This window comes from Phalangium opilio, unplaced genomic scaffold, assembly GCF_054372755.1.
Source record: "Phalangium opilio isolate 3A_F unplaced genomic scaffold, DU_Popi_V2 ptg000022l_1, whole genome shotgun sequence".
Classification (NCBI taxonomy): domain Eukaryota; kingdom Metazoa; phylum Arthropoda; class Arachnida; order Opiliones; family Phalangiidae; genus Phalangium; species Phalangium opilio.
In genome coordinates this window covers 3,762,534-3,834,622 of record NW_028324154.1, presented here as the reverse complement: position 1 = coordinate 3,834,622, position 72,089 = coordinate 3,762,534, and positions in this window count along the sequence as shown.

Sequence of the window (72,089 nt, the reverse complement as noted above, 5' to 3'; positions counted from 1 at the left end):
GATTACCGAATGCCAATGGCAAAGGTGGTGGAGTCGGGAGCGCCACCATTTTTTCTTTGCCTTTTTTCCGTCCATGTTTGGATTTTTTGGGTACATCTTCATCTACTCATATTGTGAAGAAAATAATTAATAAACGCCTCAATAAAGCTATTTAAAAAGTAAAATTTACCAGAACTAGAATCAGATGGTGAAGACATCATAGCCTCAATTTGAGGCTTCTTTCTTTTGTTTTTCTGCCCACGCAGCCCTCTTCCGAATTCTATTTCACTAGCCAAGTCTGAGGTTAATTCAGCTTTACTAAGCTGTTCTCGGGCCCGGCTATAAATCACTATGATGGTAAAGATAATTTTAATGTTGCTGTGGGTTTAATCATAAGTTTATAAGATATGTTCCATAAGTATGACACTTAATTCCTATACTTAGTAATGCTAGAGACTTAATGAGAGCTTGTTTGAGAACGGAGCGAGAAACACGCGTATACACGCAATTTTGCGGTCCATCTTCCTATTTATTGTGTGGTAAGCCTTGCCTCACTAGGCGTCGCTTTACGAGAATCTACGACGTTTCACCCACGTCACTTCAAGACAAGCTCTCATTAACCAGTGACAAACTTGTGGAACATACCTTATGAGCTTGTGGTCTCATTAATGTGTTTTACAGCGTCTTACTTGACTTGTATAAAATCTTTCTCGGATAAAGCGTCCAGTTTTTCTCATAAAAAGCTCCTTTGGTAATTAAGTGGATAACTTCTTTTTGTAAAGCAAGTGGTGGCCAATAACATGATGTTTCATCGGGGCACCATTGTAATGGCACTACTTCAACAGTACCTTCGTTTTCAAAGCTGAAAACAACATACATCTGAAAAGGAAGTACTAGGGCTTACCCAAGTCAAATACTAACAAGACCCACTATGCAAGACTAAAACGTTTTAACAAATTAAAGCCATATTTTAATATGAATTCAAATCCCTTTTCGAGGTCTAGTTAACCCACATATTTCTTAAAAAAAACTTTAAATTATTGAAAATGTAAATTGAAATTGCCACAGTTTCAGCCGTTGTGAACCAATGGAACAATTTTAACCAAGGGAGAGCCATTAACTTCAAAAAGAAAACATTTTCTCTAGAGCGAAGAGAGAGGGAATGTTTTTACTTGATTAGAAAGTCTACCTAAAAATATTCCCAAAACTGACGAGCGAAGAGGATAGTCAAAAATATCACTGTGATATTTGCACAAATTTCCGATAACCATTACTTCCTTAACCCTGGTTTGATAAATATGTCTAACCTTTATCACCTCGCCTGTAGTTTTTAGTTTAAAACAATTATCACCAGGCTTTACAGAAATACAAAATGAAGGTGTTTCAATTTTCTTAAAAGATCTAGCGTTATTCGGTATATGGGGACTGTTATCTTTGAAAGGCTTCTTAAAAACTATTTCATTTATTTTTGGTTTTTTAATTAAAAGGTGTTGGTTCTCAGTTACTCTTTTTAAAAGTTGCTGAAGAGGTTTATTTGGAGATCTCATATTTTCTTCAGCAACTGTAAATGGTTTTTGAAGGGAAAAGCGCTAAAATAATCCAAAGGGCCGAACCTTTTAACATCTTCTGATAGGTGAGTTAAAGAATGTACATTTTGTACCACGAACTCCTTCCCATAAAAGTCAGGGCTTGAGGAGACGAACAACTCTAATAACTGTCCCGCATAATCACATAGATTCTTACTTAAATCTGGTGATACCAATATGTAAATTGCACAAAAAAGCAATCTAAAATGATTTAGAACATCTCTAGAAAGAACACCATCGCCTATTATTGGACCTGTGTAGAGTAAAAACTGCCTTAACTCGGTCGCCTTCCATCTATCAATATATTTAAGAGCTCTAGGTTTCCTAGCAAATTCACTTGGTATCTGTTTTCTACACTTCTCCAGCCTGGTGGAGAACTCGCAAACCATATTTCCACTTAACCTAACTTTAAATTTTCCCTTTTTAACCCAGGCATTTAACATTCGTCTCATTACACCCAAACATACCAATTGCATGTAATCAAGAGGGAAGTTTTGTACCATATCAATATCCAAACGTTCTAGAGGGGAAGGAAGTCCAATAAGATGGTGCTCTTCATTCTCACGATTTCTAAAGGAATTATTATTGCGTAAAAGAACAGGACCATCATCCCCTCCTAGTTCCAAAAATACTGTGCGACGGTTGTAATGGAAGCCCTTGATTGTACATTTGTCGCACGAATAGTAACCGGTATGACCCTTTGTATTTTTAACGAATGATCTTGCTGGGGTGTCAAAAATGTATGGACCTTTCAAGTTGCAGTTAAATGTTTTAAAACCATAATTAAATCCGTTATTGCATAAAGCAGTAATCTCATTGACAAATGGGTTCAAATATTGAGTCAGTGACAAAGGCTTGCTATAACCGCAAAAAATCCCAACCGGAAAAACTTCTCCAATTATTCCCTCTGAGAAACTATAAACTGACGCTAAAATAGGCCAGAGGCTTTTGTTTGAGCTTTTAAAAAGGGGAACACCATCAATATTTATGGCAAATGAAATATCCGAATTAAAATCAGGTCGTGAATTTAAAAAGTTTACAATTCCTTGATTAAAACCAATATGACAATATTCCCCACCAGCTATTTCTGTTATCCCGGTTGAATGTCTTCGAGTACGTAAAAGCGTTCGTGAATCTTTTGGCAAATCATCATGGCCATGTGACCTAAGAATTTCTAACAGACTGTTAAGTCTTACAGTATATGTTATGAGATAAGGCCCAGTTCCTAATATCACTGCAAATATCGAATGCTACAGATTCAGATGTAGTAGTATCGCTGAAACTCGATGCAGTACTATTAAACCCATCACCTGAACTATTTGAAAGGTTCTCACTACTCGCACTACTTTCATTTTCCTTATCTAAAGAAACTAAACTACCAGATCGAACTTCCAATTCCCTGTTATTTAAACTATCAGTATCTGAGGGGTTTATTATTTCATTGTAATCTAAATCTGAAATTGAGTCGTTGCTTGCGTTTTCTACAATATTCTCTTCAGAAACGCGATCCATTACCTGTTTGATGTATCTGGCTCGTTTCCTTCTCTTTTGCCTACAACTTAAATCAGAAATATCTCTATCATAGCTCATACCAACCCTCTTAGTTTGATTATTAGACATAGTTAACTAAATTACCAAAGACCGACCCTCTTTAAATATCTATTCACAATAACCAAAGTTCATAAAACCCAGCCGTCGTCTGCTTCCGACCTTTGGTAGGGAGAAAACGTGAGACCCTCCCGAGCGCCACCTTCCTATCGATAGAAGATAGAGAATAACCCTAAACAAAAATAAGTCTATTCCTAAGCGTAATTAGATCTACCTGAATTATTCTTCAAATTTAAATAAATACCATAAAAAGTGGATTATTGATACCACATAATTTTAGTCTATGATAACTAAATTAAGAGGGCCCCCTTGAAATATAGACAAAGAAAAATAAAACATGCAGTTACAGTACCTTTAAAATATCAGTTACCAACCAGATATGATTAACTTTGACACCTAAGAATAAAATTAGATTAAACACAAGAAAATTATAATATAAAAATCACATTTAGGCTTACGTTTTCAAACAATATTTTTGTTAAACCAGTGCGGGACCTTCCAACTTGTTCGATATCTTCCGTAAAATAAAATGGCTATGCAGGCTACAGCCTATAGCCCAGGACTTTTAGGGTTTGACCTAGAACATTTGAACATAAAGATGAAAATTGGTACATGTGTTATTTTTGACCCAACAAAAAATATACTAAAAGTCCCCTGCTGTAGAGCGCGAGCTTTCGCCGCCATCTTGGAAAATGGCCGCCGGGAATGCCAGCTACGATGTATTCCACATTCTTCTTCAAAAATTATGAAATTTGGTACACATTATCACTGAGACCACATGAGCATCATAGAAAAATTTTACAGCTCTGTGTTTGATAGTTTAGTCGCCATATTGGAAAATGGCCGCCGTACAGTATATTTCACCATGTTGTTGGAAATTATGAAAATTGATAGATATTATAATCAGTGCTGTGTAAACCTCATAGTAAAATATTGAAGCCATTCATCAGATAGTTTGGCCGCCATGTTGGAAAATGGCCGCCGGGAATGTCATTTAGATACAGTATATTCTTCAAAAATTATGAAAATTGGTAATATTTATGTTGAGAACCGTCTAAACATCATTATTGAATATTGAAGACGTGCTACTTATAGTTTGGGCGCCATCTTGAAAAATGACTGCTAGAAATACTAAATATATTTCAAACATATAAATCTTTTCGAAATTCCTAGATTGAGTTGATGATTTTCATTAACGTAATAAACACCAAACAATAGCCATCTCCAAGTCGATATTATCGACGCCATCTTTAAAAATGGCCACTCCAAAATTATTAGCCTCAATTCTGAGAGAAAGAAAAGTTATTCAAAGCTGTAATTCTCTACATGTTCATTAGGGTATATAATTTCATATGGGGTTTATACATTCTCGTGTTGTTAAAGATTAGATTTAAGACAAATCTCTAACAGTTCGTTCATATTCATCTCGTCAGCCTGAATTGTTTTCACAATAATTACATGTCAGAGGCCTTGATTAGGCGCAGCACCTAGCTGAGGGCTCATCATATTCCAAGTGGAACCTGCGGAAACGCCGTCAAGGAACAGCGGCCCCGACAAATGCCCCTTGAGCAGGTGACAGAAGCTGGACACCGTCAGCGGCGAGCCCAGACAGAAGGTGGTCGGTGACAGGGTAGGACTATGGCAGCAGGAGGCTCGAGGAGACGGAGGATTTCCCTCCAAGCACATCAGTGCCACACGACCGAAACAATGTATTCGCGACCCTCAGAGGGTTCCAATTAAGGCAACACCTGGGCGATCGGGGCAAGGAACGGTCTGAACCAAGGGCGAACCCAAGCAACTCCCGAACCGGCACACCGAACTCGGGCCCCCTCCGCCACAAGAAGCCCTTTTGCTCTTATCCATCACAGCTAGTACAGCGACAATGTCCACGCAATGCTGAGCAAATTAATTCGGATCATCTGCATCCACAGTAGTAGTAGAGGTTCCTCAGTTACAGATAATGAGTATTAAACGTTGGTCATGAGTGGCGTGACTGGGACTTAAATCGCTTCCTAGCCATTGTAGTTGCGGAATGTCTTGGTTCTTTTGCTACACTATCACACCCGAATTGAAAAGTCTTCAGCCTTAAATCTGAAACCAAAACCACACCAAGAAGAAGAATCTCAAATCGAGACATTTGAGAAAAAAAGGTTCATAGAACAATTCTTTCATTTACATGCTGTAACTGGATGTGGTTATGATAAGGTGGGGTTTAAAGTATTGACAGATAATCAACATCTTACAAATACGTTGAGAGTTTTTAATGAAAATATTAAGTCAACAAGAGCTAGGAAACGAGTTAATCCCGAACAGTGGGGATGGGTTCGCTATCGCTTAAGTCAAAGACATATTCACACCACTCTGATTCCTGCATCAGATATAGCTTTGCTTTTCTTTGTTTCAGATTTTAGGATAGTAATCTTTCAGTGACCATTTTTAAAGATGGGGTCGATAACTTAGACTTGGAAATAGTTATTTTTATGGTGTTTATTACGCTCATGAAAATCATCTACGCAGTAAAGAAATATCGAAAAATTTATATATCGGTAATATATTTGGCATCTCACGCAGATATTTTCCAAGATGGCGCCCAAACTATCAGCAGCACATCTTCAATATTCAAGTATGGTGTTTAGACGGTCTTCAACAATAAATTTACCAATTTTTATAATTTTTGAAAAATATACTGTATCTAAATGATATTCCCGGCGGCCATTTTCCAACATGGCGGCCATTTTCCAACATGGCGGCCAAACTATCTCATGATAGGCTTCAATATTTTACTATGAAGTTCACACAGCTTTGATTATAAAATCTATAAATTTTCATAATTTTCCAACAAAATAATGAAATAAACTGTACTTAGCATTCACGGCGGCCATTTTCCAGTATGGCGACCAAACTATCAAACACAGAGCTGTGAAATTTTACTATGATGTTTATGTGGTTCCATTCATAAGATGCACCAATTTTCGTAATTTTTGAAGAAGAACGTGGAATACATTGATGCTGGCATTCCCGGCGGCCACTTTCCAAGATGGCGGCGAAAGCTCGCACTCTACAGCACGGGACTTTTAGTATATTTTTTGTTGGGTCAAAAACAACACATGTACCAATTTTCATCTTTATGTTCAAATGTTCTAGGTCAAGCCCTTTTTTAGCCTATCTGTCCTGGCCTATCTGTTGACCAGTCAGTCCTCTACTGTACCGTATTATTGGGGTTTTTTATTACGAAAAAGCTTCGCTTTTTTAGAATGATTTTTGTTCTTTATGATTATATATTTCGTAGTGAAAAGCTGGTAAATGCAATTCGCTTGGCCACTTGATTCATAAGTCGCGTAAGTCTCCTTAATGCCTCACTTTCTGCTATTTCTATTTGTCTTTGGTACTGCTTGTAAAACATTGATCTATAAATGTAGAATACAGCCAACACAATATAGTCGTTGATTAATGGACAAAAGTTACTTTTATTAACATGTCAATTGCGGATTTGCACATCAATATATTTAGGTGTGTCGAGCAGGGTTGGCAAGTTTTAAACAAATTGTTTTAAACTTTGGTTTAAAACTTGTTTTAAACAGCCATGAAAAAAAAACTTTAATTTGTTTAAAACGTTTTAAACAAAAAGTTTAAAACATGTTTTTTTTATGGAGAATAATTTCGAATATTTTTAACTCTTTTTTATTTGAAAATGAGCGAAAAGATTAAATAATAGAAATAATAAGCTCCAGTCAAAACCTTCCAATTATTCGACTGTTTAAAATGTGTGTTTAATTGTTTGGAGACCCTACCAGTTGTTTTATCCATTACCAATCTGTATTGAAGACTGATATTCAGAACTATGATTAAGGATAACTTAATTTGTCATCTACTTAAAGCAAAGCAATAACATTTTTCCTATGTGGTTTCTCTACACTGTTGGTACATTTTATTGTTCTAAAAAGATTACGCGTAGTCTATAAAGCCAGGCCTTTGACAGTGCTAAAATTAATACGCCTAATCCGAAAACGGAAAACATGAGCGCCTACAAATAAGTAAGGTGTGGTGAAGTTTCAAATGTATGATGAGTTCTGACCAAGAAACTCGGAAGTACGGAAGCGGAAATGACTGAATAGTGGGCACAAAAAAAATCAGGCATTTAGACATTAGGGGTTAAATGTACAAATTTACGCATCACACTCATTTTGTATCCGCTATTAAAAAAGTTATATTTCCCTTATGAAAAGATCGTTTGCTCTTTTTTAAACAGTCAGTAGAATTTTTCAAATGTTCAATATTGTACCCTCAACACGTACTCCCTTTTAAATAATTAATTCCATGATAAAATGTTTTCCGAAAATCTAACTTTAAATCGTGTTATAAACAATAAAAACACAAAATTTTTTTAACTAAGTTTATGCCAACCCTGACAAGGACCCTTTCTTACACCTTCAAATTCTAAATTTTAGGAGCTCTTGATTTTCCTGTTTGACTTTGCAGTACATGTTTGTTGTACGTTGGTCTAGGGGTATGATACTCGCGCTGGTTGCGAGTGGTACCAGGTTAAATCCCGGAAGGTCGCGTCTTTGAGCTTCATATTATAAATTTAGGAGTATTTTTATTTTCGTGTTTTACTTCTCAATACGTTTCGTGGTCCGTTGGTCTAGGTGTATAATACTTGCTTTGGGTTCAAGAGGTCCCTGGTTCTAATTCCACACGGACAATTTCTTACACCTTGAAATTCTAAAGTTATTCAATATTGAACGCTCAAAATAATTAATATCATAAAATAATTTCGCAAAATCTAATTTGTTCTTGAAAATGCGTAAATTTGTAGTTTTTTCAATCAATTTGGAGGGAATAAATCGACTAACTGCTAAATCAGTTGATTGAATTAAATATTGATTAAGGATTAAATTAATATAAATAAAGAAAAATTGCAATATCGGGACTTCAGTCAATTGATAAAGGTCACTCTTATCGTTTGTTTTTTCTGTCTTGGTCCAAACCAAGACCCTTTTTTAATCAAGTAGGTTGTGAAAATAAGCGCCTTGCGCTAGCGGGAGTAGTGGCTTAAATGGAGAGCCGCGATATAGACTATTAGATCTGGAAGAGTGATTTAAACATGTTTAAAACTAGTTTTTTTTTTGTGTTTTTTTACTGTTTTTTTCTACTTGTTTAAAAAACAGTTTAAAACAAAAAATCGTGTTTTAAACAATAAAAAACACCACTTTTGTATTTTTTAAAAAAAACTTAATTTTTGCCAACCCTGGTGTCGAGTAACATCTATTGTTATTAAAATTAATAGAAATAGGTGTGAACTGTTTATACGTATTTAAGGTTATTGTGATGATTAGTATTTCGGTATAAAATTGTTTACCTATAAAAGGGTGAGGCTTCAAAACATCTGTTAAATTGCCAATAATTTTTAAACTCGTTAAAAACCTTATTTGCACTCAAGACCGGGTACTTGAAGATTTTTTATAACAACTCATGCTTTCACATTTAATTTCCACGTGGTATTTGATATTTTGAAATCCATGTATTTGCAAAATATCTTACATGTGTAAAGTTCATATCAACAAATTAAAATTTTAACACCAAATTTTATTTTTGTCCAACACTATCTAAAGAAACTAACCCCATTTACATTTGTTACATTATCAAGATGTAATAAAGACAACATGCACGTTGAATTTGTTGGCCCGTATTCAATTTCATCTTAGACCAAGAGCCAGTGACCTGGATCTTACCTCATAAAGTACAAAAGGTCTGACCACTGGAATGAGTTGTTTTGATGCTCATTAATAGATTTGGCCGTCTGACGCGTCACAGCTGGGGCATTTGAGGGGGGCGGGGTCATGTTTGACCCTAATGAGGTATGATTTCTTACCTCATGAGGTACATGAATAAAGAAGGTGGCAAATGATAGAACTGGAAATAGCGATTCCAAATATATGAAATCTGGCGTCATCAAAGAGGGCCATCAATAAATCAGACGGGGGTTAAAATGGTCGAATGAGGTATGAATTCTTACCTCATGAGGTACATGTATGAATCCGGTGTTGTTTGATAGATCTGGTCGTGCTAAATAACAGAATATAAAATCTGACTGGAAAATACGCGGCTTAGGTTTAATCTGACGGCCTGATTCTTGCGTCAGACTATGACAACTTCGTGCCTCATAAAGCTGGCACAAATCACGCAGCATACGGTAGAAATTTTACCTTACGCCGTCGTCCAGCTGTAGACTGTTCACACTACGACTGAATTTTGAGTTTGGCGGTAGATATTTTTGGGTCACGTGACAGATTAGAGTGGTTTCTATAACATTTATTTCGCACTCTAAATTGGTATCTCTGTCCCATTGTTGCTTAGATCGTACTAGAAAGTATATTATCTAACCTCCTCAATAAAGACTTCCTTATTAACATCTTACCTCTATATACTTCCATTTTTCTTTCTTCGTGGCTTGTTTCAAACCAAAACAAAAATTACATGACGGCTATCAATCTATCTAGCGCATGCGTGCACTCTTGAAATTTATGACGTAGTAATTGGGATAATTCCATTGGCTAAGACACCGGCGTAATGCCGAACACGACCGAAAAATACTTGCGCCCGGCCGAGCGGAAATTCCGTCGGGCTCGGCGTAAAGGTTTTTCGATCGAACCCCTTTCTGCCGGGTCTCCGTCGTGATTTCCGTCGAGTGCGAGTCTAGCTTAAATGTAGCAGGTGCTATTGTAAAACCAGCCCCCACTGATGTCAAGTACATTAAACTTAACTTGTTTGAGCGAGTTGCCTCTGTTTCTATCGAGGTAATGTAGTGAAATATTTTTGACTGTGATAAATGAGATGAACTTAAATTGGCATCATTTAATAATAGAGGTATTTCAATTCGGGGGTAAGGATTTTTTGAGGCTGGGTTTCGCCAGTCCCCGCCTAGGTGCCTTATTGTGCGCGAAATTTAGCTTAGAGTTTTACAGTGCCCGCACGGAGGGTGAAAACCGGCTCCGTTTATTGGCAGGCCCAACTGTGACGTTTTAACTGATAAAGCTCTATGTAGGCACATTTTATTTCAAACTCATTCAATGAAACCTTCTAACGTTATTATTTAATGCAAATAAAGATACAAAAATGTTACAATTTAAACTTTATCTGGTTCATCATCCGAATCAGTCTGATAATCAATATATACGGTTTCAACGCCATAGTCACCCTCCCTCCGTGTGGGCCACTGTAAAACTCTATGCTAAATTTCGCGCACAATAAGGCACCTGGGCGGGGACTGGCGAAACCCCGCCTCAAAAACTCTCCTTACCCCCGAATTGAAATAGCTCTATTATTAAATGATGCCAATTTAAGATCATCTCATTTATCACAGTCAAAAATATTTCACCACATTACCTCGATAGAAACAGAGGCAACTCGCTCAAACAAGTTAAGTTTTATGTACTTGACATCAGTGGGGGCTGGTTTTACAATATCACCTGCTACATTTAAGCTAGACACGCACTCGACGGAAATCACGACGGAGACCCGGCAGAAAGGGGTTCGACCGAAAAACCTTTACGCCGAGCCCGACGGAATTTCTGCTCGGCCGGGCGCAAGTATTTTTCGGTCATTTTCGGCATTACGCCGGTGTCTCAGCCAATGGAATTATCCCACTGACTACATCATAAATTTCAAGAGTGCACGCATACGCTAGATAGATTGATAGCCGTCATGTAATTTTTGTTTTGGTTTGAAACAAGCCACGAAGAAAGAAAAATGGAAGTATATAGAGGTAAGATGTTAATAAGGAAGTCTTTATTGAGGAGGTTAGATAATATACTTTCTAGTACGATCTAAGCAACAATGGGACAGAGATACCAATTTAGAGTGCGAAATAAATGTTATAGAAACCACTCTAATCTGTCACGTGACCCAAAAATATCTACCGCCAAACTCAAAATTCAGTCGTAGTGTGAACAGTCTACAGCTGGACGACGGCGTAAGGTAAAATTTCTACCGTATGCTGCGTGATTTGTGCCAGCTTTATGAGGCACGAAGTTGTCATAGTCTGACGCAAGAATCAGGCCGTCAGATTAAACCTAAGCCGCGTATTTTCCAGTCAGATTTTATATTCTGTTATTTAGCACGACCAGATCTATCAAACAACACCGGATTCATACATGTACCTCATGAGGTAAGAATTCATACCTCATTCGACCATTTTAACCCCCGTCTGATTTATTGATGGCCCCCTTTGATGACGTCAGATTTCACATAATTGGAATCGCCATTTCCAGTTCTATCATTTGCCAAGTTCATTATTCATGTACCTCATGAGGTAAAAAATCATACCTCATTAGGGTCAAACATGACCCCGTCCACCTCAAATGCCCCAGCTGTGACGCGTAAGACGGCCAAATCTATTAATGAGCATGAAAACTGAACTCATTCCAATGGTCAGACCTTTTGTACTTTATGAGGTAAGATCCAGGCCACTGGCTCTTGGTCTATCTTTTTTGAAGTAAAATTTATGAAATATTGAAGCACTATTCCAAGCATAGCGAATATACAGTAAAGCAGGCGACATTTTACATTCAATGAGGATAAATCTTGGACATATGGAAATCAGTCATTGGGGAAAAGAACAGGAAATGAAGTCTACGCTTCAGCTGTTTACCGTTTATTCTGATAGCTACATTCACAACTGGTTTGAGGTGAAAACCCTATCGTCTCGTCTCACCTCAACAATATTCTTAGTTTGCCAACATGAATGTTAACGTTAAATAACACCAAAGCTAAATTGTAGCTAGACGCACTGATAGTCAATGCGCACCATAAAGAGAATAAAAACTCTGTAGCTACTACCCGTTTACCATTAGCCCTTAACTAATCTAATTGCCTTCATGATCATTTCTTCTATTATAAAATCTTAACCTGATTATTTGAGAGTGTATTTAACTTTCGGCTCACTCTGAACCGTTAATGTCTCTGCATTACAGAAACGAAAACCAAACCCAAGCGTTTACTTTTTGGTTCACTAGGCCTATTGACAAATAAAAGTTCAATTGAACAATATCGTTGTGTTCTTCTTGAAATCACTATAGAAAGGATTATGCTATAAACAGATGTAGGATAGGTTAAGTTATATATAAACAGCCATTTCAAACAACACTATTAAAAAAATCTTTAGAATATCAAAATGAAACAGAGCGTTAAAGCTACAAAAGTACTAAATGCATCATAATTACGAAAAATACTTCCACATATTCACTTTATATTATGGAAAAAGGGAATATTAAGGTTCTGTATGATTTCTTAACACATCAACACAAGGCTAACTGCTAACGCGACGCACTAGTGTAACAATGGACGGACACACAGAGACAAAAACACAGACTGCTTTTTAACTCTTTCCGTATTAATTTCGAGTTGAGAAACAAGATTTTCTTAAATATTAAAATAAATTTAATTAATATTAAATATTTTCTTCGTTAGTTGTTCGCCTTATTGAGCGTTACATCGTTTTGATAAAGAACAATTAAAAATTCTTGAGAGACTAGACTAATATTGGCGTTTGAAATGAAGCATACGCCGGTTGCTTCGCCTTACTCAAATAGGTAGTATATAAGGGTGTCGAACTACAGTTAAAAGCAAGAACAACCGCAATTGCGAAAACCTTTGGTAGCCGATCCTACCTTAGGGAGGCTAGACGTTTCTCGTAACCCTAGCTGATCGCCGCGAATGTCTTAAAACCAAACGATGACGATGGAGTTAGAAGCCAATGAGACAGATTGGTGTCTATGTGGAATAGACGGAAGACCAGTAGATGGTGGTGTTTAGAAGCCAGTATGTACAGACTGGTGTCCAAGTGGGATGGACAAAGACCAGAAGATGGTGGTGTGAGAACTCAAGTAGAGGAGCCATTTCCGTGACTGTGAATACAGTTCGGAATTGGCGAACACGTTTGCTCCGATTTGGAAACTGCGAACGCGGTCACGTGGGTGTAAAACAGACAGACAGACAGACACACACAGACACGTCGAAATTAAAACCTCTCCGTGACATACGTCACTAAGAGAGGTTAAAATGTTAAAAAGCAAAATTATGAGCTAGGACGCGAAGATAATCAATTGAGTCACGATTTTCAAAGTCGATGACAACCCTCGCAATTCTTTCGTTAAGTATTTCTTTTTGCTCAAGTGATGTTTCTGACCGGATAAATATTGCTCAATTTTGATTTCATTTACACTCTGTTCGTGCTTTAAAGCGTCTATGAACTTCCAAATTGAAGGGTGATGTCCACCGACTAATGTCAAGAACCCACGATTCCATCCCTCTGCTGAATTGTTGGTTTTGGGTATTCATCGGGAATATTAAATGAGATCTTCAAGGGCAGTTGGAGTGTGCAGAGGATCGTATTTAGCTTGTCGGACACGCTGAACTGTTCGTTTTAGGCATTGAATTGAAGGAAGTTGTCCAGTTACAGCTTGTGACAATCCAGCGACAGTATCAGCAACTACTCTATGAGTTGTATCTCTAACTGTTAGAGCATTACTTTTCATTACTTGAACCGCTTCCCGTGCCTTCAGTTTTGCATAGTCGGCCGCGTGATTGTGGTTATCGTTATATTTAGTAACACTACCGTCAAAAGTGTGAGCTCTAGCTTTACATTTGGTAGTTTTGTAATAAGTACACTTCCAGATGATCTTTCCGTCTGAACATAATTTTTGTGTGCGTACTGTTTGTGTTCTCGAACTATTTGTTTGCGAACTATTGCTTGCGAACAAATGACGCGCGAACTATTGCTAACGAACTATTGCTAACGAACTATTGCTAACGAACTATTGCTATCGAACTATTGCTAACGAACTATTGACACGGACTCGTCTTGAATTACCCTGATTTCACTTTGCCTTTCTACCTACAAACTGATGCTAGTGTAGTATTGTTGCAAAAGAGCAATGACGAAAAAGAAAAGGTCATTACTCACTGTAGCAAGAAATTATCGGACGTGGAACAAAGATACTACGCAACTGAAAGAGAGCTCCTCGCGGTGGTGTGGGGAGTGGGAAAATTAAGGCAATATCTTGACGGAATACCTTTTACCCAGATCACTGATAGTAGTTCATTGCAATTCTTTAACCGAATGAAGGACTCTTCTTCAAAATTGGTCAGGTGGGCTTTACAGTTGCAGGGGTTTATATTTAAAATATAACATCGAAAGGGGACGGAAAACTTGGCTGCGGATGCGCTGTCACGATACACAGTCGCGAAGGGACCAGAGGACACAGATAATCATTCCCAGTTCTTTTCGGCTATAAAACCTTTTGCTAAGGAGGGAGAAAATATTTGTGTAGCTGGTGTGGCCGAAGTACCCTTATTACGCAGTATAGATATCCTGTCTAAAGAACAAAGGGCAGATGAAAAAACGGCGCCTATCATTAGATATTTAATGGAAGGCAAACTACCCAACGCTCAAAACAGCGAGGAAGATTAAAAGAGATGCAGAGAAATATTGTGTTACAGAGGTAATATTGTAGATGCTTACAGAAAGTAGAGCATGTCGGCATGAAAACAAAGTAGCACAGCCCATTGCATGGAAGCCAGTAATTCCTCAAGCTTTAAAGCTCAGCATTTTAAACTAGTTTCATGATTGTCCTTCCGCAGGTCAATTGGGTTTAGAGAAAACTCTGTGGCGAGTTAGGTCAATAGTTTATCGGGATTCCCTGTATTCAGATGTGGCAATTTACGTGAAATCTTGTGGCACATGCCAAAGGTTAAAACCGGAAACCCAAAAACCAGCGGGATTACTGTCAACATCGCACCTGTTGAACCATGGGAGACTATATCTGCCGATTTAGTTGGTCCCCTTCCCATAAGTAAGAAAAGAAAAACACAACTGCTAGTAGTGGTAGAAAATTTCTCAAAATATGTGGAGTTTTTTCCCTTACGAAAGGCTACGGCCCAAGCAGTTAGCCAAAAGATTGAAGGCGAGGTTTTTATCAATGACTACAATCCGGAATTACTTTTGGCATTAAAAGCCAATATGGATTTGCAGATTGTCGCCGATTCCTCGGAACAAGTGGCGATATACGTCACGTCGTACGTGACAAAGGGAGATAGGGCTGAAATGGATCAGTGTTTCGCAGAGTTGGCACACGAAAGCTTGTCTAAAAGACTGTTCGCTTATGGACTGAAATCTTTCACAAATAAATCGGTCGGTATTTAGTCCATTCGCGTTAAATTTTGGACAATATTTGCGTAAAAAACTGAACATATAAATTGATATGATCAATATATTTGTCCAAAAAAATTTTAAGGATAATTTATCAGATGGTGAGTTTTATAAATGTCCCCCACTTGAGCGTGTAAAGGCCGCTTAGTGGGGGAAGGGACTCGAGGGGGTCAAAAAAGATTGCCAAGTATATAAAAGCTCCCGCTTTCTTAAGTTATTTCATACACTACGCGATTTTCGACTCGACTCGTCTTGTCTTGTCTCGTCTCGAGCCCAAAGTTCAAAGGCCTTCGTCCGACGAAGAAACATCGAACCTTGTCAACTCATGGAAGATCCGGCGGTAAGTAAAAATAATCCACTTTAAGATGATTTTGAGTTTGTATTAGACCCCAATCCTTCTTTATCGAGTAACGTCCACGTGTTTCAACTGATTTTCCCTAATATTTAGTATTCTATAAACGGACTTTATAGCTTAAAACTAGACGCAATCTCCTAAACCAGAACAAATTAACCGCTTTTGCCGGTATTCTTTAGAAATTCGCGAGTTAACTCAGAAAGGTTGGCAAATTGAGGGAGGGACCAGATTAATTAGGAATTAACGAGTAAGTCGTCACGGGAAGGGTTAGGCCTATTCCTATTACCAAAAGGGTAAGGCTTGTAATATTTTTGAACTCGCGGATAGCGGGCGTGTTCCTATTTCCGAAACTGCTTTAAATTAAAAGCATATATTCGTATTTAACCTTTCAGAATTTATCAGACAGCACCGTGCCATGGGCGACCCCCCGCTCCGGGGAGAGCCCCATCCGCAGGTTGGGCCCCAGCCCCAGCTCTAGCTCCCTCTCGATGGCGAGCAATGTGCCATGGCCCAGCTCCGGTCCCAGCCCCCGCCGCAGTCCCAGTCCCCGCCGCAGTCCCAGCCCCAGCCGCAGTCCTAGCCCCAGCTCCAGCCCCCGCCTGAGCCCCAAGAGGAGGAGGCGAGTCCTCACCTGGCCGGAGGAATTGGCCAAAATGAGGCCGGAGAAGCGGCCCAAGATCCCGCTTTTTTCATGGGAGAAAGCTAAAGTTAGTTAACTTAAAGGGGGTCCCTCGGATGTGCCTATTACAACAGTTAAAATGTTTTCATGTCTCTTATGAATAGTTAAAGAAATGCAAGGGGTGGAGATATAAGGGGAAGTGCCCGACTGCGGATCCCAAGGTATATTTTACCTGAAATGTTTCAGAGAATTCACTTCATTTTTAATCATTTTATTAATGTCATCGTTAATTTGGCAGTCACCTTTCTTCGCTGACTGGGATGCGATCGAAAAGCACCAGCTGCTCGTCAGTTCTTATCCGCCATGGAGGAACGAAGGATCGTCGAATGACGTTTAAATATTATTATCATTTGATTAAGAAATTGTTCTGTTTTTATTTTCTTCTATTTTTTCTTTAGTTTTTTCTGTACAAAATAATAGTACGAATTATAATTATTGTCAAAAAATATAATGGTGTCTTTTTTATTCTATTTATTACATCTATTCTTTATTTTCGAAGCCCAGCTCGGCTATAGCGAGGGTGTATAGGCCTACATATGGCAAAAAATAAACCCGTTAATCTGATCAAATTAACAATCGCAACGCGCGGAATCTACTTTTGTATGGATAGGCCTGTCTAGACAGGCTCGTCTTCGCTTTGCTAGCTCGCGAGATCGGGCGCTACCTTCCGCGTTGGGTTTTCGTTACTTCGCGTCATCACCTCGCTAGGCCAAAAATTTGTCGCCTTCGCGAGGAAAGCACCGCCGCACCAATCACGGACGAGGTTAAAGGAGGGTTGCAACTTTTTCACAATGGCCGAAGCAGCGTGCTGATCAGTGACTCATTCGAGTTCAATGACCGCTCAATTTTCATTGGCGGAAAAGCGAACCCGTATTGGCCCGTATTTGAACAGTAAGTAGCTCGAATGTTTTTTGGTCATCCGTCGCGAAGAGGCTAATATGGACAAAGCTACTCGCGGTCCGTCTGTCTCCATCTTGATATCGCAAAGGCAAGAGATAGAGGGTTATGACGTTACCATATATGGGAGAGAAATTACTCTATTCCGGTTGTTACCTAGCAAAGTCACTTAGTAAATTATTGTTTGAAAACGCCCTAATCCTCCATCTTTTAAAATGGCGGCTGGCTCAAAAAGTCACCGAGTTTGCGACGCTGCCAGATTCTTTCGTTAATTGTTATTCTAGAACAAGTTGGGAAATCAAAATAAACCTCTCCGAGCCAAGAAGAATTTACTTTCTAAACACAGTTCCACCAGCCAATGAGAAAAACCGGAAACACATAGTTCAAATTGGCGAGATATTGCCAAGGTCATTTGTAAAGGTTAAAGCGTTTAATAATTCCCTGTGGATCCTCAATAATTCTAATGAGGACCTAATATCTATCACTTAAATGTGTGTTTAACTTTCGGCTCACTCTGAACCGTTAAGTCCATCTATAAGAGGACACGAAAAAAGGTCAATTCTGGTTTAAATCTAGGGTATTTTATTTCATAGACCCAATCGTTTCAACACTTATGGAGAGATGAAGAATTAATATCCATATTATCTAACGAAAATAAAAGTTACGTTTACACTGTATATTAATGTAGTAAAGCTAAATTAAAATGTAAACACCAAATTTGAAATGTTAATAGCAAAATATGTTCTTGGAATATTGAGATGAAATAGAGCTTTATAGCAACACAACTACTAAAAGAATCGTAATGCCGAAAAATATTTAAAATATTTCCTTCTAATATTCTGCAAAAAGAAAATGATACAGTTTTGTAAGAGACCTTTTCACCCTACTCGCTTTATATTAACTATGAGATGCGTGTAGTGTTTCGATTCAGATTTAATCTTCATCACTCGTTCTATATAAACTCTCTTTTGTGTCATTCCAAAGAAAGAAGTTTATCTTAAATAATTAACACATAAAATTTGAATTTAATTTTCGGCCCACTCAAAGCCGTTTGGCTCTCTTTACAGAGGGTATGAAACACTACGTATTTCATAGTGTCTCGAATCTCTACGTTTCTATCCATTATGAACGGTGCCGAGAGAGTGATACAGCAAAAAGTGGAATTCAAAGTGATTGCTTCATTGAAGCCAACATTGTCAAAAACAGCGTTCACGCTGAAGGCTATAAATTAATGTAGTATAGCTACAAGTAGGGATGAACGCGCATTTCAAATATAATAACAAAAGACTTTCTTGGATTATCGAACTAAACCGAGCTAAATAGCTTCTAAACAACTAAAATAGTCGAATTGCCGAAAATATTATCCGTATTTTCATTTCATATACAGAGAAAAAGAAATTATTATGATTCTGATAGGAGTTTCTCATTTTGGTTGTTGTTTTGAAAAATATAACGCAATGATCGGGCCTTGATAGATATAGCGGGCAATGAATAAAATATATCGCAATGCACGGGCCTTGATAGATATATTAGGCAATGATTTAATCGACTTCGGTACTTGAGAGTTTTATCTTTAATATTTAAATAAATATAATTATTTTTAATTATTTTAATCTTCAATCGTTTAAAATAAAGTTATTCCTATTATCTTTTGAAACTTTGCTAATATTGACGTTTAAGGTGAAGGGTACCCCTCTTGCCCGCTTTTTTCAAATTTTGGGGTATATATACGATTCGTTTCCATTATAATAATAGATAAAAACGCATTCGCGTGAACCCATGGTGGAAGCCCTGCCATGGGGAGGCTAGACGTTTCTCGTGACCCTAGCCGATCGCAGCGTATATCTTAAAACCAAACGATAACGATGGAGAAGAAGCCGGAATGGACAAAGACCAGAAGATGGTGGTGCGTAGAAGCTGGTGTCAATGTGGAATTGACGAAGAACAGAAGATGGTGGTGCATAGAAGCTGGTGTCAATGTGGTATTGACGAAGAACAGGAGATGGTGGTGCTTACGAGCCGGCAAGTACAGTCTATTGCCCATGTGGGATGGACAAAGACTAGCAGATTGTGGTCCTAAGAAGCCAGTTAGTAAAGACTGGTGTTGGCAGATGAATGGCCAAATTTCCGTGAACCGCGAATGCGTTCCGGAAATCGGGTATTTGTTTGCTCCGATTTGTAAACTGCGAACGTGGTCACGTGGGGTCTGACAGACAGACACGCAGACAGACACGGCCGGTGTAATACCTCTCCGTGACATACGTCGCTCGGAGTGGTAAAAAAAGTGACTCACTTTCCATCACTCCAGTTGCTTTGCGGAAGACAGAACTATGCTGCGGATAAAAATACAAGGAAAAACCCTAGTGCTTGCAATGAAACATTTAGTGGCCACACAATACTTTTACCAGGCGTTTTCGCGCTCTATTGTGAACACGGTAATAACTGTTGCATATTAAAACTTTCATCTTAAATTCTTATGATTGGAACATTTTTGTCAGGTGTCTGCTATGGTTTCCAAGTGATGCCAAGTTGTGAATCCGTGGATGTTCCCTTCACCATATTAACGACACGTTTCGCACAAAGTAATTAAAAATTCAATTGTCATAATTGCGCAGTGGTATTTATAATTTTATTTTAGTGCCCAGCGCTGTTATCTATGATCACGCTTGTGCCTTGCTTAAATACTGCCTAAATAGAGAACCAATGCTTTTTAAGAACACTAAATTTCTAATTGATAGGCTAAACTGGAAAAATCATACTGGTATTTATACTTCTAAATTTCATTTGCAACTAATTTTCTTATCACAACTAAATTCTAGGCTGCTCTGTAGGATATTGTTTAGATAAGTACAATAAATATAAGAGTATTAACTCTCTTATCAACGAGCAAATCAATGCCAGCTTACAACGAATAAAAAAATCCTTGTCGTACGTGACTCAAGAAAAGTTTATGCGTCATTGTAAGTTATATTTATGGTTGGTCAACGATTCCAAAAAAATAGGCTATACAATGTTTTCCTGAAATTGTGGTAGAAGAAAAGTACTGTCCTTCCATGCTCATTTACACTTTATTTTAAAAAGAAAATATGAAATTTTGTTGGTTTGTCATCAAAATATATATATTAAATTATTAACAGTGGTACAATTAAGTGCTATATTTTAGTGACATAAATTTGTATAATATTCACAAATACTATTTAGACTTCAGACAATGAAGTCTTCAACACGCAATTCATACATTTAATTTGTGAGAGTTACCAAAAATATCGTGATATTTTCATACATTATAGTCTTTGGTTAGAAGGTGCAGCATGTGCACTATCATATGATTTTTGATTCTGACAGATAATTTTGTAGTTCTTAAAAATTAAGTGTTATTTTATGAATTTTAATACTGATATTGTAGCATGGCTGCCAGATTCCTTGGAGCTTCTGCTCCTTGGATCTGGCTGGGCTTTTGCCTCCATGCTACATGCTCCTCCTCCCCCCTTTTTTCTCTCACAAAAAGTTTTGTTGTAACTATTGAGTTAACGGTCGACGGTCGACGAGAACAGTTCTCGGTAGTTTTGTAGATACCTCCTAAGACGGAGCTAGTAAAAGTCGATCAAGTTAGATTGCGGGATTGTTACCCCTTTATTGTTTTTTTACGTTAATAAAGTATAGAAGATTAGTCTTCGTGTTTTGGATATTGAACTGTAAGTTGTTTTTATTCATTTTTTGTGGCCCTTGGGAGCTTTTTCCCTTAGTTAAATTCTACGGAGGGTTACATAAAATGGCGCCCGAACAGGGACCCGACTAGATAAGACTGGACCTTAAGCCTTTGTCAGTCCCTTAGAAAAAACTGTTAATCATTGTCGGTATATCCGCCCCCCACGTGGCGTTAAGCCTTGGCTTCCACGTTTATTAATGTTTAAAGATAACTAAATTAATCTGTATTAATCAGAATTAAATTAAATAATAAATTAAAAATAGAATTCTCTTTATAATATAATTACTGTATTGAATTAAGATAACTTTGCAACGGTGTCTAGCAGACACCGCTGCAGACGACGCCTGGCGGAGCTGGATTTTTTTGCTTATGTTCTGCCAGCCGTCGAGCTTATATTTTTCACCCCTCCCCTTTTTAGTATGCGCCGAAACCGAGGTGATAAAAACACCGGGTTTTTCTCTAAGCAACAGTTGTTGTGTTGCGCTTTCTTTCCGTCGCGGTCTTTTTCTCTCGCTCACCGCTATCAGGGACCAGGCTCGGGTCCGTTCGACAAAATTCCGCGTATTCAGTCGCGTCATCCTTTTGGAAATTTACTTTAAAATCGTTTTGAATAAATCGTTTCAATAAAATCTTTCACTGAGAGCATAAAAGGTATGTGTTTCCTTACTTATATATTTCTTCCGCTCGGAAAGAGGTAGGCCTATTTTCCCTATTTCTAATTTCCCGCGGCTTGTAACGATTCCCCTTTTCAAGACCGGCCACTTATACTTTCCCGGGGTTAATACGTTGCAAATGGTGCCGATGCCCATGATTTTCGAACCCTGGGTTATCGCTTTTTCCGTTTCGCCGTCGCCATTTTTTTTCGACGGGGTGGTCGGGCCCGCTTCGGCTTCGCTAACGTTTTAGTTTTGGTTTGAGTGTGAAAGCCGCCATCTTGGACCCTCCCGTTCTGGAATATTCTAAGGCGTAGTTCCGATATTTTGATTGTTTTAAATTATCTACTATTTTTACCCACTATTATTGCATTTCTAGTGGAATTGATTACGCTAGGGTATAAATTATTTAGATATTTATATTTGATTAGTGATTTTTTTGGAATTTAATTATCGGGGAACATTCATTGTCGGATAAATTCAATTGTGTTTTAAACTTAATACTTGAATGAGCGAACCCGAATCGTGCCCAAGTTTTAATAACAAATCATATCGCGAGAGAAAGAAATCGGAATCCTCCTCGGTTTCTTCCAAATCATTGGAATCTTTTGGATCCCCGCTTCATTCCGCTAAGCCTAATCTCGTGGTCGGAAGCCTTTTACGCCCCCCTCGGTTAACCGCAACAAAGATGGCTTATGCATACGATTCAAATGAGGAACCCCTGTGGGATGAGAACCCCGACTTAGGTCCTTATAGAACAACACAGTCTGAACAGGAAAATATATCATCTCAGACCAATGCTCTAATTGAGGCAGAAAGACATAGGCGCGAAGCAAATTTAGCCCTTTTTAATCAAAGAAGCCAAAGTCCGGTCCCTAGAGGAAATCTAACAAGGCGAAACAGATTCGGGAGCATATCAGATCTCCCTACAGTACAAGTAACTCCTAGAAGTAGCCCAATTAGACCAACAACCGAATTAAGCGCTTACGCAGGGGCCAAACAGTTTATGCAGAATTGGACTTCTTCTACGCGAATAAATCCCACGATTACGTCGACAGCCACAATGCCTTTAGCTACCCAAACGACTACTTCCAATCATGGAACCCTCCCAAGGAGTAGTTCAGTTAGTTACAAGAGTGCCCCGATACAATTAGCTAGAGGAAATCCAGTAGGACAATCACAGCGGACCATTAGTCAACCCTCAGTAGCCCCTCAAGCAAATCCTCCGCCCCCTCCTAGCTCTCAGCCACAAGGAACACAGGGTACAGGTCAGACCCAAGGAACACCAAATCCCCAATGCTTTGGTCCCATTGAACCGAATTCCCATTCGACAGAAGGGTTTTTTTGGGGGGTCCCATTCGACCGATCGTAGCCAAAAGTGCTATTTTATTATAGTCCCATTGGACCGTAATTCTATTGAACTGGAAGAAGACATACTGTGTGGTTTTGCATTAAATATATTTTTAATTTCACAACTTATTATTGTTAAAATAAATGTGAGTTGAAAATGCATTACTGCACTTATTTTAACTACGTTTTAATTACGGCGAACCTCACCTACCCTAGTCTAACCTAACCTAACCTAACCTAACCTAACCAAACGTAACCTAACCTAACCCAACCCAACCTTGTTTGGAGGTAAAAAGATTATTTATATGAGTATTAAAAGCCCGCCTCTTACCTCGAACAATTTATTAGCAATAATAGAAATATTTTGGAAAAGATGTCAGATAATTAATTGGAGAATATTTTGGAAAAGGTGGCAGCTAATTAATAGGAGAATATTTTGGAAAAGGTGGCAGCTAATTAATAGGAGAATATTTTGGAAAAGGTGGCAGCTAATTAATAGGAAAATCTTTTCGATAAGGTGGCACCTAATTAATAGGAGAATATTTTAGAAAAGATGGTAGCTAATTAAAAGGAGAATATTTTGGAAAATGTGGCAGCTAATTAGTAGGAGAATATTTTGGAAAATGTGGCAGCTAATTAGTAGGAGAATGTTTTGGAAAAGGTTGCAGCTAATTAATAGGAGAATATTTTGGAAAAGGTGGTAGCTAATTAATAGGAGAATGTTTTGGAAAAGGTGGTAGCTAATTAAAAGGAGAATATTTTGGAAAAGGTAGTAGCTAGTTAAAAGGAGAATATTTTGGAAAATGTGGTAGCTATTTAGTAGGAGAATGTTTTGGAAAAGGTTGCAGCTAATTAATAGGAGAATATTTTGAAAAAGGTGGCAGCTAATTAATAGGAAAATCTTTTGGAAAAGGTGGCAGCTAATTAATAGGAGAATGTTTTGGAAAAGGTGGTAGCTATTTAAAGGGAGAATATTTTGGAAAAGGTGGTAGCTAATTAAAAGGAGCATATTTTGGAAAAGGTGTCAACGAATTATTGGAACCAAGCCAAACCAAACCTAAACTAACCTAACCTAACCAAACCTAACCTAACCTAACCTAACCTAACCTAATCTAACCTAACCCACCCAAAACCAAAATATTAAAATTTTAAAATTTTAATTTAAAATTTAAAGACATTGATGGAACTACCATTAAGACTGTACTTCATTTTAAGCACAATTTGTTTATTAATTCTATATATCTCTTGCCTTGAAAGGAATGAAAGTGAGCGTTTTAATTAGTATCACGAAACATTTACTTTTAATATTATTAATACAACTTTCGGAGATTCGAACCAACAACCTATCGCTTCGCAGTCCAACATCGTAACCACTACACCACCGAATCGCTGACGGCTACAGTGTTTCAAGTTATATTCATGTATTTTTTAGGGGCATATTCGGACGATTGGGATTTCGGTCCATCGGGAATATAGCCATTGGGCTGGAAATTTAAAATCATTGCGGGATATTCGGTCGAATGGGATTTCGGTCCATTGGGAATTCGGTTGAAAGGAACGATACCATCCCCAATCACAAGGAAATCCTACTACCGGAGGCGCCCAACAGGCTGCTTTTCTAGCATCAATTTTACAGTCATTTTCTAATCTGGCAGTATCCAACCAAGGAAATGTGAAAGGTTTAGAGCCCCCAGAACGATTAGCATTTTACGGACGAAGAAATGAAAGCGTCCCTGAATTTATTAGGAAATTTGAAGAATATGTAAGCTTTCACAAAATTAGCGAGGACGATAAAATGCTTTTCATGCCCCTCTTATTACGAGATAACGCCCTTTACTGGTTTCGTTCCCTTCCCCCTGGAGTAGACTGGGCAGAGTTTAAGGGAAGATTAAAAGGGCACTATAGAATAAAGGATGAGGGGCTAAAGCTAGATTAGACTTGCAGACCAGAAAACAAAAACCTAATGAATTCATAGATGAGTTTTTCGGTCATTTTATTAGGGTTAATCAGGGTTTAAGTCCCCCAATACCGGACGATGAGTTGCTCATTATTATGAAACGTAATCTAAGGATGGAATTTAAGGGATTACTTATGGTTCTCCCAGCAGATACAATAACAGACCTACATGATGTTTGCTTAAACATCGAACAAACTTTTGACTTACATCCCCCAAGCCCATCCAAAAAGGAGACTACCCTACCTAATAAGGCAACTCAAGACCCCATAGTTGTTAGAGAACAGGTAGCTCCCGCGATCGTGAATAACTCCCAGACAGGGACGGGTCAAGGGTGTACCCAATGTATGGGACATGTTACTAATAGGGACATCCAGTACGGAAGTACTAACACCCCTCTTCCGGACGGATCACAAACCCCTACTTCTACCCAAGTTGTTCCACAAAGTCCTCCAGCTCAAAACTATCGAGCTCCTTTCCCGAGACCAAACCCCCAATCTAGGCAACCTCAACGGGACACAAGAAGACGTCCCCTACAAGACGATTACCCTCGTCAAACGAGAATTTTGGAAAGAAGAAATCCAGCGTATGAACCACGAGAGCAACTGCCTCGACAACGAGCCCTTCCACCTCCTCCAAGACGTCACTCGAACCCAGAGAATCAAGTTCCTCCGACGTCCTTTCAGGAAGCACGACCATTTACCTGCTTTAACTGTGGTGGTCAAAATCACTATGCAAGCGAGTGTCCATCACCACGGGTTGAGAGACGAAGAGACCAGAATTCGGGAAACGCCAACCCGGGGGGGAGTCACAGAGGACGTCTCCGTCCCGCGTCTCGATAGTCCCTAATGAAGACAATGGGCCTGTGGCAGGACAACCCCTTCACCTTGCCACAGTCCAACGGAGAGGAGACCTCCCAAAACGGACTCCTCATTTAATAAGGATACAATTTGAACATTTAAGCCTACCAACTAGAATTGATAATGGGGCAGAAGTGTCAATGATCAGCTTAGATCAATGGACGGCGATACAAAGGTTTAGAGGAGACATTAGGTTAGAGCCCAATTCGGAAAGGTCCGAGTGTATTGTTAGGGGAAACGGACAATATTCTTTCACAAAGGGTTCTACGATGTTAGACTTTGAAATAACTTTTGATCAAAATATTACCAGACGCTTCAGTCAAGAATTTCACATCGTCCCCTCTCTACTTTGTGACGCAATATTAGGACAAGACTTCCTTGAGGACTGGAGAACTATCATTGATTTTGGGAACCTCACTTGTACCATAGATGGACTAACCCTGAAATTAGTTGAAGTGACAGAAGATCAATTGCCTCCGTCGCCGCAAATGATTTCCAATATAAATGAAGCAGTTGAATCAACCTCTCTTTCGCAGAAGCAAAAGAGGGAGTTGAAGGAACTCCTTCTCCGATTCCCAGAATTGTTTAGCGACAATTTAGGGCGAACTAGCTTGGTCGTACACGAAATAAATACCGGCAGTGCTAAACCCATCCACAAAAGACCATATCGCGTGAGCGAAGATAAGAAGAAAATTATCAAGCGCAACATTTATGAAATGTTAAAGGACGGTATCATAAAGCCATCGACTTCACCATGGGCTTCTCCTGTAGTAATCATAGAACAGGATGATGGATCAGGAACTGGGAAAAAAAAGTATAGATTCTGCATAGACGTTCGGGAACTCAATTCCATCACATCCAAAGATCCCTATCCGATTCCTCGAATCGATGAGACGCTGAACAAATTGGGAAAACCCAAGTATATCACCGCCCTGGACTTGAAATCTGGATATTGGCAAGTCGAGATGGAACCCGGAAGCGCACCCAAGACTGCCTTTATAACTCATGCCGGCAAGTATGAGTTCAATGTTCTCCCATTTGGACTCTGTAATGCTCCGAGTACCTTTCAGCGTTTGATGGATGAAGTATTCCGCGATGGAGAAAAATTCTCTATCGTCGTGTATCTGGACGATATCCTCATTGCATCCGAAACCTGGAAGGAACAGAAAAATGCTTTAGAATACGTCATGAATAAATTGAAGAACGCTGGTCTTACTCTTCAATTGAAGAAATGTCGATTTGCTCAGTCGGAAGCTGTAGTCTTGGGACATGTCATAAATGAGACAGGAATCTACATCGATCCAGCCAAGGTGGAAGCCATCCGAAAATATCCTCGACCAAGAACTTTAAGGCAACTTCAACGCTTTCTAGGAATGGCCGGATGGCATCACCGCTTTATACCCCATTATTCGAAACTGGCCACCCCACTTAACCACTTGAAGAAAAAGGGAATCAGATTTAAATGGGGCCCTGAACAAAACGACGCTTTTAAGAAAATCAAGGAAGCGATTTGCAACTCTCCACCTCTGGCTGCGTACAAGCCAGACGCCCCCAGCATCCTAACAACAGATGCCTCAGACGCTGGGTTAGGAGCAATGCTCTCCCAGATTCAAGACGGAACTGAAGTTCCGATTGCCTACGCCAGCAGAAGTCTCAGAAACGCTGAAGCGAGTTACAGTACATCCGAGAAGGAATGTCTCGCGATTCACTGGGCTATTAGACATTTCGGCCCGTATCTGGAAGGAAAACCATTCACGGTGGTGACAGACCACAAAGCGCTACAATGGCTCTTTGGATTGAAGGAACCAAATTCGAAACTTGTCAGATGGGCGATGTATCTGCAGACATTTGATTTCAAGGTTCAACACAAGAAAGGCGTTGTAAACGTCGTCGCGGATGCCCTTTCAAGAGCTCCGATTGGACTTTATGCCATGTCAGTCGCTTCCTCGGTGGAAGAAGAAGATAATCCAGGTGCATCATCCGAAGAATCCAATGCACCATCGGATCAGTCTCATCTCGCTTATATTTTGCCACCATACCCGCATGCGAACTTCCACATCTTCGACCGTGATGATATTATAACAGCTCAAGGAGAAGATCCTATCATCCGTCGCATTATTGAACTTTTACGACAAGATAATCCTCCGGAAAACCCAGATTTTGAGATGGTGAACCATCTGATCTACCACAAGGCGTCCGGAGTCCGCCCAGCAAGGATTTACTTACCAAGATCCTTAAGAAGGGAAGCAATACGACTTCTACATGATCATCCACTTTCCGCACACAGAGGGAAATGTAAGACCAAAGAAAGAGTCGGCTACAGATATTGGTGGTCCGACCTAGAGAAGGACGTAAGACAATACGTCAAGGAGTGCGTCTTATGCCAACAATATAAGATTAGCAACCGCAGAACTCCAGGACTCATGATCCCCACCGTTCCAACTGGACCATTCGATAAGATTGGAGTCGACATTATGGGACCATTTCCAGTCAGTAGAAGAGGATACAAGTATCTCCTCGTCTTCACGGATTACATGACAAAATTTGTCGAGTTAATTCCATTGAAAAGGATAACTGCAGACGCCTGCGCGTTAGCTCTCAAGAACTTTTGTCTGTAGATGGGGCCCACCAAAACAGATCCTCAGTGATCGAGGAACGCAGTTCGTGTCCTCCTTATGGCATGACACATGCAAATTATTCCACATTGGTCCAATTCATACCTCCCCATATCATCCGCAATCGAACATTACCGAACAAGTCAACCGCGTCCTGGGAGAAACGATCTCCATTTATGTCGAAAATAATCATCGGACATGGGATGAAACGTTAAATGCTCTCGCCTTCGCGATCAACTCCGCTCCTCACGAGACAACTAAGCGATCCCCATTCTACCTAAACATGGGACGAGAACCAAGACTCCCCTGGGATATAGACATCGGTATGCCTCTTGAAGAATTCGAAGATCGATCTGAGACGTTAAGAATCCTCAGGGACCAATGGAAACTAACGAAGAACTTTTCCAAATTGGCCCTAGCCGAACAAAAGAAATACTACGATCTCAGGAGGGAAGATCTTGAATTTGAAGTCGGAACTATCGTATGGAAGGTAACGCATCCTCTATCCAACGCCACTCTTGGCCGAATGGCCAAGCTATGTCCGAAATGGACCGGCCCGTTCAAAATTATTGAAAAGCGCAGTCCCTTGGTATATATTTTGGAAGACATGATTTCTGGACAAAAGACCGGCCCCATCAACATCGCTCAGTTGAAGTTATATCAAACCCCAGAAGCTCCATTGGAAGGAAACGAGACATCCAGTTCCCCAGGAGAAGAAAGAATCGATCCGGAAAATTCTAACCAGGAAAGCGAGGATACGCGACCAAAAGAAGTTATCTCTCCGCTAAGGCCAAGAGTATCATCTCCAAAAGGAACACCAGCGCGAGAAATTCCTGAAGAAGTCGTCTCTACGGAAGGAGTTCGGAATATGGAACCCACTATACCGAACACACCTGTTACTCCAGTAAGGACAACAGTAACACCACCTCCCGAAGGAGCGCATACTCCCAACGTATCTCAAGACAAACCTCGACCACCCTCTGAGTCATTCGAGGAAGTTGTAGAAATGATCGGACCATTCCGATTTGTAGACCGAGTTCCGAAAAGGAAAACTCAGGAACCAAAAGAGGTTATTCCAGATGCTCCTCGAGTAGAAGTACCTCAACCGGAGGAATTACATTCGGAACCCGACTCGCTACCACAAGGAACGATACCTCCCTCCGCGACCACACAAGTATCTCCGAGGCTTACGACTGAGAGAACGAAGAGGGACCAGCCTACCACAACGTCAACGGAAGGGATCCGACCTAGGAAGAAAACTCTTCGGAAATTGAGTACGTCTACCGATGACGACAGAGCATCCGACACGGAACCAGAAAGACGAGGTCCTCCGATGACCTCCTCCGCGGCTCCAAGACGAAAGAGACGACCATTGAGAAGAGAATCAAGGAGTAACCCCACTAGCGACGAACCTGAGATCCCCGATCTCCGTAAAAGAAGTCACCCGACAACAACGTCGTCTGGTATCAGACCGAAGAGGAAGCAATTTAGAAAGGCATCCAGTAGAAGCCCTCCGACCGAGGATTCCAGGATTCGGACTAAACAACGAATAGTTCGACCGAGAGCTCAAAAGCGGGATGAATTGAGTTCGTCCTCCGAAAACGCGGGCCGAATTGTAAGCACCGGACGACGAAACAAACGAACCAGAGTGCCAACAACAGGAAGTTCGTCCACCAGACCTCAAAGGAAAATGCAGAAGGCCCACACCTTATCAACAAGCCCGGAAGGCGATCTTCCCCCTTCCGCCGTAGCAGAAGAAACTGAATCTTCGAGTAGTGAAGATGACACTCGACCCCTAATAACTCCCTCCATTCCGGAGCATAGAGCCACAAACTACGAGAAACCCTTCCGGAAAGGATGGATTCGCGAACTATGTTACCGCCATACAGTCCAACCCGGAAAAGTGGATATGGATATTTATTACTATCCCCCTGGTCGAAAGAGCAGTATGTTACGCTCCCCTAATGAAGTTGGTCAATATTTAATGGAGAAGGGAATACGAGATTTAGAGCCGAGTGACTTTTGTTTTAAGAGAATGCCTATAGCCAAACCCCCTTGGGAGCGAGTACGAATAGCTCATCCAAGGCGAACTATTTTAACGGCAGTTTAACTTAGATGAACTGAAACAGCACATTAACTGATAGCCATCCTCTATGGAATTTAATTGTTTATTGCGATCATTTCTAGGATGGATTCTTCCCGTCCCTGGCCACAGAGACCACGGCTAACCCGTGGCTCCACACCATTGCCTACACCTGAAGCATTCCTCTTAAATCCAATCCCGAGGGAGTGTCCAACCATCTCTTTGCCTTCGGCAAGAATATTTCCGCATCCCGCCTCTGTACGTCATCAAGAAGGACAACCCCCGATCCCTCCTCTCGAGCCCCTCCTACCTCAACGAGCCCGTCGTGCTCACCGTGACGCCCTGCCAGAGGTGGATGTGTTGCAGATCCATCCGGAGGAGACTGAACAGTTGGATCCGATACCTCCCATGGATCAACTAGAACGACAAGAACGAGAAGAGGAAGGGCCTCCCTTCTTTCCACGAGTAAATCTGACGCCATTGCTACAACCTGCCGCTACCCTACAGGAAACCATGGACCGCATTGCGCACCTTCTTCCGCCAAGGTACATTCCTCAACGAGAAGATTCCAGAGCGGCCCCAGCCCCTGATCCAATCCCGGAGCACACTGCCACCGCTGCTGCCATTCTTCCTGATACTCTCATCGACGTTCCTACCCATCATGTTGCCGATATTTCAATTCCCGACACAGACGCTACGCCTGTCCTTCCAGCTGCAAATACGATACCCGATACCGCAGCTATGCCCACCGAAAATCCCGGCCCCGAGGCCGCGACTCCCGAAGGTACGCCTCCAGATACCGCTGCAGATCATGGCACTCCCCATCGACGTCTCGGCATGTACCGAGATACACTACCTCTATATACGCAATATGAACGCCTCTATCAAGATTACGGACCCATACCCATCCCCCAGGAAAAACTGTATGAGGTTTCCGAGTATGATAGACTGTTTATGCCCGATCTCCCATATTTACGAGCCCCACCAGCCGACCGTGCCTTGTTCCCCATTGCCTGGGAGGGCATGCTCGAGTCGGACCGCGTCCGACTTTATCCCGTGACCCCCGGAGGATTTCCTTATATCACTCGACCGACAGCAACATATGAATGCCCCGTGTGTCACGCGATAGGCCTCCATCGTGCCATGGTATGCCCCAGGAAGTGTATCCAAAAGGACCGGCAACGCGGTATTAAGACCTCCCGTGTGGACTTCTCTGGCCCATAAGGCCCCAACAAAATATATATATATATATATATATATATATATATATTACACCATAATAACTTTTGTACTGAACCCGAGCTTTGTCCCAGCCCCGTTTCTCTTTTCTTTTTTTGTGTGGGTGTGTGCAACGGTGTCTAGCAGACACCGCTGCAGACGACGCCTGGCGGAGCTGGATTTTTTTGCTTATGTTCTGCCAGCCGTCGAGCTTAAATTTTCACCCCTCCCCTTTTTAGTATGCGCCAAAACCGAGGTGATAAAAACACCGGGTTTTTCTCTAAGCAACAGTTGTTGTGTTGCGCTTTCTTTCCGTCGCGGTCTTTTTCTCTCGCTCACCGCTATCAGGGACCACGCTCGGGTCCGTTCGACAAAATTCCGCGTATTCAGTCGCGTCATCCTTTTGGAAATTTACTTTAAAATCGTTTTGAATAAATCGTTTCAATAAAATCTTTCACTGAGAGCATAAAAGGTATGTGTTTCCTTACTTACATATTTCTTCCGCTCGGAAAGAGGTAGGCCTATTTTCCCTATTTCTAATTTCCCGCGGCTTGTAACGATTCCCCTTTTCAAGACCGGCCACTTATACTTTCCCGGGGTTAATACGTTGCAACTTGCATGATTAATTGTATAAACTTAACTTGTTAAACTATTTTGATTATTGTAAATTTAAATTAAAATAAATAATGGCCTACTCGGACAATAAAACATGGAGGTCGCCTCGAACATCTGAGGATGAAGAGGATGATTCAACATTAAATAAAAGGGAAGACCAATCAAAGGAAGATCTGTTTGCCCCTGCGGGGGATGATGGCGACACGCTAGCACCGCCAGAAACAGATGATCCTCTGGAGGATTTTAACCGGATTCTTCGCATTGAGGAAGAGAAAGATGAAGAAGATACGATACGAGAAAGAGGACTGCAGCCTCTTCAGTATTGGTATTTTCTCCCTATCAACTATTCCCTCATAAGAGCGTTCCCGCTCCTCAGGGAAGTTCAACTCCCTCAAATTTCCCTCCTCAAACTGGGGTTGATTCCCTTAATCCTCCCAAATCAGCGTCTAAAAGAGTTAAGCCTAAAGTTAGTTTTACAACCACATTACCTAATCCTAGGGTTAAAACAACCGGAACTCAAATGTCTCCGTCTCGACAAATCCCTCAATTTGGACTTAACTGATGAGGAATTAAGATCCATTATACTACCTTTACTCCAAACTTTGTCAGTTAATTCTACCACACAGGCTAATGCCGTAGCCCGAAATGTAGCAATAAATAAAGCTATAGCTACTAGTTTGGACAAATTAGTTAGGGTTCTACCCACATTAATAAATAGAAGTACAATTCCTCAGACGGGAAAAGTCCCTATTGAACCGCCAGAAAGGTTAGCCTTTATGGAATCGTCTAGCGATGATGCCACAGAATTCTTAGCTACCTTTGAGGAGTATGCTAAATTTCACAAGCTTTCAAATGAAGATAGGTTAGCTGCATTGCTTCTACTTTTACGAGGGCATGCTTTGTATTGGTACAGGGATTTAATCCGTCAGTATGACGATATTTGTAGTTCAAACCCTGCCCATCCTCATTTAGCTTGGAAAACATTTAAAAGACACTTTAAGGCTCAATTTAGAGACTCTGAAGCTGATTCTAAGCTTAAAATAGAGATTTCACATAGAAGCCAGAAAGATAAGGAATCTGTAGAGGATTTCTTCGGGGATGTAATGAAGTTAAATTTAGGGATGACTCATCGTCTTTCCGAAAAGGAGTTAGTTCCTATCATTAAAAGTAATTTAAAGGATGAACTAAGAACTCCTCTCCTCTTCTTCCAATTTACTACAATGGAACAATTAAGAAATTCTTGTAAGACAATTGAAAAGGATATAGAAGTAAGGAAGAGGAATGCCGAGAAAAGGGAAAAGAGGAAATCTCCCCCTAAACCTAAGACCATAACCAAGGCTGTATCATTTGGCCCTGCAAATTGGGGGTCCTCTCATAGTCAATGCTCCCCTGGGCAGTGTCAAAGCCCTTCTGATCCCCCTACTTCTCCTTCACATCCTAAATTTGAATATCCCTTACAACCTTTAGACTCTAGAGCCAAAGCTAAGGCTAACAACTCCTATAGTGGTCAAAGATCCTATACAAGATATAATAACCAGAGATCTAAGTCCCCTGGTCGTCAGTTGGCCCTGTCCTACCCCTCTACACGTACTATCACATGTTATAATTGCCCAAAACCAGGTCATCTAGCACCCGACTGTCAAGAAAAAAAGATTAGCAAGTCGGGGGAAGCCCAGACGGGAGAGGTCCCTCGTGGTCCCTCTCCCGGTGCCCAATAAATTCCCCTAACAAAAAGCGTGTCGCGGTCCCCTTGAGGATTGAATCCGTTAGGAAAGTTTCAGTTTATAAAAGGGTTACCATTCCCGTTACTTTTGAACACGCGACAGTTCACGCTAAGTTAGATAGTGGGGCCGATGCCTCTTTAGTTTAGACCAGTGGTAAAAGATTTGTAAATATAGAAACTCTTCAGAATTACCTGAAGATGACCATTTAGATTTTGTAGTTTGGGGCGATGGCCGATATACATTTACAAAAGGTTCTCACGAACTAGCGTTTACTCTTAAGTCAAACGAAAGTGAGAAACGATTGAAATTTAAATTCTACATAGTTCCATCCCTCAATAGTGATTTTATATAGGGAACAAGATTTCCTTGAAGAAAATAGGGTCAAGTTAGATTTTGAATCATCTCAATGTTTAGTGGGTAACTTAAAGATCCCTTTTTCAATTCCACCTGAATAGGATCAAATAGATAAGGAGATTGTGAATAGTATTAGGGACGCAGTTTCCGCAGCCCCTATTTCTGGTGAACAACGTCACAAATTAGAATCCCTTTTGTTAAAATTTCCCGAGTTGTTTTCGGATAAAGTAGGAAGAACAGGACTAGTCTTCCATGAAATTCATACGGGTAATAGTCCGCCCATCAAATCTCAACCTTATCGTGCTAATCACCAGAAAAACAAAATCATTGAACAACATGTCAGGGAAATGTTAGATGACGGGATAATCAGACCCTCAGTATCTCCTTGGGCTTCGCCCGTAGTTTTAGTTGATCAAACAAAACGGGGTAAACCCTAGAGGTTTTGTATTGATTATAGAAAACAAAACAGTGTTACCATTAAGGACCCTTATCCTTTGCCTAAAATAGAGGACATGTTAGCTAGGGTAGGAAGACCGAAATACAATACAACACTTGACCTTAAATCAGGGTATTGGCAAGTGGAAATGCACCCTAAGAGTAGACAAAAAACTGCTTTTGTGACTCACATGGGAAAGTACGAGTTTAATGTACTCCCTTTTGGGCTTTGTAACGCCTCAAGCTCTTTTTAGCGTTTAATTGACGAGATTTTTAGTGACTCCGATTATTTCCAATTAATTGACTATTTAGATGATTTAATATCTCTTAGCGAGGGTTGGGATCAACACTTAACGTGTTTAGAATACGTCTTAAATAGATTAAAGGAAGCGGGTCTCACCCTTCAGTTGAAAAAATGTCGGTTTGCTCAAAAAGAAGCTACTATTTTCGGTCACATAGTAAATGAAAAAGGAGTGCATATAGATCCTTCAAAAATAGAAACCATTCAGAAATTCCCTCCGCCTAAAAATGTTAAGGAAGTCCAGAGATTTTTAGAGATGGCAGGTTGGCATAATAGGTTTATAAATCACTACTCCCAAATAGTAGCTCCCATTAATAAACTTAAAAGGAAGGATCAGAAATCTAATTGGGATACCGAACAGCAACAGGCGTTCGAAAAGATTAAGGAAGAAATTTGTAAGGTTCATCCTTTAGCTTCCTTTAGAAGGGATTCCCCGTGCATTTTAACTACCGATGCTAGTGATGCCGGGTTAGGTGCCCTTCTTTCCCATATACAAGATAATGTAGAAGTTTCTATAGCTTATGCTAGTACAGGACTAAAAGATGCAGAAATTAGGTACTCCATTAGCGAGAAAGAGTGTTTAGCCATTTGTTGGGCAGTTAAGAAATTTAGGCCTTTTTTAGAGGGTCGGAAATTTACCATTCTTACTGATCATCAGGCTTTACAGTGGTTGTTTAATATCAGGGAACCAAACTCTTGTCTAGTTAAATGGGCAATGTACGTTCAAACATTTGATTTTACAATTAAACATAAGAAAGGAGTAGAGAATGTGGTAGCTGACTCTTTATCGAGAGCTCCGATAAACGTCTTAAGTTAGCTCTTCCCCTTCTTTATCTACTAGTATCCAGGATCCAACTAGTAGTAGTACAAGTTCAAATTCTACCGGTAGTAGTTCTTCCACTTCCTCAAGCGACTCTGTTGAAGGTCAAATACGTCCTCTAGGTCCTAGAGCCTTATTTTCAGTATTTACATTGGAAGATGTGAGAAAATCTCAAAGGCAAGACCCTTTTGCTTCTCCTATAATAACTTCCTTACAAGAACCTAACCCAGTTAGGCGTAAGTTATTTGAACTTAAAAATAATCATCTGTATAGAAGACCTTTTAGGAATCATCCTGAGAAAATATATTTACCACCCCGCTTAAGGCTTGAAGCCATGCGGCTATTACATTACCACCCTTTATCAGCTCACAGGGGCAAAGATAAGACCGTAAGTAAAGTAACATTTAGATATTGGTGGCCAACCATATTTACAGATGTCCAGGACTATGTTAGAGGATGTACTTTATGCCAACAATTTAAGGCTAGGAATAGGAAAAAGCCAGGGATAACCCTCTGAAATAACAAGTCCTTGGGTCCAAATTAGTGTCGATATAATGGGACCTCTCCCTCAAAGTAGACACCACTATAAGTATTTAATAGTCTTTGTCGATTATCTGACAAAATTCGTGGAAATGATTCCACTAAAGACTATTACAGCCAAGACTTGCGTCCAGGCTTTTAAGTCTATTACTACTGGATGGGGAGCTCCTAAAGCTATTCTTAGCGATAGAGGGGTACAATTAACTTCGAAACTTTGGCTGGAGACGTGCAGAGCTTTTAGAATTAATCCAAAGTTTACCACCCCCTACACGCCTAAGGGAAATCCCGCTGAAAGAGTAAATAGTAATAGGCGAGCTTATATCATTCTATGTAGGGAATCATCATGATAGATGGGATGAATCCCTTGACCTTCTTCAATTTGCTATAAATTCTGCATCACATGAAACTACGGGCAGATCCCCTTTCTTTTTGAATTTAGGGCGGGAGCCACGTCTCCTTTGGGATTTAGAAATTGAAGAACCCATTCAGGACCCTGATGACCCCAGTCGTACTAAGGCTTTAAAGGTTCTTAAGGAACAATTAGAATTCAGTAATGAATTATCTAAATTAGCAAAAGCTCACCAAAAGAAATACTATGACCTCCGCCATGACCCTCTAGAGTTTGAGGTAGGAACATTAGTATGGATGGAAACGCATCCTTTGTCAAGTACGACAGGTCAGATAATGAGAAAGCTCAGTCCCAAATGGGCAGGTCCCTTTAAAATAGTTGCAAAACATTCTCCCGTTGTTCATGAGCTAGAGGATGCTAACTCAGGGCAGAATGTAGGAAAAGTTAACCTAGAGCATCTAAAACTCTACTGGACAAATGTAGCTGTCTTCGACAGTGCCGAAAATATCCCCACTTCACAATCGAACGTTGCAGATAATCCTGAGTCTAGTCCCGCAACGAACGGTGGTACCATGGACTAGTGATGCCGCGAATATTGATTTTGCCGAATACCGAATACCGAATATTCGGCCATGCTCTCGGCCGAAGCACCGAATATTCGGCCACCGAATATTCGGGCGTGAGATATGTGCAACTCGCGCGAAACCGGTTATGAGCTGTAACCCGTTCAGCGAAATACGTACATCCCCCGCACGGACCGTGAAAACGTTTTTCACTATAAAATTGATATTAATATCTGTGGTTTCGATTCGGAATTCGATTTTAGAGTGGGAAAAAACCAGGAAAAAATTCAAATGTTTCAAGGTTAATTAGAATCCTTTTTAAGCTATTTTACTAAAAAATAAAAGTAAAAGTTATAATATTAACTTTAAAAATCCATCATTGACCCAAAAAAGACTCAAATTTCGCGCCATTAGTAAGTTAATCAATTTAGCGGTAAGAGGGCGGTAGCTACCACTACTTATTGGGCGGGAAAGCGAGAAAACGAGACAGCTGTTATCCGAGGTATCGAAATAAATAGGACTTCTCAACAAATTATTGGACATTTTGACTCGGGTATTGTTTTAACTATATTATCCTATTATCACTTATCACTTCTGCGTAAACTTTAATCTAGGTGCATGAATTTAGGCCCTACGTAATGGTAGCTCCTTCAGGGTTGCCACGGAATTTTCAGAACCAAATTCCCTGACTTTTCCAGGTTTTCCCTGACCTTTTTCTCAGATTTTCCCTGACCTTTTAGACCGAAAAAGTGAATGTTTACTGCACATTTTAAGTGGTTATAATTAAATAAACTCTCAACATTAAATTTTCCCATGTATTTGTTGCACCAAAACAAATAAGAAACATTTTAACTATAAATAACAGCATAAGTTAATTATGCCTCTAAGTACACAAATCGCTTCCACTTCTATGGCAATAGTGTTTGTCTGGCTCCCTTTAATGAAACCCTATACTCTCTCCGTATCATTTATCACCTCAACTTCAATACAAAATTGTACCGCCTAGCCTAGCGTTTCTTTTATCCCTTTTAGAATGTTTCAGGACTGAAACCGCCTCTATCTCACGAGAGAGAGAGGAATTTGGGGTTGCTCAAGTAAAATTCGTTCCCCCCCAGTGCCTGCCTATACGAAACGTAAAAATCTCCTTTATTCCACTGGATGATTTTTTTTCGTCTCGACCGCTTGGTGGCTGCACCGCGACAGAAATTTCAAAATTTTCTCTCTTCGGATCTTAGCGCTATACGAGTTCTGACGTCACAGAAGCCTGCAGAAGATACCCAGTTTTAACCCGTATTTGTGTACTTAGAGGCATTATTAACTTATGATAACAGTCTAAGAGAGCATTTACTTTACAAAAACAATTCTAGACATTTTTAAGGATTTCTCTAGAGTTTTCTGTGTTGAGAGAGCATGAGGAGAAACTTTTATTACTCTTTCAATAAAGACTTATTCCCAGAAGTTTTACCCACTAAAATCAAATTCCCTGACTTTTCCCTGACCTTTTGGCCCATTTTTAAATTCCCTGACTTTTCCAGATTTTCCAAGATTTCCAGGTACTGTGGCAACCCTGTCCTTTCCTAGGGCCTTTTTTATTCCTCCCATTTGATTATCATTGTTGTTCACATTTGGGTCCAGTGTTCAGTCACTACCTCCTTCAGTATTTAGGGTCAGGGTGTTTACATTTACCAGCGATTGTTCACAATTGGGGTCCTCCGAGGGGATTGGGGAAATAGGACATTGTGCAAAATTTAAGAGAGTTAAAAAGCTGAAAACATAGCGAATTGTGTATAAAAAAATCATATTTCATATCCTGAAAGTTTCTGGTGTCTAACGTTAGCTCCACGGAAGTTATTCAAAGATTTGCAAAAAGTGTTCCCAATTACCAGTACCAACCCTATAGTAACTTCCTCAATCGGTTAGTTTTAAACTTAACTAAACTACATCATTATTTGTAAAGTTATCATAAACTATAGTATCATGATAATATTAATTAAATTAAAGTATAATATTAATTAAATTAAAGAATAATATTAATTAAATTACAGTACAATATTAATTAAATTAAAGTGCAATATTAATTAAATTAAAGTACAATATTAATTAAATTAAAGTACAATATTAATTAAATTAAAGTACAATATTAATTAAATTAAAGTACAATATTAATTAAATTAAAGTACAATATTAATTAAATTAAAGTACAATATTAATTAAATTAAAGTACAATATTAATTAAATTAAAGTACAATATTAATTAAATTAAAGTACAATATTAATTAAATTAAAGTACAAAATTAATTAAATTAAAGTACAATATTAATTAAATTAAAGTACAATATTAATTAAGTTAAAGTACAATATTAATTAAGTTAAAGTACAATATTAATTAAGTTAAAGTACAATATTAATTAAGTTAAAGTACAATATTAATCAAGTTAAAGTACAATGTTAATTAAGTTAAAGTACAATATTAATTAAATTAAAGTACAATATTAATTAAATTAAAGTACAATATTAATTAATCTACAGTGAGTTCCTCAATTAACTTACTTGAAACATCATTATCTATAATTATCATTAATCTCACTCGTGAATATATATTTATTTTAATCTTAATTAAATTACAGAATAATATATATTGAACTATTGTAACTTCCTCAATCGGTTAATTTTAATTAAATTAAAGTATAATATTAATTAAATTAAAGTATAATATTAATTAAATTAAAGTATAATATAAATTAAATTAAAGTATAATATTAATTAAATTAAAGTACAATATTTATTAAATTAAAGTATAATATTAATTAATCTACAGTGAGTTCCTCAATTAAGTTACTTGAAACATCATTATCTATAATTATCATTAATCTCACTCGTGAATATATATTTATTTTAATCTTAACTAAATTACAGAATAATATATATTGAACTATTGTAACTTCCTCAATCGGTTAATTTTAAACTTAATTAAACTACATCATTATTTATAAAGTTATCATTAATCTCACTTGTAAACGTGGACTGCTCGCTTAACTAAGCAGAGTAGCAGACGAGTTTTCAAGAGACGATATCATTGGTTAACTCATGGTGAACTTTGCCTGCTAATTCGTTTCTCTCTACATTCAAGACTGATAAGGTTTTAGGAAAAGAACTCTAAGCTTCAGACGTGACTTTGAGGCCGACTTAACGTCATATTAACGTGGCAGTGGGCGATTATTTATTTTCTCTCTCTTAGCGCGAAACACGCCTAGACTCGAGATGGATTTGTATCTACCAGCTTTTATCTTATAAAAGCAACTGTACCTTACGAGAAACGGTGGCGCAGTTCTAGCGTGCCGGGTTTCCGAACCGTAGCGTTAACGTTGGTACGTTCGAGTCCCATCGGGGATTTGGATATTTGCGAAATAAAATAATATAAAGTTTAGCTACCCTAGGTCCATCTGTTAGCGTTTTAGAGCATTATTTATGAATTATGAATAAATTTGAATAAATTAACGCGAAAATAGGCGGGGTTAAGACGCCCAACCAGCCGTAACATAGGAAATAATGGGGGAAAAAAGGGGGTAATATAGGGGGGAAAGGCACTAAAAAAGGGGTAAATGGGGGTAAAAGAGGGGGAAAGGGGGAAAAAGTAGGGGTGAAAAGGGTAAAAGTGGGGATAGTAAATCTTCGGTATATATGCATAAGTTTTTAGCCCATCAATAGATGGCGCTAAAAACTAAAAATGTCACGTTAGGTTTATACTCTGTTGCTATTCACGCTTAACGAATGAACGTTCAAAGAATGAGCAACTTGTTCGATTTCTGCATTGATTAATAATATTTAAAGTTTTTGAAATGAAGTGTTATTCGAAGCAAAATTCAAAATTCATATCGATTAGCTAAATTATTCAAAAATGTCTTGATTAGAATCAAGACCTAAAAAGTATCGATAAGACTGAGGTTATAACGTGACTGAAGGAACAGATATTAATTTTTCTTTTTAATTGAAACTTAAAGGCATGCTTAAGAAAAAAAACGTTCCATTACCGTTTTCCGTTGAAATAAATTATTTTAATGGTAATCAATTTCAAAAATTTACTTATCTCGGCTTTTCGACCACAATTCCATTCCCCGAAAACATTTTATCATTACATTAAAACTTTTGAAAGAGTACGTGTATGGTTTTGCGTTTCAAAGGTTCCTAAAAACGTTACATTGCCATTCGTGACCGGCACGCTTTGCAGTGGAACATTTTAATTATTCTAAAACCAATGGCACCAAATTCAATAGGGACAGTAAGATTTTTACTCGCAGTTTTACAAAATGATGTAATATCAAGTGTACTTTAGTCAACCGTCGTATTTTTCTTTCTCGTAGTTTAGGGCATGCCCAATTTCTCTCTCTAGTTTCTAACAATTGTTAGGGAGTATTTGATATGGCACGGCACAACGTTATATACATTTGTAGATTCTAAGTAGCACAAAAGGAAAAATAATCCATTTTTTTTATATTTTGGTTTGAAATAAATAAACTCATGATAGTAGTTATAACGAACAGAAAGTCAAGGGAATGGCACCGGTAATAAGCAGCAAAAAGGGAGGAAAGTTTGCTTCAAGTTAGCAGAGGGACACGGTAGTGAAATTAGCAATCTAGAATTTTGTTTGTTCAAACCTTAATATATCATGAAAAATTCAAGTGTGGAGGCGGCACTACCTAGAAAGATTGATTTTGGCAGATAACAGCGAAAAAATTATGTTCTACACACTACTACACACTATGGGAGAGTTTCAGGGCCGCAGGTCGCACATGATGAAATTTCAACTCCAGTTTACATCAATTCTCCCTGGTCGTACTAGAAGCAGGTTGAGCTATAGTTTGCTCAGGTCCTGTTACTCTCGAAAGGGTGATATAGTGCTTGAAACTTTTAAAAGGTTGTCGTCATGGCTAAACAGACCGCTAATACAGTTTTTTATTTTTTTATAGCTTATTTTGACACGTTATCTCCCAAAAGTTTTAATGTAATGATAAAATGTTTTCGGGGAATGGAATTGTGGTCGAAAAGCCGAGATAAGTAAATTTTTGAAATTGATTACCAGTAAAATAATTTATTTCAACGGAAAACGGTAATGGAACGTTTTTTTTTTCTTAAGCATGCCTTTAAGTTTCAATTGAAAAGAAAAATTAATATCTGTTCCTTCAGTCACGTTATAACCTCAGTCTTATCGATACTTTTTAGGTCTTGATTCTAATCAAGACATTTTTGAATAATATCTGTTCCTTCAGTCTCCATTTTAATTAAGTATGTTAAGAAACTGTTTTACATTTTCAAAATCTGCACTAAGCAGAAACATATAAAAAGGGGACCATAACTTTAGCTCAATCAGACATTTATTTATAATGATACTTCAAAAAAAAAACGTAAATCATTAAAAGTTTGGGTAAGTACCCACAAGCACCCGGGGCAAGAACCCACAAACACCCGGGGCAAGTACCCACAAGCACCCGGGGCAAGAACCCACAAACACCCTGGGCAAGTAACCACAAGCACCCGGGGCAAGCACCCACAAGTACCTACAAACACCCACAAGTACCTACAAACACCCACAAGTACCTACAAACACCCACAAGTACCTACAAACACCCACAAGTACCTACAAACACCCACAAGTACCTACAAACACCCACAAGTACCTACAAACACCCACAAGTACCTACAAACACCCACAAGTACCTACAAGCACCCACAAGTACCTACAAACACCCACAAGTACCTAGAAACACCCACAAGTACCTAGAAACACCCACAAGTACCTAGAAACACCCACAAGTACCTAGAAACACCCACAAGTACCTAGAAACACCCACAAGTACCTAGAAACACCCACAAGTACCTAGAAACACCCACAAGTACCTACAAGCACCCACAAGTACCTAGAAACACCCACAAGTACCTAGAAACACCCACATGTACCTAGAAACACCCACAAGTACCTACAAGCACCCACAAGTACCTAGAAACACCCACAAGTACCTAGAAACACCCACAAGTACCTAGAAACACCCACAAGTACCTAGAAACACCCACAAGTACCTAGAAACACCCACAAGTACCTAGAAACACCCACAAGTACCTAGAAACACCCACAAGTACCTAGAAACACCCACAAGTACCTAGAAACACCCACAAGTACCTAGAAACACCCACAAGTACCTAGAAACACCCACAAGTACCTAGAAACACCCACAAGTACCTAGAAACACCCACAAGTACCTAGAAACACCCACAAGTACCTAGAAACACCCACAAGTACCTAGAAACACCCACAAGTACCTAGAAACACCCACAAGTACCTAGAAACACCCACAAGTACCTAGAAACACCCACAAGTACCTAGAAACACCCACAAGTACCTAGAAACACCCACAAGTACCTAGAAACACCCACAAGTACCTAGAAACACCCACAAGTACCTAGAAACACCCACAAGTACCTAGAAACACCCACAAGTACCTAGAAACACCCACAAGTACCTAGAAACACCCACAAGTACCTAGAAACACCCACAAGTACCTAGAAACACCCACAAGTACCTAGAAACACCCACAAGTACCTAGAAACACCCACAAGTACCTAGAAACACCCACAAGTACCTAGAAACACCCACAAGTACCTAGAAACACCCACAAGTACCTAGAAACACCCACAAGTACCTAGAAACACCGACAAGTACCTAGAAACACCGACAAGTACCTAGAAACACCGACAAGTACCTAGAAACACCGACAAGTACCTAGAAACACCGACAAGTACCTAGAAACACCGACAAGTACCTAGAAACACCGACAAGTACCTAGAAACACCGACAAGTACCTAGAAACACCGACAAGTACCTAGAAACACCGACAAGTACCTAGAAACACCGACAAGTACCTAGAAACACCGACAAGTACCTAGAAACACCGACAAGTACCTAGAAACACCGACAAGTACCTAGAAACACCGACAAGTACCTAGAAACACCGACAAGTACCTAGAAACACCGACAAGTACCTAGAAACACCGACAAGTACCTAGAAACACCGACAAGTACCTAGAAACACCGACAAGTACCTAGAAACACCGACAAGTACCTAGAAACACCGACAAGTACCTAGAAACACCGACAAGTACCTAGAAACACCGACAAGTACCTAGAAACAAAGACAAGTACCTAGAAACACCGACAAGTACCTAGAAACACCGACAAGTACCTAGAAACACCGACAAGTACCACCAAACACCGACAAGTACCTAGAAACACCGACAAGTACCTAGAAACACCGACAAGTACCACCAAACACCGACAAGTACCACCAAACACCGACAAGTACCACCAAACACCGACAAGTACCACCAAACACCGACAAGTACCACCAAACACCGACAAGTACCACCAAACACCGACAAGTACCACCAAACACCGACAAGTACCACCAAACACCGACAAGTACCACCAAACACCGACAAGTACCACCAAACACCGACAAGTACCACCAAACACCGACAAGTACCACCAAACACCGACAAGTACCACCAAACACCGACAAGTACCACCAAACACCGACTAGTACCACCAAACACCGACAAGTACCACCAAACACCGACAAGTACCACCAAACACCGACAAGTACCACCAAACACCGACAAGTACCACCAAACACCGACAAGTACAGTCGCCGCAATTAAAAACTTTCTCTCTCGCGACGTCTTGTTTCAATCATAAGCCGCAAATTATTGATCTGATACAATGAGTGTAAAAAACGTATCTTATATTGTTGTTTCAATAAATTTTTTACTAAGCGTTTTTTTTTCACTCTCCACTTTCCATTTCCAACTGCTAAATAGGGGGTTTTGAATGATTGGGATGATTTTAAAGAGAAGGTGAACAGTTGAGCATAGCTCGTCCGAATTACCGAATGACATTCCAGTAAAGGGAGAGTGATGTTAATTGCAATTTTCTGAATACACGTCCCCCACGGAATCAATGCCTTGAGCCATATTTTAATGGATAGAGATCCCCTTTAATGTTGCACAAATATATAATCAACAATTGTGGAATGAAACTTCAAATTTTCCTCCGGTGAAGATATGGCCACGGGTGCGACATTCTGTTCCACTATGGTTCGCAAATGCCAGGGGGTGGAGAATGATTTCTATCTAGATTAGTAGGCGATTCTTGATGTCAGTTTCAACATAAGTCTGCACGAACGTTTGGTTGAAAACGGCGCATTTCGGAGAGAACCATCTAGAAATTCAATGGCCAACCAAATCCCTCAATATGTCACCCATTGAAAACCGCTTGGTGGAGGAAATACAGGTTCACTGAAAAGGAGAATACCCACATTCAAAGCATAGCATGGGTCACAAAGTGGTGCCTACATTTGAGGAAGTGGTTGTGTTCATTGTATTCAACTAATTGGGATTCACCATAACGAAGATGACGAACCTTTCTCAAGAAACACTTTATTTACAATGCGAAATTAGCATTATACTAAAGTTCCACTAGTCTTAGCAGTGTATCCGATGGCAAATTATAGTCTTTTTGAGAATCAATGGAATCTGCTGAGCTGCATGAAGTATTAAATCCTTGAAGGTTAAGTAAGGACGCAATGTAGAGTGTGTATATATTTTATTGAGAACTACCCAACCAACATAACAAGTTAAATAAAGAATAAAGACACTTTGCTAATTACTATCGAACATTTAATCTTAATTATGAACATGGTTAGGATAAATACATTTATGCGTTTTCATTTTTAATTTCATTATGCGATTAATATTTGATCATCTTACCGTTGGCGTTTACAACCTGTTGCATTCTCTGCGGCATTGATGAAAACAGATTGTTTATATAATCGGGCCGCTCACCAACCTCTTCCCATGCGGCCTGGATGATGGTGAAAAGTTCGTCCTTATCATTGGGAATTATATTGTTCTGGGATACAATCCTTTTCATAATCGCCCAGACGTTTTCGATTGGAGATAAGTCGGGTGAATTTCCTGGCCAGTTCGTTAGATCTATTTCCGGATGATTCTCCTTCAAATACGCCATGGTTGCACGTGACTTGTGTATACTCGAATTATCTTGTTGAAATATAAATTTACCGTCCGGAAAATGATTGTCTACAACATGATGGAAAAACGTATGTTCCAATACATCAATATAATTATCGGAATTTAGGTGCCCTTCTATTCGTGCTAAGGTGCCAATTCCATGTTTTGAAATATAACCCCACACTGGCACAGAAAACCGTCCGCTATTCCGGATTGAATGAATGTTAGCCGCATCATATCGGGTCCCTTTCTCTCTCCACACTCTTACGTGATGGTCCGTAGATGAACAAAATGTTGATTCGTCGCTGATGACAACTTCATCCCATTCGTTCCTCCAGTGCAGGTGAGCGCGCGCAAATGCTAGGCGTTCTTGTTCGTGCTCTGGTTTGAGATATGGCTTCTCCGCGGCGATACGACTGTGTAGCCCAACGTCACGTAATCGGTTTCTAATCGTTGTTTCCGACGCTTCCAATTCCATGATGGATTTTACAGATCGAACAGTGGTGGTAGGATTATTCACAACAAGAGCAGCAATAACGTCGTCTTCTTCTGCAGTGATAACGCGTGGAGTTCCAGGTCTTGGTTTGTCGGTCAATCGCCCATTCTCACCATAAGCGGCTAGCCAAGACCTCACGGTTGGCTTTGCCTCATGTAACGCAACGAGCCTATTGCGTTCTTCCTGTGATAATCTTGGCATACTGACTGGTGAGAGAGTGAGACAAACTGATAGTATTTATATAACAATTTATGGTAAAAAATATATGTTAGAATATATTTTTTACCATAAATTGTTATATAAATACTATCAGTTTGTCTCACTCTCTCACCAGTCAGTATGCCAAGATTATCACAGGAAGAACGCAATAGGCTCGTTGCGTTACATGAGGCAAAGCCAACCGTGAGGTCTTGGCTAGCCGCTTATGGTGAGAATGGGCGATTGACCGACAAACCAAGACCTGGAACTCCACGCGTTACCACTGCAGAAGAAGACGACGTTATTGCTGCTCTTGTTGTGAATAATCCTACCACCACTGTTCGATCTGTAAAATCCATCATGGAATTGGAAGCGTCGGAAACAACGATTAGAAACCGATTACGTGACGTTGGGCTACACAGTCGTATCGCCGCGGAGAAGCCATATCTCAAACCAGAGCACGAACAAGAACGCCTAGCATTTGCGCGCGCTCACCTGCACTGGAGGAACGAATGGGATGAAGTTGTCATCAGCGACGAATCAACATTTTGTTCATCTACGGACCATCACGTAAGAGTGTGGAGAGAGAAAGGGACCCGATATGATGCGGCTAACATTCATTCAATCCGGAATAGCGGACGGTTTTCTGTGCCAGTGTGGGGTTATATTTCAAAACATGGAATTGGCACCTTAGCACGAATAGAAGGGCACCTAAATTCCGATAATTATATTGATGTATTGGAACATACGTTTTTCCATCATGTTGTAGACAATCATTTTCCGGACGGTAAATTTATATTTCAACAAGATAATTCGAGTATACACAAGTCACGTGCAACCATGGCGTATTTGAAGGAGAATCATCCGGAAATAGATCTAATGAACTGGCCAGGAAATTCACCCGACTTATCTCCAATCGAAAACGTCTGGGCGATTATGAAAAGGATTGTATCCCAGAACAATATAATTCCCAATGATAAGGACGAACTTTTCACCATCATCCAGGCCGCATGGGAAGAGGTTGGTGAGCGGCCCGATTATATAAACAATCTGTTTTCATCAATGCCGCAGAGAATGCAACAGGTTGTAAACGCCAACGGTAAGATGATCAAATATTAATCGCATAATGAAATTAAAAATGAAAACGCATAAATGTATTTATCCTAACCATGTTCATAATTAAGAATAAATGTTCGATAGTAATTAGCAAAGTGTCTTTATTCTTTATTTAACTTGTTATGTTGGTTGGGTAGTTCTCAATAAAATATATACACACTCTACATTGCGTCCTTACTTAACCTTCAAGGATTTAATACTTCGTGCAGCTCAGCAGATTCCATTGATTCTCAAAAAGACCATAATTTGCCATCGGATACACTGCTAAGACTAGTGGAACTTTAGTATAATGCTAATTTCGCATTGTAAATAAAGTGTTTCTTGAGAAAGGTTCGTCATCTTCGTTATGGCGAATCCCAATTAGTTGAATACAATGAACACAACCACTTTCTCAAATGTAGGCACCACTTTGTGACCCATGCTATACTTTGAATGTGGGTATTCTCCTTTTCAGTGAACCTTTATTTCCTCCATCAAGCGGTTTTCAATGGGTGACATATTGAGGGAATTGGTTGGCCATTGAATTTCTAGATGGTTCTCTCCGAAATGCGCCGTTTTCAACCAAACGTTCGTGCAGACTTATGTTGAATCTGACATCAAAAATCGCCCACTAATCTAGATAGAATTCTTTCTCCACCCCCTGGCATTTGCGAACCATAGTGGAACAGAATGTCGCACCCGTGGCCATATCTTCACCGGAGGAAGATTTTAAGTTTCATTCCACAATTGTTGATTATATCTTTGTGCAATATGGCTCAAGGCATTGATTCCGTGGGGGACGTGTATTCAGAAAATTGCAATTAACATCACTCTCCCTTTACTGGAATGTCATTCGGTAATTCGGACGAGCTATGCTCAACTGTTCACCTTCTCTTTAAAATCATCCCAATCATTCAAAACCCCCTATTTAGCAGTTGGAAATGGAAAGTGGAGAGTGCAAAAAAAAACGCTTAGTAAAAAATTTATTGAAACAACAATATAAGATACGTTTTTTATACCCATTGTATCAGATCAATAATTTGCGGCTTATGATTGAAACAAGACGTCGCGAGAGAGAAAGTTTTTAATTGCGGCGACTGTACCAATAATCTCCCCCCTAATAAATAATACCGAACGAAGTCTAAAAAACTCGTATGATTTTGTAGAGAAAGTTAAAAAGATCCAAGTTAATAATTCTGATACTATCCTTAGCCTAGATGTAATAAACTTATACACTAGAGTACCTATTGAAGGTGTTCTAGATGTTTTAAGATGTAAATTAGTAAAGGACCCCATTTTAAAAAACAGAGCAGACTTAACCATTGATTCAATCGTAGAACTTAGCCGAATTTGTGTAGAAAACACATATTTTAGCTTTAAAGATCAATTTTTTGTACAAACAAAGGGTTTAGCGATGGGTAATCCACTCTCGAGTGTCTTAGCTAATTTATATATGGAGTTTATTGAAGAAAAACTATTTAGTCACAAAAGAATGGCAAGAAATATAAAATTTTGGGGAAGGTTCGTCGATGACATTTTTGTCATCTTAAAAAATGTAAGAAACAATACAAATTTGTTATTGGATTTAGTTAATAGTTTAGATAATTCTATTAAATTTACAATTGAATTAGAAAATAATGGCAGTTTACCCTTCCTAGACATAATGACCAAAAGGTTAGATAATGTTAATAGTTTAAAATGTACTCTTTTTCAAAAACCCACTCACTGTAAAAAATTTCTAGATTATAATTCCTGCCATAGCCAAATTGTAAAGTTAGGTATAGTAAAAAGCTTAAAATACCGCATAGAAAATATCTCCGACGAACCTGAGACTGATAAAGCCATTGTTAAAAATCAGTTAATTAATACTAATTACCCAAATGGTTTAATTGATGCGATTTTTAAAAATAACATTGTTAATAATGATTACAATAGACCTAGCGACTCTCAACCATGCTTAGCGCTCCCGTATATTAGGGGAATTAGTGAAAAATTAGGTAGACAATTAAAAAATAAATTTAACGTTAAATTATTAAATATAGGGGGACAAAATTTAAACAATCACTTAGTTAAAAATAGGCCTAAAAGAGATATTAACCTATTGGATAATCGCTGCGTCGTTTACCAAGTAAAATGTGAAACATGCGGCGAAATGTATGTTGGTGAAACACAACAAACATTAAAAAATTCTCAGGGCATAAGCAATGCATTAAAAACTATAATAAAGAAAATGGCATAGCGGTGCATGTTTGGGAGTCTAAAGGTCACGTAATGGATTTTAAATATCCGAAAATTCTGTATCGGGAGAAAAATTGGCGAAAAAGAAAGTTTATTGAGGGTATATTTATTAAAAAATCGGGAAAATTAAATTTAAACCAAGGTTGTGCTGAAGCAAAATATTGGGGAGTCATCGACGACGGGTGACTCCCATAATCCCCCTGGACATAATCCCCCCAAAAATTTCCCCCCGTCCAAATGGGCATAAGACAAAATCCCCCCATTTGCAGACAAAATCCCCCCAAACTGGAGACAAAATCCCTCCCAAATTGGAGACAAAATCCCCCGCTTACGGAACGAAATCCCCACCTTGGAGACGAACCCTTCAGGGGTCATTCCTATTTTAGAGGTCGTTTTCCACAGTGGAAATATTTTTAGTAGGATAGTAGTAAAAATAGTAGTATTCCCCCTACGAGGAAAAGCGGAACCAATGATGGAGAAAATAGTATGAATTGCCGACTAACCATAAATTTTCGCCTTTTCCAAAATATTGCTGACTAACCATAAATTTCCGCCTTTTCCAAAATATCGCTGACCATAAATTTCTGCCTTTTCCAAAATATCGCTGACTAACCATAAATTTCCGCCTTTTCCAAAATATCGCTGACTAACCATAAATTTCCTCCTTTTCCAAAATATCGCTGACTAACCATAAATTTCCGCTTTTTCCAAAATACTGCTGATAACCATAAATTTCCGCCTTTTCCAAAACATTGCTGACTAACCATAAATTTCTGCCTTTTCCAAAATATCGCTGACTAACCATAAATTTCCGCCTTTTCCAAAATACTGCTGATAACCATAAATTTCCGCCTTTTCCAAAATATTGCCGACTAACCATAAATTGCCGCCTTTTCCAAAATATTTTTGACTAACCACGAATTTCCGCCTTTTCCAAAATATCGCTGACTAACCATAAATTTCCCCCTTTTCCAAAGTATTGCTGACTAACCATAAATTGCCGCCTTTTCCAGAATATCGCTGACTAACCATAAATTGCCGCCTTTTCCAAAATATTTTTGACTAACCACAAATTTCCGCCTTTTCCAAAATATCGCTGACTAACCATAAATTTCCCCCTTTTCCAAAATATTGCTGACTAACCATAAATTTCCGCCTTTTCCAAAATATTTTTGACTAACCACAAATTTCCGCCTTTTCCAAAATATAGCTGACTAACCATAAATTTCCCCCTTTTCCAAAATATTGCTGACTAACCATAAATTTCCGCCTTTTCCAAAATATCGCTGACTAACCATAAATTTCCCCCTTTTCCAAAATATTGCTGACTAACCATAAATTTCCGCCTTTTCCAAAATATCGCTGACTAACCATAAATTTCCGCCTTTTCCAAAATATTGCTGACTAACCATAAAATGCCGCCTTTTCCAAAATATTGGAATTTTGGAAATAAGTTAAAACAAAATCAGTAGTTTACTTCTTTTGGTTTAGGAACATTGTTTGCAATACCTTTCACTCTTGTGAATTATACTTTTGCATTATTATTAAAGATAATCTTTGGATTTGGGCTTCCGTTTACCTTTACTTCTAAATGCCTATTATCTGGGGGATTTTCAATAAAATGATCCTTTCGGTAGGATTTTGTTGAACAGTTTTCCTTTTGGGGGATTTTGTCCTGGACGTTTTCTCTGGGGGGATTTTGTACAAACACGTCTAAAATCGGGGGGAAAAAGTCTTGGCAAATCCAAAATAGGGGGATTTTGTCCGGGGGGATTATGTCCAGGGGGATTATGTACGAGACCCCATCGACGACAGGCATTTTTTTCAAGAGAGGGCGTGATATGATTTGTTAAAAACCGAGGTCACCTCGTAAGGGTCACGCGCGTTAGATTTTAGTATGACTGATGAAGGCTCACGAGCCGAAAGCTCTCATCTTAATGTATTTTAATTAGGCATTCTACATCTAATAAAATACTTGTATTTAATTTGCCATAAGTTTTCTCTTCTTTTAACAAAATTTAATTATTAACAATTGAAATATTTATAGCATTCAAACACACCCTTTCATTTCAGCAACGAGGACTTCAAAAGATAGGAGGAAGAAATGTCAAAGAGAGTGTGAAGCGTGTTTTTTCTGAAGCATTCTCTGACAAACTCGTTGTTCTTTACAACTGGAATGGTAAGAAAGGAAAACGAAAGCTCAGCGATCATCGTATCACTAGTGTTATTATGGGTAAGTTGAGAGAAACTGTTTTCAGCATCATTCAACAATGTTTGTATGCCTCAATCCTTAATTCTTAAATCTTAATTTTATTTCTCAGATACTGTTATTTCAACTAAAACTTTTGATATTTCAACTAAAACTTTTGATACTACTGCTTGTGAGATAGAAAATGAGATTCCGACCGCATCAAATCTCAAGAATCAAGTATCAATCGCTAAGAAAACTAACTTTTGCTCATTAAAAGGAGGGTAAAAGCAAATTGAAAAGATTTTTTTAACTATAAGGACGTACATGGATAGTGAAACATTGAAGAAATACCTCCAAATATGTGATTGTAAGTATTAAAATAGATTTATATTTAATTGATAGTTTTAAATATGAGCTTTTTCAATTTTTTAAATCTTTCAGGGGTATTGAATTTTGTATTGCACATACTCAAGCAAAACGAGTTTTCATTCTCTCTTTAAAAAATTTCAATACTTTTCATTGCGTCTAAAAATACCTTTCTAACACGATAAAATTTTAAAAACTAACAAAAAATTTGAATAATATTGCAAAGAATGTTTTCAATATGAAGGAACTATTTTTAATGTTAAAAAATTATGATCTAACGAAGGAATTTTCTCGAATGTATCTGCATATTGTATTTAAGTAATTAACGATAGTCATAAAACTCTTTTGAATTTTGAAGAAAAAAATTAAAAGAACTGAAGAACTGAAATCTTTAATAATAAAACTAAATAATTTGAACTAACAAGAAGTAAAATCTAAATAATTTGAACTAATAAGAAAAAACTTAATAATTTTAACTAATTGAATGTAAGAACTGAAGATTTAACTGCGAGAAGAAAAACTTGTGAACTAAAATTTAAAAAAAAAAATAGAAAGTACTTTATAGATCTCTCAACTTTTAGTTTAAGATAATTCTTTCACTAACTAATGACTTCAATATTGTTTAAATACTATCTGCTTCTCTGTTTCAGTTTGAACATATGTATTTCAATGGAATGTCAGTATACTTTTAAACACTGTTCTTATTCTGCATTAAACCATAAATTATTAAAATTATTTCGTTTCATTTGGGTTTTTTACCTTGGTAAAGTATGGAATTTCCGGGTAATCTTTAGGATATTTGAATATGATAAAAACAACTTTATCATCGTAATTATTAGAAGGCTCGTCTGAACAAGAGAAAAAAAAACCTGAAAAAATAGGCGTTATTATAGAGTTAATTTCCTTGCTCAACTTGTTAAGTGGAACGGGGGAGGGGCAAGCAGCATAGAAGGTATAACACAACCCCCCTCCCCTTCGCGTCTAGGACCACGCACCACGTAGACTAATGATTCCATTAAACAAATAAATTTATAGTTTCTTTGGTCCTAAAGGCAATGTTTCATCAAGGAGGATTACCGGGAGGGCCGACTCAGTATGTTTTTAGGAAAGTGACTGGTAGCCCTGCTTACACTAGCGGCCCTTATAATCGCCTGCATCGCCCGCCATTTTGACTTCCCCCACTCCCCCACCTCCTTCTTCCTTTCAAACTACTAGTTTTCCGTAAATGAGCCAGTTGGCAGCAGTACGTAAGTTGTTTCAAAAATTACTTAACACACTCCAACGGTCCAATGGCTAAGTCTGCCCTCCCGGTACTCATCCATGATTTCATTAAAAAAGTTTCCTTATTGATTATCATGCGCTTGCGCCATCTTTCGAAGACACCCCATACTCAGTACGAAATAAGAAAACCGAGGCTCCATCTGGCGCATAATATTTTGAAAAAGAAAATTCCTTTGGACCAAGCCGCCATTACGAGCGAGGGTATAGGAAAATGTGATATTAAATTAGTTTTGCCGCTATTCTACCACAAATTCATATATTTATATATATAATTCAATATCCAGAATATTCTCACGCTCTTAACTTGTCTAATAGGGCAATATCTCAATATTGGTCTGTTATTTAACATCGTACGTGTAAATTAAATGACTGTATACCAGGATGACTGATAATACTGTAAGTGTGGGCTTTATTAATTAATTCTTGGACTGCAAATTGTTGTTTTAATTATCATATTTTAAACAGCAGCACAATTGGAACACTTCAGTAATTAAGATATGAATAAAATCAAATACTAATAATTAATCTTCGTTTTTAAAATGTTTCTATAATTATAGTGGAATCATGAGTGAATCATATAGCTCCCTATATATTACTCAGGCCGATAAGAATAATATATCCAGCGATTTCTTCCGAAAAGCTGAACAAGAGGCCGCCGCAACGCGTCTCACAGCTCAGGCTCGTATAGGCTTCCGAAGCTTACGGCGCGTAAGAAATCGCTGGATATATTCTTATCGGCCTGATCGAGAAACTAGGAGAAGTAAATTCATGGTATCAGAGAGCAAATTCATGTGGAACATACGTGGTATCAAGATTTTTACAGAAATTTACCGAAGAACAAATTATCAAGGTGCGATACGAGTTAGCAAATTAATTTGAACAAATTTGAATTCAAATTTTTCTTTGTAAACAGAAATTAATTCATGAATTCGGATGAAAATAATCTAAGAAATACAGCGCACTGCAAATCACCAAGAATTAAACGAGCATATGCGTGCTTAATTTCATATTTCATTAGCTAACGTAAGAAATTTAATATCTATAATTGTTGTCAATAATTATGAAGATAGACAATTGGCTTAGTTTGAAAACTTACTAAGAGATAAAGTAACTAATTCAATATTTAATTTGTACCGATGTTGAAATAATTTCGTCTTAAAAATTAGGTGGATGATTTAATTAGTATGTTTCAATTTGTTTTCAACAAACTAGAATTAATTTCGTCAAATATTTCAGGTATTAAACTTAAAGGAGGATTGGAAATTGAAAATATTGTAATATTATATTATAATTTACCTAGTTTGAAAACAATGAAAACTTACTAAGAGATAAAGTAAATAATTCAAAATTGAATTTCTACCCATGTTGAAATAGTTTAGTCTTAAAAATTAAGAGGGTGTTCTCAACAAACTATATTTTGACAAATATAATTGAAAGTATTATAGTAAGCATAATTGCAAAACAAAAGCAATATTTGGCCCATATTTGGAAGATAAATTTAGTTTTTAGTAGTTTAAATGTGAAATTCAAAAATATATAGCAATTCAAATTCTTTAAAAAAATATAGTACTTAAATTTATCAAAAATAAATAGCAATTCAAATTCATGCCAATTTTTAAAAATATGTAACCTTAAGATGAAATAAAATATACATTTTTCCCAAGGATAGCCAAAGAATATCTGTTTTAAAATCCAGTGAATATCCCGTTATACTAGAAACAGCATCCAACGGATAGTAATATTATATTGTATGGATATCCTTTAAGGACATAGATTTGAAGACATTTGGATGTCCCTTGAATATCCAGGATACGTCAAGTACTGGATTTGGGACATCCTCAGGATGAGACCTATATCCAGAAACCATATCCAAAGGATAGCCAATGGACCATATTGTGCTAGCTGGGAATACGAACCAAACGCAAATTTTTTTCAGACGCAAAATTTGCGCAACTTGCGATCGCTTTCATGAATTTGGCTCTAAATCTTTCACTAACTCTACTGTTACAGTACCTACTTCAGACTCGCCATTCTTTTGTAAGTTCATTTCGACTTGAAGTAAAATGCATCTTTCATCCCGACACTTTCCGGAACAAGTTTATCCTTAGGTTTTGTTTCACAATGATAAGAAGATATTTGTCCAACGGTGGAAATTTCTTAAAATGATCACTGAAAATAGTTTTCTCATTGATTTCATGTACTTTAGTTTCTTCCAGCGGTGTGGGTTCTAGTTTTTGTGACCCTTGAAGATGGTTTTCACTCACGACCACTTTGACGCAAGACGCTAGATTCGTATTCGCATGTCGGTTTATATCCGTTATAGCAGTGGTAACTGGCGCAACCACGAGTTCATTATCGGGGACTGTGACGGATTTACGTTATTGTTGTTGTTTTCTTCTAAATAGCGCCACTAGGTACAAAAACCTGCGCCGCCCCCGAGTTTGATTGAAGTTCAGGACGGGCACTGGATAAGGACTCGGAAGGTGGTCTGTCTATCATGGGGCGACCAGGAGATAACATGTCAGTGCAAAGCGAATCCAAAGATTCTCTCATTAACCTATGTTTTTTAAAGGAGTTACGTAATCTGTATGGCAAATTTATTAGGGAAAACCTTTAATTAAAGAGATCGTTGCGTGTGGTTTAATTTCAACAAAATACCAAAAAAGAAGATATAATGGGGTTGTCATGAAACTTTCAAATTCCTCGAGTTTAACAGGTTTTCCCTTACTTATAAGGTTCAATTGTCATTTTTCTAAATATAACTAAACAATTAATAAGTAACGTAAAACATTGCTGCCATCTTGGATTGTAATCCTTCATCCCGACACTTTCCGGAGAAAGTTTTTCCTCAGTTTTTGTTTCATAATAGTTAATGTATATGCAGCAACCCAAATGGTCGCGTTGGTTTACGTTACTATTTTTTTAGCTATATTTTACTAAATGACAATTGAACCTTTTTATTCTAGCCTGATTTTCTAAATCATTTAATGAGCAATCTTAAATGTATTTTACTGGGAAATGTTTTATACGATTTGGGCCATTCATAGGTTTTGAGGTCTCATACTTACTAATTTTCTGACAACGCTAGTGTGAGAAAATAGCGTTTTTTGGCATTTTAAACATATCTCTTTCAAACACACCTCTGTTCAATTCCAGTTGTCTTTGCCTCGGGAAAATTACAACCTTTTAATTTATCTTTAAAAAGTCCCACAAAAATTAAATGTTTTAATGGCAAGAGTTAATTTTATCTACATCTAGAATGACTAATCTATTTGTATGTTTGGGCGATTTAAAAATCCGCGGTCTTTAATATTGTTGCTTTTGTTAGTTCAAGGAATTGTTAAAATAACACGAATATTTTAATATAGTCTCTTTGATCAAACTCGAATAACTTTGTCACTCTCCTCACTTCTTTTAAAAATGGACACAAAAGTACAATCTCTTTACAGGATGTCTATTTTACTAAATTCGTGGCTCATAGCATTTTTCTCTATTATTTACAATGTATAACCATCACTCAAAAATCAATTAAATTTACAATTAGTCATTAATTTATAACGAAATACCTTAATTTAACATTATAAAGATAATACTAGCCCTTTAAACTGAACCTTATCCCTTTAAAATAAACTGGAAAGAAATTCACGGCTAATAACCGTTTTTCTAAACGATATTGCACTTATATCGAGCCCATATTGGACTGATATAGAGCCCATATTGGACTGATATCGAGCCCATATTGGACTGATATAGAGCCCATATTGGACTGATATCGAGCCCATATTGGACTGATATCGAGCCCATATTGGACTGATATCTAGCCCATATTGGACTGATATCGAGCCCATAAGGACTGATATCGAGCCCATATTGGACTGATATCGAGCCCATATTGGACTGATATCTAGCCCATATTGGACTGATATCGAGCCCATAAGGACTGATATCTAGCCCATATTGGACTGATATCGAGCCCATATTGGACTGATATCGAGCCCATATTGGACTGATATCGAGCCCATATTGGACAGATATGAAACAATATTGTTCTGATATATAGCCAATATTGCAGTTACATGTTTAAGTGACGTTCATCACAGAGAGGTTCTGTTATCAAGGATCAACGTCTGTCTGTACGTTGTTACACCCCAGTAGACCGCTTAAGCCTTTTCCCAATCTGAGCAAAAGTATTCTTTTTTCCGGACCACATTCACAATTCATGGAAATCTGGACTTAGACTAAAGACACATTTGTTTTTGCCTCTATTATATTGTCTCTCATCACCATTGTTTCTAACAACAACACCTTATGGTCTTTCAGACAATCGCGAAAGAGACATACTCTGGGCGTCAATCGTCAAGAATAGCTAGGTTCAAATGGTATTAGGTAAAACGTTTCTAAAAACGATATAACTAGAAGTATGGCAAGTAACTCTCGATAAAAATATTTAATATCAAATATATTTCATAAATAACTTGTGGAAAACCTCATGTAACTGAAACCTCTCCAGTCAAAGTTAATAAAGGACAGGTAAGGGAGATCGCGTATGAAGTCGATACACTGTATACATTTCATAGTTTAGACCAATCCATTATTGACATGGGTGAAGAGAACGTTAAAGGGGCGGACCACTTTTAGGTGTCGTTTTCATACCGGTAGTTATTAATAGACGGCGGTGCTAGTCAATCTAACTCTGATTGGCTGAAAGTTTTGAAGATGGCGTCTTCAAATTTCATTGCCATTTAAATATTTTCCAGGCGGTTTCTAAGCGTGGCGAGCATCTAATATATTTTTTCAAGTTAATAGATCATTGAATATCAATATTTTTACAGTGATCGTCAGTCAATGTAAGTTACTGAAATAGTTTTATTTAGAAATTACAATGTTTAACAGTGAAACAATTTAGTTTATAAGAAGATTGTCATAAGCCTTGGACTAAACCATGGAAAACCAGGAAAAGAAAAAGTCTGTTCTTGGGCTTAGAAAGGTATGTGTCTTTGAGACCTACGGTTCAAAATTTTAAGCATTTGACCTCTTGATAGTAAGCGCATGCATATATACTCATATCCCATAAATGCACAAATTTAAAACAAAATCAATAAAAACAAACTTATTATCGGTGAAAGCGTTTAAAAATGAAATTTTTGCTTTTGTCGTTTCTTATAGGCACTATATTACGGTAGAAAATTGATGTTGGGTACTCATTCTATGTTCAAACTTCATAATAACTTAAAAATAACAATTAGCGAATTGCTTTATCAAGGTACATTTCTCCGATTTGAAAACATTTCGTTCTTCTAAACTCTAAATTTTGCTTAATATTTAAAAAAACACAAGGAATTATTGCTCATTTTACCTAACCACTTAATCTTCATTAGATAATCATATTATCGCGGGTATCTTCGTGTTCTCGAGAATTATTATATTCCATAGGAAACTTTTAATCGTAGTATAATGAAATCCAAAATTTGTCAAATTGCGGGGTTTTTCAGCCGAATGAAAGACACTCTGTTAATTACCGTAGTAAAATCAACTTGAAATGCGGTGAACAGGGGCTTGAAATGGCTTTAATGGGGACTTGAAATGGAGTAAATAGGGGACTTGAAATGGAATAAATAGAGGGTTTGAAATGGTATAAATAGGGGGTTTGAAATGGAGTAAGTAGGGGTTTGAAATAAAGTAAATAGGGGTTTGAAATGGCACGTTGAAATGGAGTAAATAGGGGTTTGAAATGGAGTAAATTGAGCTTTGAAATGGAGTAAATAGGGGTTTGAAAGGGAGTAAATTGAGCTTTGAAATGGAGTAAATAGGGGTTTGAAATGGCACGTTGAAATGGAGTAAATAGGGGTTTGAAATGGAGTAAATTGAGCTTTGAAATGGAGTAAATTGAGCTTTGAAATGGAGTAAATAGGGCTTTGTAATGGAGTAAATAGGGGGATTGAAATGGAATAAATAGGGGGTTTGAAATGGAGTAAATAGGGGTTTGAAATGGAGTAAATAGGGGTTTGAAATGGAGTAAATAGGGGTTTGAAATGGCACGTTGAAATGGAGTAAATAGGGGTTTGAAATGAAGTAAATTGAGCTTTGAAATGGAGTAAATAGGGCTTTGAAATGGAGTAAATAGGGGGATTGAAATGGAATAATTAGGGGGTTTGAAATGGAGTAAATAGGGGTTTGAAATGGAGTAAATAGGGGTTTGAAATGGAGTAAATAGGGGTTTGAAATGGAGTAAATAGGAGTTTGAAATGGAGTAAATAGGGGTTTGAAATGGAGTAAATAGGGCTTTGAAATGGAGTAAATAGGGCTTTGAAATGGAGCAAATAGGGCTTTGAAATGGAGTAAATAGGGACTTGAAATGGTGTAAAAATGAGTTTGTTTTACACCATAAATGTGGTGCTAACACCTTTTTCTTTTCATTTGGTATAGTTATGTGACACACGTGGCGTAATTTTGCCTACGTTTAAGACCATTAATCTAAGTAGTAATATTAGAGTCCTACAGATTTCCCGAGAAAGATGTTAAAAAGCATTATAAATGGTGCATATATGCCTAATATTTCCTTAAAACTTGCAAATAATATTTTTAAATGGCGTGAATTTATCATAAAAATGGTATTGAAGTACACCATAAATGGTGTCATTTTGGCACCGAAAAAAACAGCATATATGGTGTAAGAATGCACCATTATTTTTTACAGTGTAGTGATGCCCTGTAAACTGGCAAGAACAGTGGAATAACTTAGTGCAACGTCTTGTTCCACCGCTCTACTACTAGCATGATATTGGCCTCAAAACGTGCTAAGATGTCAAATTCTATATCCTCATTATATACAGTCTCATCAACGTTCACGATCTTGCACTACCGATATCACGAAGGTAGTCGTTAAAGTCGATAGAGGTGCTGAGCACCGGATGTCGTCGATGTGGTAAGCGTTCGTCATAAAGCACTGCTACTTGTAGAAACATTAGGCCTACCACGACATTCACCCACAATAAACATCCTATCCAATTTGCCCATGATGTTTTGCGAAGATTACCCAGGACAGCAGAACCTTTGCGTGAAATAATTGAAGCCGATCCTTTATTTTTTAGAAACGCACTCTTCTACATTTCACTGAGATGGTACGGTAAATTGGTATAACGCACATTGCTGGACCCAACAAAATTCTCATTGGTTACGACATCATTATCACTTATTGCGATGAAAAACAAACTTTTGAGTGGGAATTCTTGAAAACCAAATTATCGACCCTTCTTCTTTATTGCTTGTATAAATGTATTGCAAGACATGGGCACTTCATATATTCACGTTCGAACGAAACAACGCAATTTTCCAACCCTGACATCGTACAAGGGAGGCGTTGGAAGGTTAAGTGTCGCCAACAGGTGTCAGCAGTCAAAAAATTTCAAAGAGATTACGATGTAGGTCTCACACAATAGCCGTTGCAAACGTTGCAATGCTAAAACGAACGTTTATCCATTACTTGCAATCTTCATTACTCGTCCTACATAATCTGATTAAAGAAGTTTCACTCAAGAGGTTTTTCTTCAAAAACTTAATAAATATAATATTCTATCTGTTACCCGCGGCGTCGCTCGCGTGTAATAAGAACTTCCATCAAAATGATGTAGAGAATATGTAGATTTTACTGACGACTGATATTTTTGTAGCACCCTAAGAGCGAAGACACTTGGCGGTGCCCCTCAGCCCGTCAAGACAATTTTTATAACTTTTCATGCGGAAGTTATTATAAAGAAAGCTTTTTAAGTTTTGGCCGCATTTAAAAAGATGGCTACAAATCGAACCCAAAAGACCATTCAGCCCGTCTATAGGATAACGGAAACCAGTGTACTAAATATTTGTGAAATCGGTTGAAAGGTGCAGACTTTGTTGCTTAGAGAAGATTTTTTTACATTTACGGGCACCATTTTTTAAGATGGCAGCGGATTGGAAAAATCTTTCTTACTGCTTATGAGTAACGTTCCCGCTAATATTCAGCCTCCTAGAGCAAGCGGTTTTGGCTGGGCGTTGACAGTCAGTCAGTCAGGACATAAACATAGATATTAGTTTTCATCGTATTAATTAATTGTAGTTAGATCATTTTAAGAAAGTTTAATTCTAACATCACTCGAAACTTTTGTATTTTTGACGTTTGATCCCTTGCGTAGGCCTTTTTTGCGATTGCTGGAAAATAGGGCTATTCCGAATAACTCATAGGTAAAAGTACATTCTTGTAAACCTTTGGAGGAAACCATTCCATCTGAGGCTAACCGATCTCCGGCGTATATCCTATAACCCAATGATTATAATGGAGTAAAATCGAATTTTACAGCTTGGATTCTATGCGGTACAGACAAAGACAAGAAAATGCTGGTGTATGAAGACAGACTGGTGCCTATTTGGGATAGATCGAGGCTCGAAGTTGCTAGCACTTGAAACCAAGGAGAAATTGGCGTCTTTGTGAGATAGGGAAAGAGTAGATGATGATGGTGTCTATATGGAAAGGACGGTAACTAAGCTGATGAATTAATAGTTGTCAATATAAGTGTGGATAGGACGTAAGTGTAATAGCTGACGTAGTGCGATATAGATCTTCCAAATTGCTGTGAACCGTGAACTTTGTCCAGATGTTGGGAACACCTTTTCTCCGATTTTTTAACAGCGAAAACGGTCCCCACCAGTCAGAAACGGAAATATACGTCCGGTTTAATCTGTGACGTGTTAGCCATACGGACGTCTTTGCCAGCCATGCCCATAACAAAAATAATTTAAATAGCTAAAATAAATACTTATTACTCTAATTTCCACGCCAACCACATATTCTTTTTGTACTATGGGTCTTAGTCGAGGATTTTGTAGAAGCTCGTCGATATTATCCACGAATACCGAACAGTCAATTGTCGTTTCGCTCTTGAGTGCGGAGGAATACAATTTTAAGACAACAAACGAAAAGAATAACCAGGAGCATTTTAAAACAGCAGAGCGGTTGTCGAAGTTCTTTGAAACTGTAAAGATTTGAAGTTGGTTAAAGATTAACATTTTGACTTAGCTCGAGAAGCTGAATTGTTTAAAATATATATTTGACATGTCAACCGTGAATTAGAGGTAAGAATGCTCAACGCAATACTTAACAGTTTTCGAAGAAAGGTTGACAACTGAAAACAGGCAAGATGTGAGACGTAAGCCACTGCAACGATTAACAGGATCGTAATTAGGCAAATAGTTGAATCGAAGCCTTGTATCAATAAACGTTCAGCATCGTGGTTGTTGGCGGCGTTAACGGTCGTAATTATATAATGTTGTGAATACTGAGCGGGAGATGGTATGTGAAAGAGTTGAGGACTAGCTGGAACTGCCCTGTAATACGCCACAACAGTGTCCACAATCTGTAAAATAAATACGAAATTATTAGGTAGTAAGCCGATTACTTGGTCGGTACAGATACGTGGTAGCTAACGAAAATGCAGTTGTTGATTTATATGACAAATATTTTAACCACAACAGTCCTTGAATTTTGATAATAAAAAAAACTATTAGAACAAGTACTTTAGGGTGTTACTTTCAAAATTTGAACATAAGATAAAAATTGGTAGTATGGCCCCAGTATCTGTATAAGGATTGGCTAAGCCGTGGTTTTCACTATATAAAAATACCTCTCTCGTTCAAGCCCTTTACAAGGTGGGGATGGAATGCGAGAGTTTTGACAGTGAAGGCCAAATCTGAGCATATGATCCTATTTTTGTTTTGTGGCGCCTTAGATCGAGTTAGATATCAAAGAACTAAGTACTTGTTTATCGTTGATATAAGACTATCTATTTAATTAATCTCTTCTACTCGTGTCATGATGGTTTAAAAATAATGCGAGTATTCTTTGTATTGGAATAGGGAAAATAATATGAAACGCTGGCTTAATAGCCCAAATTTAAGGTATTTTCCGTTCCCGAGACCAAAAAATAATCTTTAGAGACGTTTATTAAGAAATAAATTTATTATACCTGCTCTGATAATATTTTTCAGGGGAGGCTGGGGTCATTACTGATGTTTGCACGAGCCATTTTGAAATCTCATCGTCTTTACAGACCCGTGTACAATGGGTAGTATACTCGGGTAAAATTTTTAGTCCCATCGATACCTTTTAGCTAAGATGAAAGCAAAAGATCTATGGGCAAAATTGCCAAAGCGCATTTCTATGGAATCCTCGCCTGTTCGTACCGCTTCTATGTCCTATCCCTCTCTCTTGGAGCTCACTCAGTACAGCTCGGACCTCTTCTACACCCTTCGAAAGAGTTCTTCGAGATGGGCCAAGCTAGAGATAAAGTTTTTTATATTTAAGCGAAATATCATTTTCAAACCTTACGAATTTAAGTATATGGAATGGTAATGTTTGTCATACTGATTTACGTTTAAAAGTCGCATTTTTGTATATTTTTATGTTTGAGACATGGTATGTGACTTCCATACCACGTCTTCGTGTATCATAAAAATATTATATATTACCAAGAAGTTATATCAGTATCTCAGAGAGAAGGTTACCAAGAAGTTATATCAGTGTCTCAGAGAGAAGGTATAAGATGCCTTTGTATTCGCGCGCCATAGTCCCAGTCCCCCTTTCAAACTACAAGGGGGGACGTAAAAGGAGGCGCCGGGCTATTTTGCCTCTCCTCAGTCGGAAAATAAGACTGTAATTTTCGTCACTCGCGTCGTCGCGCTGACGTGAGTTTTCAAGAACCAATGAGATTCTGGTTGTATTTTTGAGACGGGGATTAATTCCGGACTTATGTTTGGACTGGAGATAAAGCTGGAAATCTGGCAAATTGATACCTTCTTCTTGATATTACACTATTTATTCTTTCAACAGCCATGTAAGAATCAAAAATTCTTACCCCAAATTGTACGGCATATCTTAAAGTGATTACGGGATTCATTCCTTTTTTTATTCCATGGTCTTTATAGAGAATAAATTTCACCTCGCTAAACTTCACCAGTTCTAGGCTGAAACATTATAAACAGGGAATGAATTACAAGTCTAAATAAAATAACAACTGTAAGTGTGCCACTCAATGAAATACGTTAATGGAGGTAATTCTTACAAAAAAAATCTAAAATCCTTTTCCCTTCTTGAAGCTCGACAAGAAACCCGAAATATTTCGTGATCTTGGTCCTCCAGACTCGAACAATTTGTAAACTTCGATCTATCTGTCCAAACGGCGCTTCTTAATTCTGAGCAATAGTTGATTATTTTATTACTACACCAAACAAACACTTAAAATGTAAGGGTTCAAATTGGTATTTTTCATTACCACGAATAATAAATCTGAAACGAGTAAAGCGAGCTCCACGATTTTTGGTTTTTCCAACACTCTTCATGCACAAAAAAGGCTTATTCTGATATCCCTTTCAATGTCCCTGATTTGACCTTGACATTTTCGAAATATTTTCAATTTCCCTGTTAATTTGGTTTATTAATACAAGTAAGTTGATTAATAAAACGACACTTTCCTAACATCGAGAATTGGTAAGAAATGTTAAATACAAATACCTTATTTGAACTAAACGCTGATGCAAATAAAATATCCCCGTGGAAACTAACTCTCAGGCTTATTTCATGGTTACAAATATCTTTGGCTTGATGTGTGGAAAACATTGTTGACAACAATGTTCGCCCAAAAATAAACATACACTCATTTGCTGGACAAATGTTTTCAAAATTCGATATTAAATTACCATTCAAGGTTGCCAGCCGTGAAATAGTCGTGCAAAACTAATATTTGATGGAGCCATGCTTCCTCCCATCAAATTTCTTTATCTCTTTCTAAACCTCACTCCCTCTCTTTTTAAAGGAAAGGACCACCACAAAGAAAAAATGGCAGGGATAGAGATTTGTTGGGGATAGGGGTTAAGGGTTGCCTCTCGGTTACGGCTAAAAATTGATTGGCTACATACTAAAAACTCACGGGCGATTAAAAAACTTATTGCGATTAAAAAACTTATTGCGATTAAGGATTATTTTTTAGAGGTGGACCGATACCAATATCGGTATCGCTATCGATATTTAGCTAAACCGATATATCGGTAACGGTTTAAACTGGTATCGGTCTATCTCTATTATTTAGGGCTTTCGTAGCGCGTCGAGGAACTACGCATTGGAGAATTTAAAAAGATGGGCAAGGCACTGTTAAATATGTTTCTTAAACGCAACAGTTATGAAGCAAATTTCAAAATTTGCACAAAGCATCTACGAATTCACTTCCCTGAGGATTGCGGACGCTTTTCTATGCTGCCCTAATGTAGCGTCATTTTAGCAACAATTTGAAAAAAATAATTATCCATTGTCAACTCTCTATTAAATTTAGTTTTTTAATTCTAAATTTTATGTATGAGCAAAACAGTTTAAAATTACTTTGACATGTATTTAAAATTAGGCCGACATGATGGCACTAAATATAGCCTAGATATGACTTTTATAACCAGCCTTCATTACGACTCTCCGAGTATTCTACCCCCACTTTTGCTTATAATCTCTACACTAGTTCAAAAAGTTCGAATTTACATGTATAAGCGAGACTATTGAAGAAAATTCGAAATAACCGAAAATTAACATTAAGTTTTATGGGAGGAGGTAGGTTTTTTGCCAGATCCTTTGTCATATTGATCCAAATGACCTTAAGTTGTAGTGAGACGTGTGTTTCAATGTGTTTTATTATACGAAGAATGATCAATGCTTTTTTATGTAAAAGCTATTTTCCAAAGCCAAAATGTTGATATCTTCGGATCTACTGATTCAAATGTTCTGAAATTTTACCCTGATTTGTGACACAATCTATTCTGTCATATTAATTAGGATTCAAGCTTTTGGCGTGGATAAATATTTTAATAAAAATTTATTTCTATTGTAAAAATTGTAAATTCAGTACCTCTTGAACCAATATTCTTAGATTTGTAAACGTGCAGAGGGGCAGGTGTCGCGAAAACCCTTTTGGTGATGCTCTACTGACTAGATATCATTTCCCAAGACATTCAGTCTATAGTCAAACATCTATACTAAATTCGATCATATATACGAGAAAATACGGATTCTCGGAGGTAGCGGGAATCGAACTGACGTTGCCGGTGTGGGATGCGGATACTCAACGTCTGCACCACTACGGATTGTTGTTTAGCTATCGATATTTTTCCTGTACTTTTCCACGCCTTTGCTTATTGGTAGCGGGAATCGAACTGACGTTGCCGGTGTGAATATCCCTAATTTCGGGTTTTGTTAAAGATAATATCACACTGCAAAAAGCGTTAACATGCCTTGGGGCATATCTTGTTTTTACCAACATTAACTGATATTGTGATACTGTTCCCTCACCTTTTCAGTTACTTTCTTAATCATGATTTTTCTACTCTTCATTGTTTTTCAAAATATGTAATATTTCCAATAAATACAGTTTTGAACTAAAATTACGTTTACATAGTAACGTTTACTTGGTTGAAACACACGAGGTCCTCTGAACTTTCTTATTTAGGTGTGTTAAGGCTTTATGACCTATAATTTGGTTTAACTACATGGTTTTTAGTGACATGTGTAAGCGATATGTTTAATCTTGGAAAGTTGCTGAAAGAAGTAAATTTATCATTTTGACAAAGCTAATTAATTTCAAAGATTTAACCATTTTTAGATATAATAGATTTTAACACATCTCCCATAAAAGTTTCATTACATTTGGACCATTAGACCTAAATATATTGTGGATTGAATACTAATTTTACAATTTTGGCATTGGATATTTTTAATCAACAAGTGGAACAAAAATGATACTTAAACTTTATATGATATTACTATTTTTTTGCTTTGCGCTTCGAGTTGCAAAGGTATTGGTCTGACCCTTGTTAGTAAGCTGGCTGGGCGCCTTCCCCTCTTTTTCGCGTGCGGAATTAGATTTAAATTTATAAATAGTATTTAGAACCATACTTAGCTGGCTTTGCAACGTCAACGTATTTTATTTATTTAAGAAACTATTAAAATTAGTCATGGTAAGTAATAGATTACACTTATTATATGTTAAAATGAACAGATAATTAAATAAATTATTAAGAACGTTTACAGGCAAATTTAAACTTCAAATAATAATTTTGGTTTGTCAAATATTGTATGTGAAAAGAACATTACAAACTGCCTGGTCCAATTTATTTTTAAGGGTTATTTGAGTAATCAGACGTTAATAGAACAATTTTGTTGCGAATACTAATGCTTATAATTTAATCTTCAAATTATCATTTTTATTTATAAAAAATTGTAACTGAAAATAACCGTTGAAAGTGCTTTGTCGAAACTATCATTATGTTTATCAAACTGCAATAGAAAGATTTTATTATGAATAATAATTGATAAAACTTTGTATAGCATAAAAACAACTGTATTGTTTATGTTAAAGAATTTATTTTAAGCTCAAAATGATCAGTGATGTTTATATTAAACCAAAGCTATATTAAATTGATTTTCTTTATAACCGAAAGGACATTTGATAAAGAAGAAGAGAATACCTCCAAAAATATTTGCCGGAATCATATTAGTTACGGTTGTTGGCGTAACGTTGACACCAGTGTTGATTTGCCACCTATTTCTTAAATGTCTGATTGAATGAAATTGGTTGTTCTTGGCGTCCCTGGTGAGTGCCCTCGTCTCTCCGGCATTGCCGGCGATCGGTCTACCAGGTCTATCTAAATCCTACACGTAGGGGAACCACCTTATACTTTCTACATCTCTAACCTTATATAATCAAACCAAAGGCAAATATTAAGCAAAACCTTACTTGAACCCTTTGGAATCTTTCATATCGTGAATACGTGTAACGAGCACCTCTACTTGAACATCCAACACGATTAGCGATTGCATCCCAGGTCCATCCTTGTCTCCTTAGAGTAATAATTTCGACTCTTTGTCCTTCCGTGATGCGAGGCATGATTGAAACTGTTTACTTTCTTAAGGAATGTAGGCATTTTTATATCAAGTCACAAATATTTTTTGAACCAAAGCAAAACGTTTTTAAATAGATATTCTATAGACGGGAAACGCACTACAAAAATATTTGTGACTTGATATAAAAATGCCTACATTCCGTAAAGGGAGGGTGAAGTAGAAAATCAGGTGATTTTTATCAATTCTTCTACTAATTACAAGACCAGTCTACATAGTGAAACATTCAGGAAATACTTCCGAATGATTTTAAATTTCAAATTAGGTTCAGATTTTAAGGATAATTTTAAAGAAGGTCCTCCGACCAATCGCGTAACGCCCTGCCTTTTTATTAACAAAATTCTCGTGGCACGCTCCATGTCGCGCGCGAATTTTATCAAATCTCGTGATAAATTTCATTCAACACGGAACGTGCCACGAGAATTTTGTTAATAAAGAGGCAGGGCGTTACGCGTTTTAGCGTCAACGTTTGGGGATGTATTGGCGATGGCAGGGTCGGCATTTTGCACCCAATTGAGGGACGTCTAAACGGCCAGTCCTATATTCGGATTTTGCGGGACTCCATGCTTCCCTCTGTGGCCGCTATTTATGACGTGGAAGACCAAAACCGGTAAGTTTATTAACATTAATTCTATGGAATTTATTGACTTATCACATAAATATTTCAGCCTGTGGTTCCAACAGGACAACTGCCCCGCGCACAATGCCCGAATTGTGGCCAATTTCTTGGACCACGAAGGAATTAACGTGTTGGAATGGCCATCGCACTCGCCGGACTTAAATCCCATTGAAACCATGTGGGCACATATGGCAAACAACATGGAAAAGAGAATTCCGGACACTCGAGAAGATCTTCTCAACATGGTTCTTGCGGCTTACAACGCTTTGCCACCTGATTTCATCCGGAAATTATGTGTGTCTTTTAGGAAAAGGCTACGAATGTGTTTGCGCGTGAGGGGCGATTCGCTGCCGTATTAATTAAATATTGATAAGTTTTTTCTTTGGTTTACAAATTGATTTTTGCAAGCGGTTTATTTTTATTGCCAAATTGATGCAAAACGGTTTAGTCTAGTTAGCCATCATTATTGCTAAATATTTGTTTCCAAAAATTCGTATGTAACTTTTTCTCGCTTTTGATTTATTTACGTTTCTATATGGTAACAAACAGAAAAATAGAGGAATATTTAAAACCAATTTGCAGATTTTGAATCCCATATTTATCTTTTTCATGTCACATTCGAATTTACGTTATCCCTTCATGTTCCGCAGGATCTAACTGGTACTACCGCGACTCATCTAATATATAACAGCCTATTTTTTCTCGCGCCGCCCGTCCGAGTTCACTTTTCGTCATTTTCAAACGATTCATCTACTAGTTATAAGACCTATCTGCATAGCGAAACATCCACGAAATATCTCTGAATGATTTTAAAAATCAATCGGCCAATAGCGTAACGCCCTGGCCTGCCTTCCAGTTTTGGGGTGTCGATTTGCCGTTTTATCTGCAGGTTCTAGTATAGGTTGGGCTTAGATTCAATTTTAGCCACCAAGGAGTAGTTGTCACCAAGGGGAAAAAATTGCAAAAACATTATTCGCTACCGCCCGTTGGTGTATTAGCCGCAACGGGCTTTTCTTCTAGTAGTCCATAATTCGACGTAACCTATATGGCCATTTAAACGTCACTCGATATATTTTCACAAAATGGCGGCGGCTTTACTTTCTCCTAGGATGAGGGAAAATGACCGGGGGATTTTGCCTTGAGAATGGGGGCTTTTATTTCTTCTAGGATGAGGGAAAATGACCGGGGGATTTTGCCTTGAGAATGGGGGGGTCTTTGCGTTCTTCTAGGATGAAGGAAAATGACCGGGGATTTTGCTTTGAGAATGGGGGGCTTTACTTTCTTCTTGGAATAGGAAAATGACGAGGGGATTTTGCCTTGAGAATGGGAGAATGGGGGGCTTTTCTTTCTTCTAGGATGAGGGAAAATGACCGGGGGATTTTGCCTAGAGAAGGGGGAAAACGACGGGGGTTTTGTCTAAGGAGGGGTTTTTTGTTTTTTTTTCAATACTGGGGATTATGACATGGGGTTTCGGTCTTGAGGGTATTTAGTCCGTATACCGTTTCGAAGTAAATTTAAGATTCGGAACTAAAAATCCACTTGTATTTGTGGTAACTGCTGTCGTACTAACAATGTTACGATAGGCCTGGCAATAGAAAAGCCCAAAATTTCATACCAATGATCATTTGAAAATACTGTTTTCACTCATGACCCATACAAGACATTCAGAAATTGAACGTCACAGCAATCGTAAATTTAAACATTATTTCCATGAATAAGTTAGTGTGGTGTGTAAGGATTTCAAACTAGTCTAGCTACGCGGCGTTATTCGGGTGTAAAAATTGACTTAAACCAGGTGTTTGACAACTCTCAAATTCAAAATAACAATGCTTAACCAGGGTTTATTCATAAAACTGATATGTTGCGGGTCTATAATAGGACGTTCCTAAGAGAGTGAATAACTAGACATTCGTAGACCCAGCCTCAGCTAATCCATATGTGAAGTCATCCTCTATTGTTAGTGGTCAAATTGGGTAACTAACCGTGTCTGTGCATAAAGACTAAATAAACTAAAATTCCAACTAACTTTTCAAATATAAGATCACAGCTACTTATGAACCTTCACCTTATGGGTTATATTTGGCTTGAGTAGACCGACTGTTCTGATTAT